At 32.0% G+C, this 72,089-nt stretch overlaps 4 protein-coding genes across 12 annotated transcripts; 2 read left to right on the plus strand and 2 right to left on the minus strand.

Annotated features, from left to right (window-relative positions):
* Nucleotides 1-4,708: 4,708 nt before the first annotated feature.
* LOC130973836 (K(+) efflux antiporter 2, chloroplastic-like) lies at nucleotides 4,709-15,751 on the minus strand. Of its 3 annotated transcripts, XM_057898514.1 has the most exons (22): nucleotides 15,519-15,751; nucleotides 13,290-14,421; nucleotides 12,772-13,208; nucleotides 12,243-12,414; nucleotides 12,077-12,167; nucleotides 11,607-11,743; nucleotides 11,451-11,510; nucleotides 11,231-11,347; nucleotides 10,722-10,790; nucleotides 10,541-10,606; nucleotides 9,967-10,056; nucleotides 8,863-8,967; nucleotides 8,555-8,683; nucleotides 8,096-8,305; nucleotides 7,361-7,510; nucleotides 6,789-6,842; nucleotides 6,650-6,708; nucleotides 6,376-6,442; nucleotides 6,115-6,291; nucleotides 5,978-6,034; nucleotides 5,471-5,545; nucleotides 4,709-5,367 (listed from the first exon to the last, which is right to left on the minus strand). In XM_057898514.1, the coding sequence occupies exons 2-22, from the start codon at nucleotides 14,325-14,327 to the stop codon at nucleotides 5,245-5,247; spliced, it is 3,483 nt and encodes a 1,160-aa protein (XP_057754497.1). In that variant the 5' UTR covers nucleotides 14,328-14,421; nucleotides 15,519-15,751; the 3' UTR covers nucleotides 4,709-5,244. The 3 variants fall into 3 exon arrangements, with proteins under 3 accessions (XP_057754497.1, XP_057754496.1, XP_057754495.1); XM_057898513.1 differs by having other exon boundaries at nucleotides 12,772-14,343; XM_057898512.1 differs by having other exon boundaries at nucleotides 12,772-14,421.
* Nucleotides 15,752-17,261: 1,510 nt separating this feature from the next.
* Nucleotides 17,262-21,800, minus strand: LOC130974371 (uncharacterized). 4 transcript variants are annotated; one of them, XM_057899225.1, is made up of 8 exons: nucleotides 21,668-21,800; nucleotides 21,549-21,580; nucleotides 20,105-20,572; nucleotides 19,240-19,385; nucleotides 18,980-19,148; nucleotides 18,657-18,755; nucleotides 18,072-18,154; nucleotides 17,262-17,849 (listed from the first exon to the last, which is right to left on the minus strand). In XM_057899225.1, exons 3-8 carry the CDS (start codon nucleotides 20,492-20,494, stop codon nucleotides 17,723-17,725), a joined length of 1,014 nt encoding a protein of 337 aa, XP_057755208.1. In that variant the 5' UTR covers nucleotides 20,495-20,572; nucleotides 21,549-21,580; nucleotides 21,668-21,800; the 3' UTR covers nucleotides 17,262-17,722. The 4 variants fall into 4 exon arrangements, with proteins under 4 accessions (XP_057755208.1, XP_057755210.1, XP_057755209.1 ...); XM_057899227.1 differs by lacking the exons at nucleotides 21,549-21,580; nucleotides 21,668-21,800 and adding an exon at nucleotides 20,705-20,844; XM_057899224.1 differs by having other exon boundaries at nucleotides 17,263-17,849; nucleotides 21,549-21,783.
* On the plus strand, nucleotides 21,479-26,605 carry LOC130974370 (ribulose-1,5 bisphosphate carboxylase/oxygenase large subunit N-methyltransferase, chloroplastic). 3 transcript variants are annotated; one of them, XM_057899220.1, is made up of 13 exons: nucleotides 21,479-21,689; nucleotides 21,852-22,325; nucleotides 22,428-22,591; nucleotides 23,471-23,554; nucleotides 23,700-23,757; nucleotides 24,072-24,125; nucleotides 24,335-24,406; nucleotides 24,493-24,573; nucleotides 24,774-24,946; nucleotides 25,375-25,477; nucleotides 25,542-25,673; nucleotides 25,856-25,978; nucleotides 26,308-26,605. In XM_057899220.1, the coding sequence occupies exons 2-13, from the start codon at nucleotides 21,975-21,977 to the stop codon at nucleotides 26,392-26,394; spliced, it is 1,482 nt and encodes a 493-aa protein (XP_057755203.1). In that variant the 5' UTR covers nucleotides 21,479-21,689; nucleotides 21,852-21,974; the 3' UTR covers nucleotides 26,395-26,605. The 3 variants fall into 3 exon arrangements, with proteins under 3 accessions (XP_057755203.1, XP_057755205.1, XP_057755204.1); XM_057899222.1 differs by having other exon boundaries at nucleotides 21,507-21,689; nucleotides 21,910-22,325; XM_057899221.1 differs by having other exon boundaries at nucleotides 21,533-21,689; nucleotides 21,913-22,325.
* A 29,624-nt stretch (nucleotides 26,606-56,229) lies between these two features.
* LOC130976313 (uncharacterized) lies at nucleotides 56,230-61,453 on the plus strand. Of its 2 annotated transcripts, XR_009084644.1 has the most exons (8): nucleotides 56,230-56,550; nucleotides 57,871-57,931; nucleotides 58,511-58,581; nucleotides 58,754-58,830; nucleotides 59,488-59,554; nucleotides 59,708-59,947; nucleotides 60,604-60,687; nucleotides 60,899-61,453. XR_009084644.1 is itself a non-coding variant. In XM_057901145.1 (7 exons), exons 3-6 carry the CDS (start codon nucleotides 58,563-58,565, stop codon nucleotides 59,845-59,847), a joined length of 354 nt encoding a protein of 117 aa, XP_057757128.1. In that variant the 5' UTR covers nucleotides 56,230-56,550; nucleotides 57,871-57,931; nucleotides 58,511-58,562; the 3' UTR covers nucleotides 59,848-59,947; nucleotides 60,899-61,453. The 2 variants fall into 2 exon arrangements, 1 of the variants encoding a protein (XP_057757128.1); XM_057901145.1 differs by lacking the exon at nucleotides 60,604-60,687 and having other exon boundaries at nucleotides 58,511-58,632.
* Nucleotides 61,454-72,089: the final 10,636 nt, after the last annotated feature.

The following is a 72,089-nucleotide window of genomic DNA, read 5'->3' on the forward strand; positions in this document are numbered from 1 at the left end:
CAAATGCAAATGTGCAAACAATATGATGCATGTCTGTCCTAAGCAGGTCATGAGCTCACGCGTCGGTTGTCTACCCACAACCCAACGTTACTCGGGGAGAACCCCGAATATGGTTCCTTTACCGTGTCAGTCAGGCACAATTATCATCATGGGCGAACCCATGTCAGTCAGGATATCTTGGCATCACGATAAGAACAGGCTATCAATTAGGCGAACCTTCACGCATTAGCGACTTTAGGCTATCAGTTAGGCGGGCACTTTCGCATTAGCAACCATAGGCTATCAATTAGGCGGACATTCCCACATTAGCAACCTTAGGCTATCAGTTAGGCGGGTACTTCCGCAATAGCACTTTGGCACAAAGGTTCATTTAACATACACTTTTCATAAATCATAATCTACTTTAGTTATTTATTTCATTCATGACTTTTCATTTTCTTTCTTTTTATTATTCCTCCACATCACCAATTACATATCCATACCTCCGCATCACCTACATTATTAAATGTCCTTCCGCATAACCACTTAATTACACATACCTCTGCATCACCAAATAATCAATCACACCTCTGCATCACCATCTATCCACTCATCTATCATACCCTTAAATCAGTTTTTAGGTAATCAAACTTCATAATGTTTAATAAAAACCCTTTTTTCTTAGTAAACCGAACTCAATTATAACTTAAAACAAAAAATTTTTTTCAATAATCGATATATGATTACAATTCTTGTAAAATCATTCATAAACTCTCAAAATTACTACTTCTAGTTAAAAAATTAATTTTCATTCACTTTTATAACCAAAAACTCAATCATAAACACAGTCAGTCATTCACAGCTAAAAATTTAAATTCCATAACATTATAATTACTAACATATTTGCAATTATTTACTATATTTTGGGCATTTTTAAATTGAAAACTGTTAATTTTAAAATAAAATCTCATACCTTCATACGAAATCAGAATCAACGAAAATTCTGGAAAAACTTTTTAACCGAACTGCTGAAGAAGAAAACGTCAGAAGTCGTCTGTGCCTCCTAAAACTCTAATTGACCGAAAAAACCTACGTCACTGTCAACTTTTACCAGACAAAAGTAACGCCAACATGTAGAGAATGAGGATACGAACACTTTTATTGGATTAGATTTTGTATTGGAATTACGAATTTAAAGAAATTAAAGTCGAAAGGTTTAAGGGTTCCATGGTTTTCTCTCTCACTCTCGGTCACTATGTTCTCACCGTGCAAGAAAATGAAATCCAAAAAAGCTAGATGATAATGATTAATGTGATAAGGAAGGGTTAGGTGTCATGGTTATTTATATATATATATATACACATATGTATATATATACCTTCAAGCCACGTTTCTCCCTTCTTTCTTTTTCTTTTCTAATGACTCATATTTGTAATTCTAATGACTCATATGTGTAATTACAAATGATTAGGATTAATGTGATAGAAAAATGTAATCCACGGTCATATATATATATATAAGCGCCAAGTTTCATTTCTTTTCTTTTATTTTCTTAATAACTTTGTTGATAAATTTTCCATTGTATGTACATAATGGACTCATATAATAATAATAATAATAATAATAATAATAATAATAATAATAATAAATAATTTAATTTTATCTAACTAAATAGTTTTTAATAAATAATTTAAACTAATAGAATAAATTATAATTAAGTTAAACTTCAATAATCATAAAATTTTATTTAATTATTTTGTTAAAATAATTTTTTAAAAATAAAATCTCAACAAATATAATAACTCATAAATAACTAATTATTTAATTTTAAAAAATTTGAGATGTTATATAATATACCACCTAACATATCATTTATTGTGAATTTATTAGCAAGGTATAGTTCATCTCCAACTAGAAGAAATTGGAATAGAATCAAACAAATTTTTCGATATCTTCATGGAACAGTTGACATGAGACTGTATTATTCATATGATCCAAATCAAAATTAGTTGACTATGCAGAAACAGAATATTTATCTGATCCACATAAAAGAATATCTCAACCAGGATACATATTTACATATGGCGATATAGCTAGGTTCACAAAACAAATGATAGCAACAACTTTCTCTAATCATATAGAAATACTAGTGATACATGAAGGAAGTCGCGAGCGTTTTTGACTCAGGGATTTGATTCAATATATTTTATCATTATATAGACTAATTAATCAAGAAATAGCTCCAACTGTTCTGTTTGAAGATAATATAGCATGCATTGCTCAACTTAAGAGTGAATACATCAGATGTGATAGAACAAAACATATTTCTCCCAAAGTCTTCTTTACTCATGACCTTTAAAATCAAAGAATAATTGATGTCCAAGAAATCCGCTTAAACAATAATTTGGTAGATTTATTTACAAAGTCATTTTCAAAATATTCTTTTAAAAAATTGGTATATCAGATTGAGATGTGTCGATTTCGAGATATTAAATAATATTAATAAGAGGAGAATATTTTACTCTTTTTTTTCTTGATCAGGTTTTTATCCATATTGAGTTTTTTTTTACAAAATTTTTTAACGGTGAACGGTGCAAGTTGCACTAAACATTAATGAAGCAAGGAAAAGAAGAGGTTTCTCCGTGTATAAATTGAGAAACATAACATGAGGCACTGAGCAAGAGACAAGCACCGTAAAGTCACGCACACAACACTAGCATAAAATACTTCTCTATATATATATACGTTCGTCAACATATGAAAGAGTAAATATATATATGAATATCTCAGTTATATTAAAATAATAATATTAATGAATATTAATATTAGAGGTTTTTATTTATTCTCTATTTTATATTTATTTATTTTTTTATTTATTTATTTTACAACAATTTTCTGTTTTTCTATTATATATTGTTATTATTTTTCTATTTTTTATTTCTTGTTGTAAATGTTTAGTATTTGTTATTTATTGTTGTGTTACAATTAGACAAAGATAGGGTTTATATTTTTATTTTCTGAATTTTTGTTCAACTTTTGTTTTTCCTATTATGTACTATTTGTTTTCTGTTTTTTATTTCTTTTACAAAATTTTGTCATTATTGTTGAGCTAAAAGTAGACAAATCTAGGATTTTGTATTTTTTCATTGATTATTATTATTATTATTATTATTATTATTATTATTATTATTTTGTTAGTAAGAATTTTTTTATTTTTATTATATTTTGTTGTATTGAACTAGATAAAATTAGGAATTTTTCCTTTGTTACTATCAATTGAAAAAAATTTTAGTCACTTGTTCAAATTATGTTATTGAAAAAGGTTGGACTCAAATTGTAGGATTATGGTGAACTGGTGATTGAGGCTTTGATCGATTGGATCTCTATTTGTGAAAGAGTTCTAGTTTTGTTGTTGCTCAGAATTGAAGTTGCCTATCTAGTACTAAATTATTTAAGTTGTACAAATTTTAAATTTTTGTTGGATTTAAATTTTTTAGGATGAGTTTTTAGGAGGAGGAGGAAGAAGGATGTCTAGTACTCTAGTAGCTCATTTTTGACCTTTTTTTTTTTTTCTGGAAATCACAAAGTAATAAAGGGTTGCATAATAATTGTTTGATTAAATGTTTGTTTGAATTTGTACTTTTGTGAAAATAAGAATGTTGTTTGGTGGAGGCATTGATTTAAGAAAATATTTGACCAAATTTTTTTCAGGAATTTTAAAGTTTTGATGTCATTAATATCTTAGTTGTTATTGAGATCGTGTACAGTTGTGAAAAATGAGTGTTGTTAGGTAGAGGTCTCTAATTTAAAGAAAAAGTCTGCAAATATTTTGTTAAAAAGATTTTAAAATTTTGATGTCATTAATGTCTTGGTTATTATTGAGATTGTTTAATTTGAGAAAAATGAGAATATTGTTTGGTGGCGCATCTAATTTAAGAAAAAATCTGCCAAAATTTTGTTAAAAAGTTTTAAAGTTGATTTTTGAAATTCAGTTCTTTGAAGTTACCAATTTATTGCAAATGTTTATGTTTATTGATTATTGTTTATGTTAACTTTCATGTAAGAATGTCAGTAGTAGTGGTCAAGGCAGGGGTAGGGTGACGATGACCCCTGGTACTTCTGTGGTTGCCTCCTTACCACTGTCTACCTCAGCTCGTCCCAGACCTACCATATCATCACCATCCTTTATTTCAGTCATTTTTAATGATCCCAACTCGCACTATGTGAGCCCTGCCCTCATCCCCATATGCCTACATCGGTATGGACTCCACCTCCTCCATTTTCGCCACAGACAAGTCTGCCACCACCGCCTCCACCACCTGTAGACTCATCATAGGCATCTGCAGCGGAGCAAAGGCAACACACTACTGCCAGAGCTCAATGGAGATAACAGTGATGACTTTTATGCGTATTCTAATTAGTATATCAATTCCTTGTTATCCAATGTTTTATGCCCTTAATGCAGTGACTCGGGCAATAACGGAGGACATTAATTTGATGTATGACACGACATGGCCAAGTTATGAAAAGATTTCTAAAGAGGTTAGACAAAGGTGATTTGTAAAGTTAAAGGTAAAATTAAACTTATCATTTTTATTCCATTATTATCTTGAATGTAATTCTATTAATAAAACACAAATATCCTATAAAATAAATTGAAATTCATTGTCTTACAATCTATGCAGGATAATGAGATGAGATTTCCAAGTTGAGAAAGTGATGACCAGAGAATTAGTTTACCTCGAGGTCCCTAATTTGAGGTGAAATGATAAATGCACTATGCAGTTAAAGAAGGAACTTTCTAAAATTACTTAGAATGGTATCAAACAATCAAAAGCTTACGCCCATGATGCAACTGAACAACTTTAATTTGACGTCTAGGGCATAGAAATTAAAATACGGTTCTGGATCAGAAATTGTTCATTGCGTTGCATTATTGTCTAGAAAAATGGCATACACTTCATAAAGAATGGAGATATATTACCTTCTTACAGAAGTTAGGCAAGCAGCGCAAATGAAATGAAACTTGACGACGATGCCACTTACAACAATAAATAGAGGTTCGTGAACCAAAATTTTTGGTAGAAGAAAAAAGATGGCAATAAGATAAAACTATTGCATCCTTTTTCTATCCGCGGCTATATTTCTATACATAATGTTGGAACATATGATCGATTTGCTATACACCTTTTTCTAACAATTATTTCTTTTTCCTAAGTGTTTGCTTTTGCATTCTAATTTCTCTATATGGGGTTAGAGTTAACCTCATACGGCCAATGTCCCTTCAGACACTTGAGCATCATCAAGTGAATCCGGTGATTGAGATTTGGGTTTGCTCATAATTCTATTGAATCCATAACCAAGAGAACTTCCACTTGCTTCGCACAGCTGAATAAAACACAACATTGAAAAAAAATCGTACATCAACTATACAAGAGCAATACAAGAAGTTAGAGATTTTTTTTTTCAAGTATTTACAAGGGAAGTGTACCTCCGTGAGCTCGGCCAGATGGCGGGATCTGAATTCATTTATGGTTGCTGCAATCTCCGATGTGGGAAGCTTGGCCTGAAAGGAGAAATGGTTAGAACACTAAAGTTCATATGTCTCCATGCAATAGCGTGCCATTGGGATGTAATCTAAACTAGTAAGAAATATACTACCAGTGTTGCTTTTGAATGATTAAGAGTCTAAGAATGCCCAAACTGAACAAAACTCAGTTTTCATTTTTATTTATTTGCATTTTACAATTTTGAGAACAGCTAGTATTGGCAATCAGATAGAGCCAATCTTTACTGTGCAATACAGCAGAACAGATACTCATTTTTATGGGAAATGTTTACTGTTACTCAGTTATTTATACAGAGGGAAAACCTTCTGTCGTAATCAAACATACTACTAAATACTAATAACACTATATTGTTGCAAGCACAAAAAAATGATTTTTTTTTAGGTGATATATATGCTCTAAAAATAGGATGGCAATGTAGATAGATTTACCTGAGCCAAGACAGCAGCTGCTAGTTGAAGACTAGGTTCTAAGGTCTCTGGAACAACCTGCAAGTGGCAAAAAGTTTTAATAGCCTACTTTGTTTTGCTAAAAATGCAATAAATTACACTAGGCCCAGGAATATTACAGCAGTAGCTCCAGCCTTCTCTAAATTCAATCCATGATCAACATCATGAGCACGAACAAAAGTCTTCACATTTGGGAAGTACTTGCTCAGAGCCCAAACGGTTCTATAATTTGCACCAGGTGTATCTAGAGTTATTGCTGCAGCACATGCTCTTTCAGCCCCAACTTTATGGAGGACCTAGTCATGCATTAGAAATAAAGTCAGTAAAGAACACATTAGTGAGCTATTATGCAAGCTCAGCTACAGAATCGTGTGCCCTACCTCTCGACTACCAGCATCACCAAAGTATACTGGCAGATCCAGGGCACGTCCAACTGCCACTCTATCACTGTGTATATTAACAAAAAATTTCATAACAAGTGAATTTCATATGACGTTTCCTATCCAAGGGATTCTGAATTCAGGAATATCAAATATGGTGCTTGTGACTTTGTTTTATATTTTAAGTTTAAAAAGTAAATAGTAGCTTCCAAATTATTCATTCACATGAAAGAATAAAAGAGAAGGATGATATTTTTCCGTAATACATTGTTACCTTCTCACATCTAGTGCAACAAAAGGAATAAGTCTCTCAGAAAGAAGTTGGGCAATGATCTGAAAATAACAAAGATGTATATTTTTTCACATTATCTATTATTTCAACCAATATATAAAAAAAAGAAGCCAAAATTTACCTGACCAACTCGCCCAAACCCACAAATGATGATATGATCTTGCAGATCATCTGTCTGTAAAAGAGGACACTCAAAAATAAGTTGAATAACAGCTTCCACTCTAGATTAAAGAAACAAACGGTAAACTCTTATGGTTTAACTGAATCCACCATCTATTAGTAGTGAAAGAAATGCTCCTACAAAATCTCCTTACTAGGAACCTTGTATAAAATGATATACAATCTACTAAGCAATGTACGCAAGGATGTTAAAGAACATACAGGCCAAAATATTTCAAATATAAAACAGGTTCCAATATAAAAATGGATAAAGCACATAAAAGTTCCTTTTCAAAATAATAGCCATTAGACATATTTAGCATCAATACGAAGTTTTGGGTTGGAGAGGACTTATATGACTTTAACTGACTTCATAAAAGATTTACCAGGCTAGTTAGCTTTACAATTTTAAACTAATCTCCTCTCTGCTTGTTCTGACAAGAAATGTGCAATTAAGAAAGTTGATCACTTCACCAATAAGAAAGTACCATCATAGATACTGCTAAATGCCTATTCAAATGTAAGAGGTTCTACCTCACTTTCCACAGGTAATAAACTTCGAACATCGTGCTGCTCAAAACGGGAAGCAATCAGCTGGCCTCCTGCAGCCAACCAAGGTGTAATGGCCATTGACAGGCCCACGACAAGAAAGAGCAAAGAAGACATCTCAGAAGACATTATGCCCTGCAGAAGTCCCGATTAACAAGGGGGGAAAGCCTTAGCAGCTAATATATCTTTTTGAATTTTTCAACTCCAAATGAGGATCAATCAAAATGAAAAATGTATACACAAACACGGGTGTGTATGCTCACACATACACTAGTGATTCTCTGATTTCAGACAATCATTAAAGTCCTTTCCATACTTGTATTCTAAGCAGGTAACAGAAATGCAAAAACCTCAGATAGAATCCTATGACTCTGATCCTTCCAGAAATACTTCTAGGCAATAATAGGAAATCATTAAAGTATGAGGCATGCACCTAAAACTTCCTCTTAAAACAAATAGCATTAATCTATAAATTCCAGGAAACAAGAAAATGCAAGAACAGATTATTAAATCGCAGAATTCTTAAGGCATATCATGTAAAATAATGATAATAAAAAAGTGAGAAAATTATGGTATACTAGCCTGGCTAGCACCTATTATCATCCATTCATTATGAAAACTCCTGCCAAGTGACTTATTTTACATGAATAAGAAGGCCTGGAGTAAAACATGATTTATAAAACAATCCTTGGTAGAAGAAACATGTTTGAGGACAAAAACCTGATTAACAGCTTCACCAAAAGCCACAAATGCAAATTCTCCACCGGGAGCAAGAAGAAGACCAGTTCTTATGGCAGAAATGATAGAAATCCCAAAGATTTTACCAATGACAGAAACCAAGATAGTCTTGCCACATATTAACAGTCCCAGTGTGCTGGTGATAACTGGGAAGTTTGAAACAAGAAGTTTTGGATCAATTGACATTCCAACCTGAAAAGTAGCAAAAAGTCATGCAATTAATTGCCCAGACTCATGTCATCGTCATCATTAATACATAGGCAATATTTATGCTGGCTTTATCATTTTTTATCAAGATTTCTTAAGCTATTCCGTAGCTTCCAAAGATTCTCATAATAATATAGTTCATACCTATATACTAGAAGAAAATTAGATGTATCTTGAGAACAAATAGAACCAATACAACCAATAAATTTGTGAAGTTCAATATTCAGCACCTACCGTCATAAAGAATAACCCCAAAAGAAGGCCACGGTATGGAGCAATATCAGATTCAACCTGTAACGAAAATTCAGTTTCTGCCAGCAGTAAACCAGCCAAAAATGCTCCCAATGCCATTGAAAGCCCTGCCTGTTTTGAGAGAGAGAGAGATGTAAAACATCATAATGAAGAATAACAGATTAATCACAATGGACATAAACCCAAGGATTTCACCAACAAGAACACTACCCCAAAAAAAAAAAAAAACGCTAACTGAAAGTAAAAGCCAAATGTTAGGATAAAGGGAAAGCAATAGGGCAACAACATACCCTGGCTGTAAGAAGACTGGTCCCAAGAATAACAAGGAGTGTGTTGGCAGAGAATATTTCTGCATTTTGATTTTCTGCAACTTGCTTATATATTGGTCGAAGGAGCTGCATAGTGGAATTAAGAATTTTCAGTATAGGGCATAATCACATGTGAAAATTAAGTACACCATAAGATGCCTTCCAAATGAACCCCAAGAACAACAAGACTAGCCATCCATTTATTCCCACTGGACCCAGAAAATATGTATAGAGAAACTTCCACCTATCTTATGTTCAATAATTGAAGGCCAATACCACATCTGGTAATATAAGCATTAAATTTCATATATGTATTTCAACTCATTGGTAACTTCTGTCCATCATGAAAAACCGAATTGAGTTTTAAAAGATCATATATAACATGAAAACCTGTGGAATTAATGCATTTTCAACAAACTTAGATGAATTGAAATTCTTTCAAATGAAAGATTAAAAAGATAAAACAAAATAGATTTAGTTTATCATCGGGTAAAGAGAATATGTTAAGTATCTAAGGAAAGTGGGAAACCACACCTTAAAAGCTAGCTGTTAAGGGGGAAGAACCACTCTCCTTATATACAACATCAAGCATCCCATACTACTCGATGTGGGACTTTGAGCACCCCATAATACCCAAGTCCCTAACAATACACCGGCCCTGGAGAGCCGACGTCCACGGCGGCTTCACTCTATCGACACGGACCCAACGGTAGCCACTTTGCTACGGTCTATCAGTATTCGGTATTCACCTTAATCCAGCCTATAGATAGCCCTTTCCATGGCGCCGACAACCACGCCCTGATACCATTGTTAGGTATCTAAGGAAAGTGGGAAACCACACCTTAAAAGCTAGCTGTCAAGGGGGAAAAACCACTCTCCTTATATACAACATCAAGCATCCCATACTACTCGATGTGGGACTTTGAGCACCCCATAATACCCAAGTCCCTAACAGAATATAATATTTCCTTCAAGTATAAAAAGGCAAGCATCACCTATCCAGATTAGAATTGCACACGAAATGTATCATAAATCATGTCGATGAGAGATAGTACACCCGAGTTCAACATACTACATACCACTTACCAATCGTCCACCTGCAATTATGGCAGTAATGGCAATTGCTGCCTTAACAGCAGCCAATCCAAGAGCTTCAGCAATGGCTTGAAAACCAACCTGGAGATATATTATGATATTTACCGTGAGGAAAACAAAGAATGATAGGAGGGTATGCATATGGAAAAAATTGTTATATAAACCACAAGCAAGGTTACATCAACAATTCCCACTATAAACATATAAGAATTTAGTTAAATTAGAAAAGAAGACTATGCCCTGACCATTTCGAAGCATATTTTAAAATAATTTTCTTTCCTAAAAGAATATATCAATTTACCGTAGGACCTAAAAATAATTATTAGTTCCACATTAAGTTCCAGGGAAGTGGAGGAGGAATAACAAACAAAAAATCTTCGTCATGATGCAATGTGGTTATACTACCAACCACACCTTGAACATTTCAAAGTCATAAACAGTCTCTCATGCTTCTCACTTTGAAAGGAATCCATGCAAGTTAATCATGTGCTATTATGACCACAATATGGTCTTCCAATCACAAATAGATACTTCAAGACTAATAATGCTTGAGAAAAAATCTTACCCCTCCTTTGGAAGAATTGGGTGAAATAAGAGGAATGAGTATCAGCAAGACCACGACTGCCAAATCCTGAATAGAAGAAATATATCATAAAGAATTACATTTCTCATACTATAGCAAATAAATAGATAATAATTTCCTGCAGTCTCTAGATATATAGCCAAGTTACAAGCTATAAAGTAACCTGAAAAAGTAAAACAGAGAATGTAGCTCGTCCATGCCGTGATGTGCTCTCACCTCTCTCCTGCAACACCTGTTAAAAAAGTTCACCGTATGACAGCATCGCTATGACCAGAAATCACAGAAAAGAAAATAGATAGAACATAGTAGTTGCAGCATATATTTAACTCAGATGAGCAGCTTTCAACAAGGAACATGCGATACTTACAACTACATCAAGCTTTATTAGGTGGTAATAAATATTAATTGGTATTAGTACACTTAATCAGCAAATGGGAACCACAAGAAGAAAATTGCAATTACTTGGCCAAAGTAACATTTTAAAATTAAGTATACCTCCCAAGAAAAGGGAGAAGATAAAATAAATAGATACTTGATTATAGCTAAAATTGGCTACTTTCTGTGAAATTATACCAAAAGTTCAGATATTCAAACCTTCAAAAGTTTTGGTTTTTTTTTTGGAGTTAAAAAAGAGAAAGAAAAAAAAAAGCATATAGTAGTGAGGTTATTTACCTGCAGAACAACCGCAGTTGATGATAATGCGAGGCCATTCCCAATGACAATAGCTGCAGGACCAGCCTGGCCACAAATACGAGCCACCAATCCAACAACTACAGCAGTTGCCAAAACCTGTATTCACTCATACATGCAAGCATTTATCAGCTAATAAATTACTCAAGTATCAAAAATAGCTTGAAGTAAGCAACAAGGAAATATGGAAAATCCCAATCACCTGAGCTGAGCCTAATCCAAAGACATATTTCTTCATTGAACTAAGTCTTTCAACAGAGAGCTAACACAGCAAAGCAGTTCAGAGCTTCAGTTCAAATCTTCTGAGTATGGTTGATGGTCAAAGTTAACAAGAATAAGAATTTATAGGAAATCCCACCTCCAGGCCAATGTTGAATAAAAGGAAAACAACACCAAATTCAGCAATTGCCTTTGTCCCATGAACATGTCGAATTATAGAGAGGCCATAAGGCCCAATTAAGATTCCAGCAGCCAAGTAGCCAAGAACAGGGCTGCCTAAACATTATTGCGGAATAGGACATATCATAAGCACCACAATATTTGAAATATCAAACAACCTACTTTATAATCCAAAACACAGCCAGAGAACCACTTTCTATTGAAATGAAAAATCCTGCTTTTAACCACTACAGTTTCATCAATTGCCATAACTAAACTAGCAATGTCATGAAGAAAAAGAACCCTGACGAAGAAAAATAGAGATTCATGCAAAATATGAGTACTGTGCCTAATCACAGTCTAACTAAATATCACATAAAAAAGAGCAACTTTTCTATACTTTGTCTGATGGTGCAATTCAACAATAATAGAACATCACAACTTAGTTACCTCCGGGAAGTTTTTGAAATATTGGTACAAATATAACACTTGCAAGTAATAACCATAGCACATCAAAGAGGGAGGCTTCTTCTTCATTCACCTGACAAAATATCATATCAAGTCACGAAACTTATAAAATTGAACATCAATGAATGGAAAAGGTTGGAAAACAAACCTCTTGCTGAGGTAACGATGCAATAATTTTCTTTATTTTCTTAGAGAGTTTCTTAAGTTGCTTAACCAGTGGCTTTGCACTACTGGAAGCTTCTTCAACACTGGTCACAATAACTTCAGGCTGTTGAAGCAGCTGAGCAGTCCTTTCTCCTCTATTGGCATAGAAGGCAACCCTGAAGTACAAAATCCACCACTTGTTTATTATGGTTAGTCTTCATACTAAATCTTGCATTTAAAATAACATAGCAGGAAGGCGCAATATATTTTCCAATAAAAATACGTACAACTCAAGCAAACCTGCCACATACCGGGGCATATATCCCTTTCCAAACACCAAAGTAAGCTTTAAAATCAGTTTCAAACATAGATAATCTTAACACGTTGCACAGAGAGCTCTAAAATTTCATCCTAATTTTTGGCATGTATACTGTAATAAGCTAAACACATGATGCATGCAGTCTTCCCTGTTAGAAATTTTAGAAGAAAAGCAATGGCAACAAAGGAATAAAATGAATCAAGATCATACGCACCCTGCTCCCATAAACAACAACCCAAGAACCAGCTTGGGAAACTGCTGCTTTGCAGATAACATAAGGCTCTGGAAAACTGATGCTGGTGTGAACTCGGTTCCATCTTCTTCAGTAAAAGAGAAGAATGATGCAGAAAAGAATCGAGAAGATTTCTTCAGTAATGCCTTGGGAGCAAGAGACGAACTATCTCTAGTCAAATCTTTCTGCATTTCTTGTTTTTTAGTTTGAACTGAATTCTCGTTATCACTCAAATAGTCAGACTGTGTTATGTCTTCCAGAAGTTGGCTGGTTTTATCAGATATTGTTTCAGAAGATAACGTGCCAAGCAAAGATTCATCATCAATAGGCAAGCCTTCATCTCTTTCAACACTGACATCACCAGAGAAACCTTGGGCTACTTTCTCCTCTTCAGGAACAGCCACAACATCTTGATTTACCTGTATAGTTTCAATGGTATCAGTATTAGAAGTAGAAACAGACTTATCTGCTCGCTGTAAGGCAATCTCTGCATCATTTACACGTTTTGTAGCCTCAAGTTCAAAGGCAACAGCTTGCTCCGCTAAAAGCATTATGTTTGTGACATCCTCCTCGGCTTTCACTGCATCCAGCTGTGCCTTTTCAGCAATTTCATGCAATTTGCTAACTTCCGTCTGCAACTCCTCCTTTCTATTTTGCAACCGTTTAAGCTCCACCTCGGAGTTCGCTAAATTTGTTTGGCACTCCTTGATATCTTCTTGAGCAACCAAAAGTGCCTTCTCCTTTTCTATTATGTCATTTTCATCATTGCTCTCATTAGAACCTTGTGCCGAATCACGCTCTTCTTTTGCAGCCTCCAATGATTCTATGGCTACCTGAAGCCTAGCCTCGGCCAATGAAAGAGCCATGGTTGCATTCTGAACTGCTTCCTTTGCGATTTGTTCCTCATTGGAAATTTCTTGAATGATGTCAAGGGTAGAATTAACACTTTTCCAAGCAGTTGCCGCTTCATCATGCAAGAAAATTGCAGTCTCGGATATCTTTTTCACCTTTTCCTCAAACATGGTACTATTTACACGTGCAACTTCTAGCTCTTTCAAGGCCTTCTGTAATATTTCCTTCAGCTCATCCACGCTTTGTTCCTCCACTCCTATTTCACTCTCCCTTTCTTCCAAAGGGGCATCCAGTTCAGCACTGGAAACACCCAGCCCAGCATCCTCCCCTGATCCTTCCACATAATCAACATTCCTCCCATTCCCATCAACATATGCCACAGAATCATTACCCTGGCATTTTGACCAAACTACTCTAGAACCAGTAAAAAGATTCTTACAATACAAACTACTACTCATATTCAAAACATTAAGTTCACGAACAGGCACCACTCTTAATTTACTCCAACAATCAGAAACATCACTAGTTTTGTTCATCCCACTGAAACGCAATCTCAAAACACTCCTTGTGTTTCCAATAAATGCACATCCCCTGAACTCAAAATGACCTACTGACCTGTGCCTGTAACACGGTCCTACACCCCCATGAAACATTCTTGACTGTGGTATGCTACAAGCCATATCCATGTTCAAATTTCTTGACCTTTCACAACAAAGCAATCACATACAACAACACTATTCACTAACTTTTAAATACACCAATCAGCAATTAACCAAAAACCTGAAGGGAGAAAAAAATATAACAAAATTATTAGAAAAACTGAATACTACTTGATTTTGGCATTCAATTAAAAAAGAAACAACTCACTCAGATTGCTAGCAGCAAAAAAATATAAAATACATTTCACGTACAAATCTGATGCAAAATAAAAAAATAAAATAAAATAAAATAAAATAAAAAGAAACGCTGAACACGAGTATACACAATTTTCACATTTAACTAAAATCAAATAACTGAGTAACTCGCTTGATATGCAAAACACAGCAAAATTGGGTCAAAGCTATGCACCACAACACAGTTCAACGCAGCATCCATACGCTAATCAGAAAATTCGCAAAAGAATCTGAGGAGTACAAAATACGAATACACAATTAAAGGATGAATAGAAACGAGGAATACAACAGGCCTTTCACATTCAACTTGTAACAACTAACAGTAATGGAAGTATGGAACCAAATCCACTATTCACTATAACACTCTCCGAGACAAACTATAGTGTCATTTTACAAATACTAATCACCCATTCTACAAAATCCCGATGCCTAGCCTAAGGGAAAAAAATGCAAAAAAAATGCAAAAAAAAAAAAGAATACAACAAGATCCTCCAATCAACTAAAAACAAAATAATTCACTCTGTTTCCAACTCATCGAAAACTGCAACCAAAATCACATTCAAAATCGAACACTCACAGTTCAGGAACAATTACGTTAATACATCAGCGTTTTATTAATTCACCCAAAAAAAAAATCGAATCGAACAAGATTTTTGCACTCAACTGAAAAACAAACAGCTCACACGGTTCACCAACACATCTAAAACTTGAAACAAATCCACATTCATAAAGTCAACATTCTGAGAAACAACTAAGTTCGACGCATTTCACACACATCGCACACGCAAATCAACAATTCACAAAAATAATAATTGAAAAATCGCAATAAAGAACAAGGAAGCGAAAAGGAAAAAACGATGAATAGAAAACAGTTACGTGGAATCGAATAGAAAGATTCAAAGCGAAAAGAGAAAATATAAACTAAAGAATTAAGAGAGAGAATGTAGAGAGAGAGAGAGAGAGAGAGAGAGAGAGAGAACGCACGAGAGTAGAAGAGAGAGAGGGTTTGTTGGAACGCTGGTTGATCGATGGGGAGAAGAAGAAAAGGTGAAGAAGAATCAAATGATGCATGTGATTAACGAAACGGCGTAGTCTTCGAAGCTATCTAGCTTTTTCTCACTCCCTCCCTCATACTCGCAGCCCCTGCTTCTTCGCTTTTGTGTTATTAAGTGTCTCTCTTTCATTTTCTCTCTCTCTTTCTCGTTTTTGTTTGAAGATACACCACTCCGCCCCGAATAGAGGGAAATAAACATGAATAATTAAAGACAACTGGTTTTTAGCTATTTTTTATTTTTATTTTATTTTACTCACCAACTACTTCTAAACTCTAAAGTTTGTAGTTAATGTTGTTTTTTTTTTGGGACATGAATTAATGTTGTTTTTTTTACGGGTATCCTCCCGGCAGACCAAAGATTATTCCATTGCAGTAGTGAATTTTATTTAAAAATTTATCATTCGACAAGGAATTAAATCAATTAATATTATTGTCATAACTGTACTTTTCTTTTTAATCAAAGCAATAGTTTATTTGTTTTGGGCTGGGTTAATCGACCTTATTAAGAAAGTAAAAAGATATTGGCGAGTAAACAAAAATAAAATAAAATAAAATAAATCAATTTGGGTTGATGAGTGATCAGCTCATTCGTTTGCCTAAGTAAGTGTCGGGAATTCGAATCCCACATTGTGCATGCAGCAATTCATTGGCCAGCAGCAGACCCTTAAATAGAGCTCAGATCCACGACAAATTAGTCTTTAACCTGTCGGGTTGAGAGATACCGCGAAAAACCAAAATAAAAAATAATTAAAATTTGAAATTTTTATATTTTTAATATATTGAAATATTATAAATATCAAAAGTTATTATTTTTAATGCCCTTAAGCTAATTCTTATATATCTCTTTATCACTAAAATTCAAAAGTTATTTATTTATAAAATTAAATACTTTTGCTGATGATAAAATAAAGCATGATATAAATTGTGTAATAAAAAAAGTTATGCTGATAACAAATAAATTAAACACTTACATCATATCGGAGTTACAGATAAAATAATCTAAGAATAAAAATAAACTATAACTAAAAGATTAATCAATTACTTATTCATTAGAGTGATTGCTTACTTTTTTGCTTATTTTTATTAGAACTTAGAAGACAAAATATGTGGAATGATAAAATTGGCAATTGCTTACTTAGATAGTATATTCCTTTTGAGATAAACATGTATAGTGTATCTGAAGGGATATTCTTGACAAATTTTGTCTTGAAGCTTTACTCTTACATTATTATTATCATAATGGAGAAATAAACATGTATAGGGTATATGTGTCTAAGTTTCTACTTGTAATTTATTATGTACTACTACTTTACGTTCTATCATCCTATGCCTCCAAGTCAACGTTGATATATTGACGCTAAACAAATCGTTTGTTTGTTCCTTAAGAACATGTCTATTTTAATAACCATAGGTCCAAAGCCCTTTTTCTTTATGATATACCGTTAACATGCATGTATCACTCATTACACTGTTGAAATTATCATATATTTTGTGATTCTCACTATTAGAAGTTGAAGTTAAATATACCTCAATCTTTTTTAACTGAGGTGAGGGTAACTTGGACGAGAACTCCTCAATTGCTTTTCGCAGCAATTTAAGGGAGTTCCATTTGTTGTTACTCATAGGTTTGCATTATTACAACAAAAAATGTAAAGCGTTTTATTGGCTTAAGCACTGCAAATGTAACTATGTAAGCCACTAGTATAACCACCAAAAAATGACAATAAGAAAGTAAAATAAAATTCTATGTTTATTTTTAAGGATCAACCGATCAGGTAAGTTCACTTTATTTCTAAATGACTAGTTTATAAACATGATTTGTGCTGCAGTAATGTCATGTATAAAGAAAACAGCTTTGTTGTCATGTATTGACATGCTTAACTACATTAAATTCCTATTAGGAACTTACAATTTGGACTTCTATATGATTGTGAAAATTCTCTCCCATCCATCTACCCCCCAAACTGATGGACCTCAATGTTGGTATGGAGTTTGAGTAGATGAGGAAACACTATGTTGTGGTGCACTTTGTAGGAAACGACCTTTTAGAACTAACCAATCTCGAAACTGAGTTCAACTGTCATCGCATTAAAACGCGCATCTTCCCATTCTTTGGGAGTGAATGAATATGTGTTTACTCTGGTTCAGCTGGAGTTTGTGGAATGGCCATTGTTGACAGTGACGGTCGTAGAAGAAGGTATAAACCAGGCCCCAAGAAAGGTATCAATGATATGGGAAGAAGCCAGGAACCTTTATCAAACCTGCAAATTAGATCAGCATTGAAACATATGCTAGATTATCTTCTACTGTTTGTTCGTTTTTACCTATCATTGTAAAATTCTGGTACATTGTTGGACCAATGTATCTAGATACAAATTGTACATTTCTTTGTATCCGAGGGCAGAAAAACAAACGGATAGAGTAAATAGAGAAGGATTAGGAGCTTAATTAAATTTGAAGAACTTTAATATTAAGGAACATACCATTTTCTAGTAGTCATGTCATTGTAGACCCAAAATGGTGCAAATGTGGAAAGTAGGGTAAAATCAATGGACGTGATATGAATCTGCAACATTAATACCCAAATTAGCACCAAAAAGAGTTTTGGCAAATTCTATCCTATGAAGAATGAATAACTGTAAAAGAAATTATATAACATTGACATATTCTGAAAATGAAAGAATTCATATCCTTTACCTGTATTGAAGCTTAGACATAAATTTGGCCTAGTTACTAATTTCTAATAGACTAGAAATTGTTGATTGAAACTTTATAATCTAAATAATCAAATACAGCAATTACAGGAATACAAAACTGCATCATCATGGAAAAAAATGGTAAAGGTGGTAAATGTAGACACAAAGGTAAAGAACTAGAAACTTTTGGACAACAAAAGTGGTATCACTATTATATATTGTATATATACCAAGAGTGGTAAACCCTGTTATTGTATTATTGTATAGATATTGTATACAGTATTGGAAGAAAACACCATGGCATTGCTAAAGCATACACAATAAATATAATGATAAGTTTTGTCAACTACATGAATCAGAGTATGAACTTACAAATTTGCTTTCTCTGAAGTATTGAAAAAATTCTGTCCATGTGTCTGCCCCGGCTAAACAAGCATATATTATTATGCATGCCCCTGCAGCAAGCGACATCTGACGTATTGTTGGGGTAAGTTTCATTACAAGAAAATGTAGAGACTAGTGAGAGTATGCTACATGCATATGGATTCCTCTGAATGAACAATCAATTTCTCTAGTATGTGATTTGCAGGTAATATGTTTACACGGTATCTTATCACACAATGACATAACTCTTAATTAAATTTCAAGTATCTGCCTGCAACAATTTTCAAGATGAAACCAAGATGAGTGCTTACCACTGCAGTTACTTTTGATTCAAGAAAGATCAATGGCCATGATTTAAGCTCAGTTTCTTCAACTGGAGGTGCTGGTGGATTCCACAGTATGAAATAAGGAAGAAGCGCATATGCACCGCCAAAACATGAAAGTAAAAGGAAGGGCCAAACAGGAACTTTGCTTTTTGAGCTGTAGAACATCATAGTTAACATTGCAATTAGAGTGCAATTAACATTAACAAACCATGTTAATTTTTTAGGGAACATCAGATTTGAAATACCTCCTTCCTGTAGGAAGTAGCAGCATGCTATAGGCCAAGGGCCACAAACCCATTATGTACCACAATGACACAAGCACTTCATTCATTCTGAAACCATCATCTCCTTTCAAATTCAGAAGCTTTTGCAGGAAATACATGTCCCTTGACTGATACAGGGGGTGGGGGAAGAATTAATCCAAAAATTTAATACAAAACAAAAATATATGAAAATGGATGACATTAGGGAATAATAATTTAGTTTCCATGTATTACATCCAATCAGATCTTACAGATAAATTAAAAAAGGAAAAAAGAAAAACAGTTCATTTTCACACCAAATATCTCAAAAAGAAGTTACTTTTATCTATATAAAACACCTAATTAGATGTCAGTTTAAAAAATAATTTTACACAAAATTTACAGAATCAAGCTCTTTAACAGGACCCTGCTAACCCGGCCCGACCTAGCTGAAGTCCCATGATTCCATGAAGAGGGTTGATCCCTTAGCAAATGTTTTTTCTGTTCCCTGGATTCATTGATTAAGGAACCAAGATATTTATCACCTTACCAATCCCACATTGGTGCATATAATCAAGCTCTAGTAATAATTACTATGCATATAAAATGTTAGTATTCTCTTATTCTATCAAATCCAATCTTTTACCCAACCATTCAAGTAGCAAGCATGAACACAACTACTTTTACAAATGTAGCAAAACATGACTGAATATCTGATTATAGTTTCTACATATTAGCCCCTTTATAACGGAACAGTATCTTAGGAACAAAATGCTACTACATTTTTTACTCTATCAAAAGAAATAGAATATACATACAGTTATTTTGTTTAAAGGAAAGGCATATAAACATGGTAGATAAGAATTACCGGGGTCTGATTTGGTGTGAGAAAGAAAACATAGTAGATAAGTCCAGCCCACAAGAAGAAGAGCAAAATTGAGCTGGTCCAGTCCCTTCCACCATTTCCGTTCCCGTTCCCATTCCCATTCCCATTCTTACTCCCACCAACTACACTCTCTTCCTTTGACTCCTCTTGTTGGTTCTTGAGAGAAGAACTATGACAAATTTGGAGGAAACGACAGCGTTTCAAATGAATTGCTGACTTAGAGGAACTAAGAACAAATCTGTGTGGTGAAAGTGAAGATACTTTAAGTTGAGTAAAATGAAGTGAGGTTCTGGAGCTTTTGTGATTGTTGAGAGGAAGATGTGTTGAAGTTGAAGAGTTGCAGGAGATGAGAGTGGCGTTCGCCATTGCCATACTTGCCAGGATAAGGATGCCTGCCCACTAAGCAATTGCAAATACCAAAATGTTGTCGTTTTCTGTTCTTCTCACCACCTTGTTTTTTGAGAGAATAGAATATACTCTCAGACTACTATAAATATTATCGAGTTCATCGTATTAACTATTGGAAGTAAGTGTTTAGACAATTATTTAAATAATAAATTAAAAAAAAATGCATAAATGCACCGTGTGACTCCCAGCCGAGAGTAATCTGCACATCAATGGAAGTTGAGGGGAGCACAGTGCAGTTTTTGTTCTTTTGAACAAGTTTTTTGTAAAAGATACTTTAAAAGGATAATAAAATAAGGGCCATTCACACCTTTAAAATAATTGGAGCTTAAATTTATATAAATACAAAGTTCTCAAACCATTTATATTTTGGTCCTAATTTTAATTTATGTAAACTGTGATGTTTTATAAAAAATTTTGTGTGAACACTGATAAACATAAATCTCAAAAATTTAATTTATCCAAAAAAATATTCAATACGAGTATTACTAAAACTAAATTCATTCATAATTCGAATGTAAACTTACAAAATTAAAAACGTTTTATTAAAATATAAATTTTTTTTAATATATTTATTTTATATTTATTAAATAAAAATATTTAAAATTTTTTATTGATAATAAATTTAGACACATGTTAGTAGCTAAATCCAAATAAAAAACATCTTTTTTAAAAGAATAAAAATTATAATATTTAAAAAAATTATTTTTTATTTTCTTAATATTTTTTATTTTGAAGTAAAAACTCAAAGGAATTAACACAGACTAACAACTCAAAACACAAATCAACCCATCATTTTTGATATAGTCATCAATAACCAAAAAATTCACCACCACTCCATTCATTAGAAAACAAAAAAAGACCTATTTATAATTTCCACCGCACTTAGCCTTGGTTATTTTTTCTAATACTTTCACTCAAAAAAATTTAATAACTATTTAAGAGTTTTAACTTTTAACAAGAAAAAATGAAAAATCCCATCGTTTTGCCCGGAAAGTTGTGCAAGTATGGAACAACTCACCATTGGCCAGTATGATACCCAGGGACCAAACGCTGCAACCATGGGAATAGTGGGTTCAGTTGATGGAAGAAGCAAAGAGAAGAGGTGATTCAAGAGCTCGATTAAGTCAAGTGGGTTACCATAGCCATCGAAAATGAAGCCGTAAGAACACTTTCCCTTTTATCTGAAGACCTTATCTCTTAAGCATGCTATTGTCATTTTTTTGGGAGCTCCCCTATTTTATGTTTATTGCATTTGCACCCCCGTTTGTGGGAATTGTAATCGAATTCCTTTTATTGCAATAAAATTACTATCATTGATTAGGAGGTGATAAAGTTGGGACCACGTGATTTTTTAACCATAACCCAAACTATAATCACAGCAGTGCACTGGGCACCATAGATGGTTCCAGTGGATAAGGTTCTTCTTCTCTGAGCTTCAGGGATCATGTACGGCACCACTCTCATCCCTGCTTCTAGTTCTGGTCTTGCTTTCGCCTCACCGATTCAGAGAACCCACCGAAAGCGGCACCACCATGTTCGTTGGTATTGCTCGTCGCTTTCTGCTGCAAGCGGCACCGCTACTCAAGTCTCAACCGTTCCATGGGGCTGCGATAGTGATTCCTTGGAGAACGCATCGGCGTTGCAGAAGTGGCTGTCAGAGTCAGGGCTTCCACCGCAGAAGATGAGCATACAGAGAGTTGAGGTCGGAGAGAGGGGCCTCGTTGCCTCAAAGAATATAAGGAAAGGAGAGAAGCTCCTCTTCGTCCCTCCCACGCTCGTTATCACCGAAGATTCCGTAAGACTTTCCACTTCCCTCTCTTTTTGCAAGAAACTCATATCAATGTAGGCAATGGAACTAAGTTAATTCAGTTTATGATAATTCTATTTTGATTGGCAGGAGTGGACCTGCCCGGAAGCTGGTGCAATTTTGAAAAAGAATTCGGTGCCGGATTGGCCATTGCTTGCAACTTATCTCATAAGTGAAGCCAGCTTCATGAAATCTTCAAGATGGAGTAACTATATATCAGCCCTACCTCGCCAGCCTTATTCACTTCTTTACTGGTAAATTAATTAGTTGTTCTGATTATGAAATCTTTCAAACAATTAAGGTCATAAAAAGTAATTAATATTTAAGGCTTTAAGAAGTATGTAGGAGAATTTTTTGTAATCTGTGGTAGGAGGAATTAGAACTTTGCAATCTCTTGAGAGCTTGTTTAAGAAGGATACGGAAAAACAAATGATAATGGCTGAAGAATTAAAATTAGGGATTGAAATGCTGTGTCATCATTGTTTGTAGACCTAGGGTTCTAAGACTTCCATAAGCTTTTTGGATAGTTATATAATGTTGGTTAGCATAGCTATTGTTAGTAAGTAGAGCAATTAGTTAGTCAGTGTAACTACTGGCAGTTATAGAAGTAAGCTGAGCTGGCATCTGGTAGTTAGTAGTTTGGTTAAGTTAACTCAGGAAGACAGTTTATCTATAGTTAATTAGCTGTTAGTTAGTTGTGGTTGTTGTAGGCAAGTATAAGCACTAATGCCTGACTGATGCAATTTGAGATTCCTCATTCTAACGCATAGGTCATTTTGATTTTTTAAACTCACTAGTAACACTCTCCCTGAACTCAAATCCATCTTCATCACTGGAGGATTTGACATGGTGCCGTGAGTTGACATATAAGATGACCACTCTTAACTTCGAATTTCGAAATCCCCATTTCTAATTTTTAAGATTATCCAGGAATCAAATAACTAGTAGGCATTATGCAATCAATTAGTTGTTGCTAGTTGTTGTTCTTATATTGTTTCATCTTTTTACTATCATAATTTTGGCATCAAGCAAATGATAGATTAAATGGACTTTTCATCTTATTTCCACAAATAATAAAGGGGTCTATTCTGCTCTCTAATTGATCTTACCGTAGTTCATTGGTGTCATTTCAGGTCACAAGCAGAACTAGATCGCTATTTGGAAGCTTCACAAATTAGGGAGAGAGCAGTTGACAGGATTAATAATGTTATTGGAACGTATGAATCAATTGTTTGTACCTTATATTTCTTCATGATTTTGTTGTCTGTTCATTTCTCTTGGTATATAGCCTCAATCTATTGTGCTTTATTGATTATATAATCCTTTTATCCTTATAACTTGTGTACTTCCCATCTCTTCTAGATACAATGATTTGAGGCTCAGAATATTTTCCAAACACCCCGATTTGTTCCCTGAAGAGGTGAGTATCATTCATTGGAAGAAATCAGACTTCTGAAGAAAAACTGGATGTTGCAATAGATATGTCTAGGTTTTTTGGATGATCGAAAGTAGCAAATTTTCGTCCAGTAGTTACTTGTTAGTAATTTCTAAATTTGGTCCTTCCTGTTTGTGTAGGTGACCATTGGTTTTGTTATAAAGCACTGTTTTGAAAATTCCCAATTAATATTTTTTCATTTTCTTTATTTTAAGTGATATGGTAGTGCATTTGAAGCATTATGGTTTTGTTTGAGCAAGTGAATTTTATCTGAATCTTTCATTTTGTTTCAATTGCAGTTGTTCAACATTGAGTCCTTCAAATGGTCATTTGGCATTCTCTTTTCTCGTTTGGTAAGTCAATGTCATATACAAAATATAACTATAGATAATTCTCTGCTTCTTCAGCCTAAATAACGTACAGCAATTGTGTGAATGCATAATAGAGCTGTTTCTTGAAGAGATTGAAGTCCAAAACTAAGCACCTATTATAATTTTTTGTCTCATTTAAGACAAACAGTTGGTTTTATGAAAACGTCATTTGAGACTTTTCTACCTTGCAGGTTCGGTTACCCTCAATGGATGGAAGGGTTGCCTTGGTTCCTTGGGCAGATATGTTGAATCATAGTTGTGAAGTATGTACGGTCAATTCCAAAGAAATTTCCTTATTATGATTTTGCCCATGAAATTTTCTAACTCCAATTTCTTTTCACCGGTTTAGGTGGATACCTTTTTGGATTATGATAATTTATCAAAGGGAATTGTCTTTACTACAGATCGGCCGTATCAACCAGGTGAGCAGGTAAACATAGATTGAAAGATTGGAATTTGTTATCTAGGATAAAGTTAGCACAAAGCAAACAAGTTCCAAACAAAATGATAAGTTATTAATTGATTAAAGCTTTATTTGATCATGATATTTTTCACCAGTATGGCATCATCGGAGTAGTTTAAGCGTTAAGTCCAAAGATTAGATTTGACTGCTTGTATCATACTACCTAGGTGTTCATTTCATATGGAAAAAAATCAAACGGGGAGCTTCTATTATCGTATGGGTTTGTTCCAAGGGAAGGTGCCAATCCTTGTGATTCAGTTGAGTTGTCAGTGTCACTCAAGAAATCTGATAAATCCTACAAGGAGAAATTAGAACTCTTGAAGAAGTATGGATTATCAGGGTGAGTACCTAGAACTCCAAAATTTTACCACCATTCGTATATGGTTGAAGTTCCTTCTTTTTGCTTCGATAAAGATATTTCAAAAATATTTCTAGTTAGATCCGTAGTTATTTGAGATTTTTTAATTTACATAATAGCTTTTCCCAGGACAAAGTGACATGTCCAAAATATCCATTTTTGAACTGTGGAACACTAATGAAAAATAACTAAATGAACTACAATTTTTTTTAAGCCAATTCGTTATTTTTTAGAATTTTATTTATTTACTGATATAGCTTCTTTTTTCATAATGGCCATTACCTTTTCTTTCTTACTCTCTCTTAATGACTTTATATTATCTGATATACCTTTAAGATATCATTCGATGAATACTTTTAAGTTTTAACTAAAATTGGTACTAATTTATTTTGTTCCAATTTGTTGGTCAGATCTCAATGTTTTCCAATACAGATTACTGGTTGGCCATTGGAGTTAATGGCTTATGCTTATTTAGCTGTTAGTCCTTCAAGCATGAGAGCGCAATTTGAAGAGGTATGAACTAAACTAACTTTTGTGAATTATTTTTGTAAAACTCAACTAGTGATTCTTTTGACAGATGGCTGCGGCAGCATCGAATAAAACTACCATCAAGAAAGATTCAAGATATCCTGAAATAGAGGAGCAAGCATTGCAGTTCATACTTGACAGTTGCGAATCCAGTATATCGAAATACAACAATTTCTTACAGGCAGAAAACCTTTTGATGCCTTCATCTCTTACTTTTAGAATGGTCATAGCTTTTAAGAACGTTGTGTTTTAACAGTTGTCAGCTTCTAAAAGTTAATAGTTAATACTAGCTATTCCTCTTTTGCCTGCATGCTAATGGCAATTATCATGGATGAATGAAGTGAATGTATGTGTTTCTTGCAGGCAAGTGGATCTCTGGATTTAGATGTAACTTCTCCGAAACAACTCAACCGTAGACTTTTTCTGAAACAGCTTGCGGTGGACTTGTGTACAAGCGAGCGAAGGATATTATTTCGTACTCAATATGTAAGTTCATCCAATTACACACATTAGCCAGTATCTTAATTTTCACTCCCACTATTTAAATGGTTATAAATTGGATTGGACAACTGTAAAGGGACACAGCCATGAAAGTTGGGAATTGGAGGGGCGGGATAAAGGGTATACATAATATACACATTACACAATATATAAACAAATATCAATACTAATAAGAGTGAATCATCAAACTAACTTAGGTAACTCTTCTGTTTAACGAAGTGTTAAGAACTAGAATATTGCCTTATGTATGCAGCCATTAAAACTCTTAGAACTCTGCAGTTGATGTTGTTTGCCTTTCAATGATATTATTGTAGATACTGAGAAGAAGACTGAGGGATATGAGGGCTGGTGAATTAAGAGCTTTAAAAATCTTTGATGGGCTCCGAAATCTCTTCCAATGAGACCATTCATACATGGTAGTCCATATAACTTTTGTCCCGGTTTTACCCTCCTTGTTTTAAAAGCATGGATCTCACCTTTTAATATTATGAAAAATTTGCTGAGGTCATGCATGGTGAGTTTCTTTGTATAATGTAAGTCAAAATTTTTACACTAAAATTAGCCATCAATATATTTGTGTGTAAATATATATGTTGTTTAATTTGTTTTCAATGTGTATTTATATTTTAACAAGTATTTTATTTCATATTAATAATTGATTTTGAGGCAATTGAAAATTTTGGCAAAAATGAGAATGTCTACCACCCTTATTCTCTTTCTTAAAGTGATAATATTACGACATCGTAAGTTTTTTAAAATAAATTGTATCTCAACATTTAATTGTTGTTATCAATTTAAAAATTAATAGCATGTAATGTTCTTGTAATGAATCTTAAATTTTTTAGCAAATGAGAGAAATAACAGGATATAAGATTCGTGTTTTACTTCAACACCTCCTGGATAGTGAACACTTTATGGGTTAGCATATTTTGTTGTTAGAAGTGCTTCCTAGATAGTTAGAATACCAAAAAAAAAAAAAAAAGGTGGCACCGTGCTAAAGGGATGGTATTTAAACAGTCTGAAAAGAAGGATCTTTTTGTGAGAAATTAATTTGTAAATGGATTTAAAAATGGTGAAATGCTGAAAAATGAATGAATGGTGTGTTATACACAAATATGGAGCTGGTAGTGTTAAATGTCACAAAATCTAACCTGTGTTTTGTGTGGGACGAAGATCAAGAAAATGTTGCATCCTGCAAAACGCAATCTATGATTAGCAGGACAGGACAATCAATTTTCGAAATGTGTCAAAGTGTCCTCTGCATGCAGACAGAGCAGTTGTTGACCAGTCTTGGGGAAGGCAAAACACAGGCTGCGTTTGTCAGCTGTGCAGGGCAAATCGCAGGTTACGATTGGTAGTCTCCTTAGCTGCATGTCCAACACGCAGGTTACGATTGGTAGCCTCCTTAGCTGCATGCCCGACACGTGTAATGAATAAAACCAGACACGTATAATGAAGGGAGCTTATAAAACCAAAACGCAGGTTCTGCAAAGGTGAAAAAATGTTAATGAAAAAGTGAAAAACGAAAATGAGAAAGCAAGAGTGACCAAAGGTTACTGAAGGAGGAAAAGTGAAAACAAGTGTGGGAGAAGAAGACGTATACTGTGAAGGGTTAGAGTTTGAGGGAAGAAGAAAAAATGGTTCGTGATTTAACCAAATCGAAAGAATACATTATTGAATATCTGGATCATTCTCAATGGATAATTTTTTTTTAATTTTATGATCAATAAATAAATATATTTATTTCTATTTTATGTATTTATATTTTAACTAATAATTTTATTATTAGTATTATTATTATCATTATTATTATTGTTATTATTATTAGTAGTATTATTGCGGTTATTGTTATTATTATTATTGTTAGCCATTATTATTATTCTTCTAAAAAAAATTGTTATCATGGTTAGTATAATAGAACACTGTTTAAGATAATAATAATAAGTTATTATTATTTTTTAATAATAAATAAATAATATTATTTAATAAATAAATGTTTATTATTTTTAATAATTTATTAATATTTTTTTAATTATAAATAATACTGTTTAATAACAGAATACCGTTTAGGATAATAATAATAAATTGTATTTTTTAATAATATGTAAATAATGTTTAATAATTTTTTATTATTTTTTGAATACTATTTAATAAATAAGTAAATTACTTTTAATAATAATAAATAAATAAATACTGCTGTTAATATTTTATGAATAATAATAAATAAATACTGTTTAATATTGTTGTTATTATTTCTTGAATAAATTATTAACTGATATTATTTAAAATTTAAATAATTATCATTTTTCTTTTTTGCAGACTATGAGGAATTTGTTGTTCAGGAAATTCGATCCGCCAAATACCTTTAACGAGGTAGCTGCAGTTTCACTGGTATTTACTGGATTTTAACACGCTTCACGAGTAGACGAAATGAGAGGTCATTCTGCACTGCTGAGTGCATTGTAGAACGGTGGAGGCCGAAAACTCACACGTTCCATCTTCCAGTTGGGGAGGTGACGATGACGTTGGAAGACATTACATATATACTTAGCCTCCCGGTTAATGGAGAGCCCATCACAGGTAGAACAGACAGCAGTCACCAATTTCTGGTGGAGAACTGCATTGCGGTGCAGAGACACCAAACCGTGTCACACACGGGAGTCCATTGAGTGGTATGTCTGGAGTCACATTTTCTCCATTTGTTGTTGTGCTCCACGAAGTCGCCGCTAGTGTCATTCGAGTGCATAAAGTGGTACCTGACAGACCGAGTTAGACGACAGTTCGTGATGCAACAGCTTTCACCAGGCCCGGCATTTGACCTTGGTCGTGATCATTATAAGCGGTTGACAGGAGCACTGAACCATGACAGGGGAGAGATTTACAGTCAACGGGTTAACAGGTAGAGATCTGACCTCTATAACACATTGCAGTTAGGCGAGGAGATTATTGACTTTCATCCTCCTCTAGTGTACTACGTGTGGTACACACAACAGTACAGGGTTCAACTACGACTATCAGATAGAGTTGCAGGTGAAGAGGTTGGCGCAAATGAACCACAGGAGCAACAAGAAGAACCAGCTGGACCTCAGTAGCAAGTCCCCCTTCATGAGCAGCAGTTTCAGGTATTATTAATTATTATTATTATTATTATTATTATTATTATTATTATTATTATTATTATTATTATTATTATTATTATTAATTTTTACCGTTTTAAATTATTATTAATTATTATTGTTTAGGTATTATCATTGACTACTATTAATTGTTAACTAGGTTCCGGTAAATGAGTACTACTATCAGGTCCCGACATATGAGCACCAGTATCAGATGCCGGCATGTGAGCATCAGATTTAGGATCTGGCATAAGTCCAGCAGTTTTAGGATCCGGCATACGGCCAATAGCAATAGTAGTGGCCGGCATATGAGCAACAGGCACCGTACATACCGGAACGACAGCCCCATCAGGCACCTGAGCCCTACATACCACAGCTGGTAATTTCAGCCGATGGTCAGTTTAGTCCATTGGGTGGATCTGAAACCCTCAGCTTGTCTCAGGTCTTGAGAGATATAGATTATCTATTTCCGACGCCACCGTAGGAAGGGCCTACTCCATCTCAACAGTCTGGTGGTCGTCGCACCACATCAGGTCATGCCAGTGACTTCGACTTTGATCGATCGACGGGTCATGTAGATCCTCTCGGTCCTTCCGCACCACTACGTACCCAGTTGTTTGATTTGAATGAGTTCCGCAGCAAGAAGAGGGAAATTTGGGATATGACTTGCAGCACTGGTATGATCTTGGAGGAGCGAGTGCTCCGGGAATGAGTGGTTCCAATTTGTATGACACTGGTGGTGCGAGCATGCCAGATTTTAGTGGTCTTGACGTTGGCAGTGGTCTGGATGCCGGTGTGTCTCTGTGTCATCCGTATAACTTACGAACACAGATTGCGTCTCCGGACAAATACACCCCATCCTTGTATTCGAAGAAGGCGCCGAGGAAGTAATCTATTATAATTGATCTTGTATTCAGTGTTGTATTTAGAGTTGTATGATTCTATTTAGTATTATTATTATCATATATTTAGCTTTGTTCTCGTATAACTCTGTTCAAGATGATCATATTGCACTTTTATAACGAAATATTTATGTATTAAAAAGTTACATAACGAGGTTACATAAAAAGTTACATATAATTGTGAAGTAAGTCATAACAAAGTTACATTGGAAAGCTTAACCACTAATGACCTCTAGCGGAGCTTGAACCTGCGCGCTGAGGACATCGGCTATGGCTATGTCCCTCGCGTCCACATATAGTACACCGGCGAGGATCACACATATCTCGCGAATCCATTTCATTCAAGTAACAGGTTGACTTCGATCTTCCTTTTGTCGCGCGTCTCAATGTTCAGTTGGTGATCACCTTCGCTCCTTCATATCTATTCCACGTAGATAGGTCACCCATCGGAACAAACTCGCCTCTGTACACCTTGCAAATTTCAGACATCTTATACACGTCGTGCACATATACTTACCAATCAAGATGCTGGTTAGCGCAACATGCAAGAGCATGGCGACATGGGAGTCGCTCGACCTGGAAATGGCCATAGTCGCAGTGTCGTTGCGCAAGGTTAAAAGTGTAAACGGAACCATCTTGCATTTTGCGAACCTCAAACATCTCATTGCGCTTGTCGAACCGATTGACCACAATATTTCCTGCACGTCGAAAGCTTTCTTCAACTCTCTTCGTTGCAAATTCTGAATACGTGAATCCATTGTGGACACGTTCATGAGCCTTGGCGCTCTTCCGAGTAAATAATTCATTGCTTGCACAGGAAGGTTGCATGCACCCTTCAGGACAGAATTTATGCACTCTACTAAGTTTGTCGCCATATGTCCCCAACAATGGCCCCCATCGAATGGCAACACGCATCTCTCAACACCGATGTCATCGCACTATTGAGTATATGCCTCACCCCACTCTTTAAGTCTCTGGTAGAATAGCCTGTTGAACAATTCATTTAATCGTAAGTAGATATCACAAAATTACTATGAATGGGACCATAACAGCAAAATGAAATACCTGTGTTAACCACTAGTTTATGCAAATACGGAGCCTTGAACCTCCTTAAGAAGTTGGACCCGATGTGCCTGATGCAGTACATGTGCCATGCTCTTGGTGGTGACCATGCATCGTTACTGCGAGCTACTGCAGTATTGATGGAGGTATGGCGGTCAGAAATAATGCCCACGCCATCAATGGTAACAACATATCTCTGCAAATTAGTCAAGAAAAACTCCCACGCATCTGCCGTCTCACCCTTGACTATCGCAAATGCAATGGGGACAATGTTTTGATTCCCATCTTGTGCAACCGCAACCAGAAATGTACCTTTATATTTACCGTACAGGTGCGTGCCATCAACCTGTACTAGTGGCTTGTAGTGTCTGAATGCTACAATACATGGATAGAAGCTCCAAAAAATGCGGTGCAGTACTCTTACACCTTGAACCACCTCACTCTCACGGTAAAAGGGGGGCGTTTTAATTTGCACACGAGACCTTGGCATCTTCATAGTCATTGCTTTCAACCATACTGGCAGAGTCTGGTAAGAAATTTTCCAATCACCGAAAACTTTTGCGACAGATTTCTGCTTTGCCAACTAAGCCTTGCGGTAACTTACAGTGTAGTTGAACCTGGATTGAACTTCTACAATAATAGACTTCACCTTTATCGACGGGTCTGCTTCGACTAACGGCATAATAGCCTCTGCAATTGTGTCTGAGTCCAACTTGGCATGATCTCGCGAAATCGTGCCCATGGTGCACGTGTGTTTGCCATTGTATCTTCTGATCTCCCAACAAGCTTTCTTTCGAATCAAGCTAGCTCGGATAAGCCAATCACAACCTGCACCATAACCCTTGCATTTCGCATAGAATGTCTGCGGCTCATACTCATACACAGTGTAATCAACTCCTCTAGAGATAGTGTAGCTTTTGATTAAAGATATCACCGAATCTCTCGAACCAAATTCTATTCTGACACTAAACTCGCCATCTTCTACCGCAGCGTTGCCTTCACCTACGACATGTGTACCACCATCAGTAAGACAAGGCAAATAAAATAAACACTGTAGGTAACTTGAATTAATAATCATAACATACTCATGGTACATGGAATAACAACTGACAACGGATATTCACAAACAAAAGTCACTCATTCATGTGTGTTTGGTATAACCTCACCGTTATAATACACTCGCAAATTTGTAATTTTTTCATAACTTCAACCTCACTTAATCCAACTTTTTTGACACATCTAACTGCCAAAAAACTAAGAACTATAACATATGTGCAAGAAAGAAGAATAGAATGAGTAGAAGTGGAGTGAGGCAAGTTGAACGAGTCTTGCTTCGTATTTATAGGAAGGACTCTTGATTAAAATATTTTTTTAAAACAAAATGTAACCTGCGTTTTTAGTTTTTCCAAAAAAATCTGACAGTTCATAAAACGTAGCATGTGTTTTGCATCTTTCAAAAAAAAGCTGACACAAAAAGCAAAACGCAAGCTGCGTTTTGTTATTTTCAAAAAAAATACTGCCCACCACTAGACGCAGGTTGCGTTTGGGATAAAATGAAATAAAAAAAATTTGAAAACCTTGCAAAAAAAACAAAACACAGGCTGTGTTTGTTTAGTTTCTTAAACAAAAAAAATTGAAGGCAAAAATAAAACGTAGGTTATGTTTTACTGCTGACACCATAGCAGTGAAAATTTTGTCCATATGTCTATTTTATTGCGCAACACCAACTTCTTTTCCGTAACAAAAATATCAGCCTCTTTTTGTAATAAGTCTTAAAAATTCTGACATATTAATTAAAAAGGCAAAAGAGAAAGAGAGAGTGGAAAAGAGAGAACTTCTTAATTTTGGAAAAAATTAGTTTATTTAAATTATAAGGAGATAGAGTAAAATATGTCATATTTTAATTTTTAAATTAATAATATATAATAGATTCTAATTACAATTACAATTGTAATGAAATAATATTATATGATATATTTTAATTATTAAATTAATAATTAGTGATTATATATAAAAAAATAGAGTTAGTGAAAGATGAAGAGACATAAAAAAAAGGAGAACAGAATGAGAGATCTTTTTAACTTTAAAGGAAAAGATTTCAATTCAGTTACAACAAGAGAGTGTTATGTGGCATATAGTAAGTGGATAAGGGAAAGAGAACTTCTAGGCTGCGTTTGTTTATAAGAATAGGTTAAGACAAGACAATGAGAACAAGACATAAAAGATAGAGATACAAAATTTTGTATTCTTGTATTTTGTTTGGTGATAATCTAAAACTAATGATGAAAATATAATTTATTCTTATTTTTTATTTAAAAAATTTGAGAGAAAATATATAATAATAAAAAATATAATTATGAAAAATTAACAAGAATAATAAAAGAAAAAATGAAAAATAAGTTGTATCCCTTGTTAGTGTCTCCGTATCATTCCTGTCAGGATGGACATAAAATACACTAATTCAATGTCTCTAGATATATTGTCTCTGTTCATGTCTCTTCTGTCAGACACAATTTTGTGTCTCTGTATCTCTGTCTCAGTGTCTTGTCTCTGTAAACAAACGTAACCTTAAATCTTAGTTTTGGAAGAAAATATTTTAATGGGATAGAGTATTATGTGACACATTTTAATTGTCAAATTAATACTCTTTCCATTATAAAATAAGTGTTACTTTTACTTTTTAGGATCATTGAAAAATTAATGTATTTAGATAAACCTTTTGTTTGGATACAATAACTTTTCAATGAACTCAAAAGTTAAAGCAATATTTAGAGCCCGTTTGGATAGGTTCATAAGTTTCTTTTTTAAACTTTTAACTTATGAAAATGTATAGTATTAATGTTTTGTATAATTTTTAAAATTAAATTGTAGTTTTTTAAAAAGCTATTTTAGTACTTATGGAGAAATTAAAAAAAATAACTTCTCTCAAATAAAAGTTTTTTTATCACTCTTCTCTTAAAATAAGCACTTTTATAACTAAAAATTCAAATACAAAATAAGTTATTTATAAATTACTTTTAATATAAGTATTTATTGTTTAATTTTTTTTTCAAAAGCAACTTAATTAAGTTGTTTATGCAAATTGGGCCTTATTTGAAAACGAATAAAATAATGTATAATTGATTTCAATTTCAATTGTAATGAGAAGATGTTATGTGATATATTTTAGTTGTCAAATTAATCATTAATAATAATATATAAGAGAGATAGAATGCGTAAAAAAAGAATAGAGATAGAAAATAGAAAGAGAAAAAAGAGATTTCTTGATTTTGAAAGAAAAATTTAATTTAATCACAATAAAAAATTATTGTGTAATATATTTTAATTATAAAATTAATAATATATAATAAGTAATAAATAAATTTATTATGGAGGGAGGAGAGTAGAAATATAATTATCTTATTATTAAAATAACAAATTTTATATATCAATTTCTCTTTATACTACTGACATTAAAAAGTTACTTAATAATTGTATTAATTATTTAAATTATTTTATTAACACTAGATAAATTTATTTTTAAAATAATAGAAATAATTGTTTAATATTATTATATTAACCGGTATAACTATATAAGTAATAGAATAGTTATTTTTATTTGAAATTAAAATTATTTGGTTGACGTTAAAATTATTTTTGGAAATTGATGCTTGTTCTGGACCGACTAATGGCCCATCAAACCGTTAACCCATGATAGCTAGACGGGAGTGGATCTTTTTCAGTGGGAAAAAAATTGGATAGTATTCAGTGGAAGATCTCACCCTTCATGACATTCTCTCTTTCATTTATTTTTAGTTCCACTTGTAGAATTAAAGGTAGGAGATTATACTTTATTCTCTTCCGTGACAAAAAAAAATAGAGAGAATCCATTTCTATAGCTAGACCACCTTTGGACCCCTCACGGGCCAAATCGGGTCGTCTTTTTTCATTGGCCGCCTTGATATCGTAACAACCATTTATGGTTCAAATAAAAGTGGTTGGAGACGGTGATTGATTCAAAAAATTTATGTTTAAGGAAAAAAATAATATACATTATTATTAAAAAATATATTAATTTAAATTGAAAAAATAAAAATGTACATTAATTATTTGAATAAAAAAACAAAAAATTATATATAATAAAATAAAACAAAAGATATTTTTTAAAATATTTTTTTATAAATAAAAAATATATATTCTAAATTAGTAAATTGATTAGTTGACTTTAGAAATTTATATGCAACATAATTACATATAATAAAATAGAACGAAAGATAAACAAATAAATAATAAGGATCACTAAATTCAGTAAATTAAGAATAAAATAAAATATATAAGTTTATAAAGAGAATAAAAAATTAAATTAATACTTAAATTATAATTGTTTGAATTATAATTTGTAATTGAAAATATAAAAAAGAAAAATAATGAAATTGAAAGATATATAGAATCATAAAGAATTATATTAAAAAAATAGAGAATTTAAAATTAACCTTTTGATGAAGAAAAGATGACCACTAGAAAATGAATAGAAAAATAATGTTAAAACTAAGAAGATGATTTAAGAGAATAAATGAGTGATGACGGCTGGAATTTGAGAATGAGAGAAGATTAAATTTAATTAGGTTAACTAATAATCAAAATGGTAGAAAGATAAAGTGGATTTGAGACTTTAAATGATTGGGATAAATTTATTTGTACGGGAGCATATTATATATGTAATATATTAAAAAAAAAAAAGAGTAGGGACAAATGTCCCCTGATACACTACTTGGGTCCGTTTCTGGTTTGAGGCTTGATTGAGTGGCATATTATATGCCCCTTAACAACTACACTCAGATTAAAGTCTTACGGAAGAAAAAATAATTCAAAAAAAAATTCATGTAGTGTGTGTGAGTGTGTTGTTTGAGTGTTTTATGTATGGATAATATCTAAGATTAAAGATTGTCTAATCCACTTGACAAAAAAATGTTCAAACAAAAAAACCTAATGTAATATGATTTTTTCAAAAATCACAAATTCAAAAACTAGCTAATCTCATGCTATATTAGAGGGAGCTTTCACTCTCTCAAGTATGATATAAACTTTAACTAGTCTCTATTTTATTAATTTCTTTTGATTTGAGTGTCAAAATGTCATTGTAACTACAATCCATTTTGTTGAAATTTGACTCAGTCGACCCATCGTCAAATTGTTGATACTATTTATTATACAACCAAATAACTCGTAATTCATGAACAAGCCAGATCGTGCTCAACTTAAAAATAAGATATAAGTTAAGTCGTCAATCTCATCGTCAAGATATTGGTACCATCTACTACACAATCAAATAACTCGTAATTCATGAACAGACCAAGTCATGTTCAACTTAAAAATAAGATATAAGTTAAGTTCATAAGCGAGTTTAAATTTGATTTGACTTCAAGACATATGTATAAAAATTAATATAAAATTAATAATTGAATATCAATTAGTTCCCAAAAATGTTTAGATTAGACATTTTAGTCTTTAAAAAAATTTATTCTTTGAAAATCCTTAAGATATACTCTTATCGGACATATTAATTACTAAGCTACTTTGAGTCAATTTTTTAAGAGGCCTGCTACACATACAAGTCTTTTTGGTTTACAAGTCTTACAAGTTGGTACAAGCCCAACAAAAAAATACACATTACACTCCCACATTCAAGAGTAAATAAACGCACGTTATTCAACCACTTCATGTTTCCAAAGCGCGCTACTCACCATGCATTATAAACAACTCTTCTTCTTCTTCCTCCATGAAAACGAGTTTCTTGCCAAATTTGAAGATAATGGAACTTCAGAAATACACCCAAACGGTTACAGAATTTCACCCAAACGATTATAGAAATACACCCAAAGGATTATAGAAACTACACCCAAAGGATTTAAGAAATACACCCAAAATTCGTTGAAGTACATCTTATGCATAATTCAGAACTCTTTCTCTTTCTCCTCCTCATCTTCTGCTGCTTTTTCTTCTTTAAAAATGATTTCAGAACTTGATGTCAAAAAACAATGGAAATCGAGAATAACGAAGAAAGAAAACAGAGAGAAAAGCACATAAATGAAGAAGGAGAAAGAGAAGGCAAGAAACAAAAGAAAAGAAAAAGAAGAAGAGGAGGAGGAAGAAGAACGTGCAACAAGAAGAAGAAGAAGAAGGTGCAGTGAAAACGTGTAGTAACGGTTGAAAAAGGAGAAAGAGAAGACAAGAAACGAAAGAGAAGAAGAAGAAGAAGAGGAAGAGGAAGAGGAAGAGGAGCGTGCGCAAGAAGAAGAAGAAGGTGCACTTGTAAAAACTTGTATAAAAAAATGCTTGTATACGAAGAATTTCTCATTTTTTTAATATGCCTATTAACCAAATAAATTTTTAAAAATTTTATTATAGACAATTAGATCCTTAAAAAATATACTCTAAGACAAATTAATCCATATTTAAAATAAAACAATGATCAATTAATCCGACAAAAATAATTTATAAAGATTTTTAGAAAATTAAAATTTATTAGAGACTAAAATCTGATTTAAAATTTTTTTAAATTAATTTAAATATTTATTATTAATAATTTGTTATAAATTAAAATTTATACCAATTATATTGTGTTTTGAGTCCGAACAGGAGTTTGGATCCGCTTTTGAGCTTTGGATTAGTTAAACTTGAGCTTTATAATTGAGGTGTGAACCGAAATTTTTGGGTTCTTAAACTTGATTTATTTCAACTTACGTCTATCTCTTTTAAGTGATAAAAATTACGTGAGTGTTAGACCGAAAAAATAGAGACTTTTGAGAGCACTATCTTCAAACAACTCCTTTAAAAGATATACAATATTTAGATTTTTATTATAATAATTTAAAAAAAAATAAATATATCTAAAAATTATAAATAGATTTAGTATCTTTTTAAAATTAAATACATATTTAAAATACAAACTAAATAAAATTAAAATTTAAAATTTTAATTTTAATTTTAAATTTTAGTTTTAAATTTAATATATTTAATTATTAATATATTACAATTTAAATATACATCCAAAAAATAAATTAATTAAAATTCAAAATTTTAATTTTAAAATTTTAAAATAAATCTTAAACCATCTACTTATTAATTAATACCATACAAAATTCTAAACAGTCACATTCATCACACATCATAAATTTAGAGGCACACGCTGCCCGTAGTTTATCATCCTTAATCACTGTTTATCGCGCCACCGTTCTCTTCAACATTCATCTACAATATTATCTTTCTCTTTCTCGACTTATCATCGATGTCACCTCGTTGCCGTTCGTCCGCATCATGCACTAGACACTAATACTAGTGAGTAGTGAGCTTTATCAGAACAGGTATCTTCGTTACAATGGTGGACCCACTTAGAATTCTCGTCACTGGTGCCGCTGGTAATTCATTTTAATTTGCTTTTTTATTCACTTCATACCAAAATACATACTAATTTAATTGTAGTATAGTTTATTGTATATAATGCTTATTCGTTCCTTTTCGTCTAAGGCCGTTGATTCTCTTTCCTCTGTATCTTAGGTTTGGGTGGGTTCATAGAGTTTTTTTTGTGCATGATATTATTACTTTTTTTTATTATTTTGTATATATATAAATTTTTTTTACATAAATTTTAGATGTGTTGATAAAATATTTAGAGTGTATTCTTATAATTTTAGATATGTTTATATATTTATTATGTTCTTATGTACATATATAAGTTTTTTTTATATAAATTTTGGATGTGTTGATACAATATTTAGAGTGCATTCTTATAATTTTAAATGTGTATTTAAATTTAATTTTTTGTATTCAATATGTAATTTAGAACTACAATAAAAATAATTTAGATGTGTTAATATATAATTTTAAATGTGTTTATATTGTTTATTTAATTTTAGATGTATTTTTGACATAAGTTTTAAATACTTTGAGTAAAAAAAAAAATTGAAGTGAATTTAATTGATTTTAAAAATTTCACTGATTTTTTTTAAATTAGTATACAAAAAATTGTTACAAATTTTATGATTTGTTTTGCAAAAAATCAATGTATTACAAGTGATTACAAATTTTACAGTAATAAATATTAAAAGTAAAAGTGATTTCTTAAAAGTAGAAAATATGATTAATTAAAAAATTAAAATAATAAAATATTAAATTTAAAAATTAAATAAAGACTGAATTTTATTATACAAATAGCATTAATCTTCAATTCAACTAAATATCTTTTAAAAATTGTACAATATTCAGCCTTTTATTATAATAATTTAAAAAAATAAAATAAACGTATTTAAAAATTATAAATAAATTTAGTATCTTTTTAAAATTAAATCCATATTTAAATATAATTAATTTCGGTCAATTACATTAAATATGCTATCAAAGACATATGGATAGACATGATCAAATGTAGTTAATCTAGTCAGTTATAAATATGCCATCATAGGCATATGACTTACTATATATATAGTTATACACAGACATACATAAGGTGTTTCATGCAGCTAAATGCGCAAACCGGACGACTGAATACTGATAAGATGAAGACTTTTACTTATGTTCTCATCATTCTCTTTATTTTTTCCATTGGAATCGGTATATTTTAGTTATTCGTTAACGAGATTTAATTATTTGTATCTTATGTGAGTGTTTGTTTTTCTTTTTTTTTTTTTTTTAAGTGTTATTTTACCTTTATTTTGTATATTGTTAAGAATGTTAAAAATGGATTTACTTTAAAAGATACTTCTATTTTATTTAGATTTTTTAACAGAAAAAGAATTAATAATTATTTTTTATTCTATAAATTTATATGCACGTGTAAATTTTTTTTTGAAAAAAAATAACAAATAGATACAACTCAGGATCGGTTTGTGGTTTAGTTTGTGTTTATATTTTTTTATTTTTAGTATTTCATAGAGAACAAGAAAAGAATTAAAAATTGATTTTTTTTTTAATTTTTATCTTTTTTTAAATAAAATCTTAAAATTAAAATTATTTAAAAATAAAAAGGAAATACTTTTTAAAACCAAATAAACTCTAAAGATGTCTTTGTTTTATGTTTTTGTTTTCTATTTTTATTTTTAAAGTTTTATAATTTTTAAGATTTTATGAAGATAAAAAATAATAAAATCTTAATTTCTGTTTTTATTTTTTATTTTTCCCTACAAAATTTTGAAAATAAAATATTAAAAATAAACAAAAAATTAAAGTGCAAATCATATGCATTACTTAAGCATAGTTTAATTTTGACATTCACAAGCATAATGATTTCATATGTTTGATGTGTAAATGCATAGGTAGTGAAAGATTATTGAAAGTATCAGAGGCAAAATTGTGTTCTGCAGTGAGTCAAAGAGGATGTATTTCAGGAACTAAAGAATGCACCAGTGACTGCAAGCAAATATATGGAGCGCAAGCAACTGGTTATTGTGGTGCAAGAAAAAATTGTATTTGTCATTTCCCATGTTAAATTTCTAGTCCTACAATAATCGAACTATAATGTTGTAAAATAAATAAATAAATAAAAGACAATAAATATAAAATAAAAAATATAAATAAAAGATTTTATTATCAGTATTTACTAATATTATTCATATATATATATATATATATATATATATATATATATATATATATATATATATATATATATATATATATAAAAGATACGAATTTATTTGTTATATAAAAAAAGAGAATGATATTAGTAATATAAAAAGAGAGAAAAAACCCTAAACCCTAAACCTGTTATTATTGTATGTATATTACTTGAGAACAAACTTCTATTTATATATGTACAAGGGGTCACCATTTTCAAACTTAATTAATTGTAATCTCTCTTGATATCTTGAGCAACATTGAGAAATGGGCATCCACCTCATACTTATCACAATACTTTTCCTTAGATGACCATTTAGGATTATGTCTCGTTAAAACTTTAATAAAGAAAAACTCAATAAAAAAAATTTAGTAAAGAAAAAAGAATACAATATCCTTTATGACGGGAGTGCCTCATTTAAAACCTTATCAAGAAAAACTAAATGGAAAAAAATCTGACCAAAGAAAAAAGAGTACAGTCTCCCCTCTAGTCGACATCATTTAACATCTTGAAATCGGCGCATCCCAATCTGATGTACCAATTTTTCAAATGAGGATTTTGGGAGTGATTTTGTAAATAAATATGCTAGATTGCCACTTGAACAGAACTGCTGGACATTAATTGTCCATTGATTTTGAAGATCACGAGTAAAGAAGAATTTGGGAGAAATATGTTTTGTTCTATCACCTTTGATGTATCCACCCTTAAGTTAAGAAATGCATGTTGTATTATCTTCAAACATGACAGTTAGAGCTATCTTATGATCAATCAGTCCACATGATCACAAAATATATTGGATCAAACTCTTGAGCCAAAAACACTCGCGACTTGCTTCATGTATCGCTAGTATTTCAGTATGATTAGAGAATGTTGTTGCTATCGTCTGTTTCGTGAACTTCTATGATATAGTTGTACCACCATATTTGAACAGGTATCCTGTTTGAGATCTCCTTTTGTGTGGATCAGACAAGTATCCTGCATTTGCATAGCCAACTAGTTGTGACTTAGATCCATAGGGATAAAACAATCCCATATCGACCGTACCATAAAGATATCGAAAAAATTGTTTGCCTCCATTCCAATGTCTTCTGGTTGGAGAGGAACTATACCTTACTAGTAAATTCACCACAAATGATATATCGGGTCGTGCATTATTAGCAAGATATATTAGTGCTCTAATGACACTAAGATATGGTACTTCAGGATCAAGGATATCTTCATTTTCTTCTTTAAGACGGAATTGATCATTTTCTACATCCAAAGATCTTACAATCATTGGGGTACTTAATGGATGCGACTTATCCATATAAAATCCCTTCAAGATCTTTTTTGTGTATGTTGTTTGATGAATAAAAATTCCAATTTTTATATGCTCGATCTGCAGGTCGAGACAAAATTTAATCTTTCCAACATCTTTAATCTCGAACTCTTCTTTTAGAATTTTTATAATTGTTGGAATCTCTTTAGGAGTTGCAATGATATTTAAATCATCAACGTACACAGCAATTATAATGAATCCAGATGCAGATTTCTTTATGAAAACATATAGACAGATATCATTATTCTTGAATCCATTTTTAGCCCAATACTCAGTAAGACAATTATACCACATTCGTCCAAATTGCTTTAGACCATATAAAGATCTTTGCAATTTGATTGAGTATAACCCTTGCGAATATTCATTGGATGGTTTAAATATCTTTAGTTTTTCAGGAACTTTCATATAGATATCACGATCTAATGATCTGTATAAATAGGCTGTTACCACATCTATTAAATACATATGTAGTTTATGATATGCGGATAAACTAACCAAATAACGCAATGTTATTGCATCCACTACAGGAGAATATGTTTCTTCATAATCTATATCGAGTCTTTGTGAAAAACCTTGTGCTACGAGTCGAGCTTTGTAGCGTACAACTTCATTTTTCTCATTTCGTTTTCTCATAAATATCATTTGTATCCAACAGGTTTTACATCTTCTGGTGTACGTATTACAGGTCCAAAAACTTCACGTTTTGCAAGTGAGTCTAGCTCAACTTTCATAGCTTCTTCTCATTTTGGCCAATCATTCCTTTGTCGACATTCTTCGACTGTTCTTGACTCAAGATCCTTACTTTCATGCACGATATTTAATGTCACATTATATGTAAATATTTTATTGACAATTGTCTTATTTCAGTCTCATTTTTCTCTTGTAAAGAGATAATTTATCGAGATCTCGTCATTTTTACATTTTTTATGTATTTGAACATCTTCTGGCATCAAAACTATATCAGAATTTTGAACAACTGCAGGTGTCTTTGTTATGTCTTTTTCAACAGGAATAGTATTTCCTTCTTTTCTTTTTCGATGATTTTGTCTTTGGAACCAATCGATCTACCACGCTTCTAGCGTGAATTTGTTTTAGTGGCCACTTGTCCTATTGGGACATCAATTTAAATTGGGACATTTTTCGCTGATATATAAGATTTGGTTATCCTCTTTGTACCAGAAAATGCATCAGGTAATTCATTTGCTATTCTTTGCAAATGTATAATCTTTTGAACTTCTAGTTCACATTGTCCTGATCGAGGATCTAAATGCATCAAGAATGATACATTCCAATTAAGTTCCTTTTTAGGAAGCTTATTCTCTCCCCCATAATGTTAGAAATTTTGATTCATCAAAATGATAATCTGCAAATCAGATTTTAAATACATCCCCAGTTTGTATCTCAAGATACCTCATTATAGAGGGAGAATCATATCCAACATTTATCCCAAATTTTCTTTGGGGTCCTATTTTGGTGTGAGAAGGTGGTGCAATAGGAACATATATCGCACACCCGAATATTATTAAATGAAAAACATTTAGCTGCTTACCAAAAGGTGATTGCATAGGAGAAAACTGATGGTAACTTGTTGGCCTCAAACGAATAAGTGCTGCGGCATGTAAAGTAGCATACTCCCAAGTCGAGATTGGGAGATTTGTTCTCATAAGTAAGGGTCTAGCAATTAATTGGAGGCGTTTAATAAGTGATTTTGCTAACGCATTTTATGTATGAACATGAGTTACTGGATGTTCGACGCTTATTCCATTAGCCATACAATAAGCATCAAAAGTTTGGGAAGTAAATTCACTAACATTATCAAGACGAATTGCTTTGATTGGATTTTTTTGGAAACGGTGCTTTTAATCGAATAATTTGAGCAAATAATCTCACAAACGTCAGGCTGTGAGAACACAATAAGCACACATGTGACCATCTCGAAAATACGTCTATTAGAACCATAAAATATCTAAAAGATCCATATGGTGGATGAATAGGTCCACATATATTGCCTTGAATCCTTTCTAAGAATTTAGGAGACTCAAATCCAATCTTTAGTAGTGATGGCTTTAAAATTAGCTTTCCTTGAGAACATGCAGCACAACAGAATTCACTAGATTTAATAATCTTCTAGTTCTTTAATGAATGTCCATGGAAGTTTTCAATAATTCTTCGCATCATGATTGTTTTTGGATAACCCAATCGATCATGCTAAGTTATGAATTCATTTGGATTAATAAACTTTTGATTTATAATGGCATGTGATTCAATTGCTCTAATCTTGGTATAATATAACTCAAATGAAAGTGATGGTAACTTTTCTAATATAACCTTTTTATTTAAATCATGAGTTGTGATACATAAGTACTTGTAGTTTCCCTCATTCATTGTTTCAATATGATATCCATTTCTGGCGAATATCTTTAAAACTCAACAAGTTCCTTAGAGACTTAGTAGACAATAGTGCATTATTTATTATAAATTTTGTTCCTCTAGAAAATAAAATTATAGCTCTTTCTGATTCTTCTATCACATTGCTTGAGGCAATAATAGTATTAACATATTCTTCTTTTGGCACAGGATGAATAAGATATATATTATTTTTAAGAATAGTATGTGAACTTGCACTATACGCAAGGCAAATATCTTCACTATATGTCCTTGCCATTTTCTTCAAAGATAAATAATAATATTAAAATGAGTAGAAGTATATGCACACAAAATTATTTTCTTGATTATTTTTCTAAGAAATACTATACATAGTATTATATACTAAAAATTTTATTATTATTAATTTAGAACTTGGCACATTTAGTAATTTTGAAATTCATAAATATTTTATTATACATCATACTTGAAATTAAGATGCATAGAGAATAAAACTTAACAAGAGTTTTTTTTATATTATTTATTTACATGAATACTTAACAATCCCACGTGTTAAACTGCTCCATCATTGATCAAATGACCAATATTTTCTTCAAGATACTAAAAAAAATCAGATACATAAGAATGAGAGGTGAAATTTTTAGCATAATTTGAAACGAAATTCGTCTCTTTTCTTTTGTCGTCCTTTTTCAAAGATGTTTAATAAAGATTGACTAGGTGTCTTGGGGTACGACAGATACGCGACTAATGGCCATTTCCACCACAACAAAAATATTTATCCTTTGTTGATTTATTTTGCCCAGTATTTCTTTTTTTATTCCACTTCTGGTGAGATCCTTTCTTGTGAATATAATTCTTCTTCCTTTCATAATTTTTTTTGTTACTAAAACATTGCCATTTAAGTCTTCTGGGGTAATGATTTGCCACATTTGCTTCAGAAAATGGGGCGGCGCCAACTAGACGCGCTTCATGATTTTTTAAGAGCAACTCATTGTTGCGTTCAACAACAAGAAGGCAAGAAATTAACTCAAAATATTTTTTAAATCTTTTTTCTTGATACTGTTGCTGCAGGAATACATTCGAGGCATGGAAGGTCGAGAAAATTTTTTCTAACATATTATTATCAGTTATCTTTTTCCCACATAATTTCATTCCTGAGGTGATTCGAAACATCGCTGAATTATATTCATTTATGGATTTAAAATGCTGTAGACGCAAGTGCGTCCATTCATATCGGGTTTAAGGAAGTATCACCGTCTTTTGATGATTATACCTTTTTTCAAGGTCTTTTCACAAATATGCAAGATCTTTTAATGTGAGATATTCATTTTTCAATCCTTCGTTAAGATGACGATGAAAAAAAAAATCATGGCTTTGGTTTTATCCTTGTGAAATGCATTATTTTCAACCTTAATAGTATCTTTAAGATCCATTAAATCAAGATGGATTTCAGCATCTAATATCCATGATAAATAATTATTTTTAGATATATCAAGAGTATTAAATTCAAGATGAGAGAACTTTGATATAATGAAAATTTATTATCTGAGTCTTCCCAAATTTTGATCAGAATCTCGTACCGATAACGTGTTGTAAAATAAATAAATAAATAAGAAATAATAAATATAAAATAAAGAAGTATAAATAAAAGATTCTATTATCAGTATTCACCAATATTATTCATATATATAAGATACAAGTTTATTTGTTATATAAAAAAAGAGAGAATAGTATTAGTAATATGAAAAGAGAGAGAAAAATGTTATTACTATTGTGTGTATATTGCTTCAAAACAAATTTCTATTTATTTACGGGATAACTATTTTCAAACTTAATTAATTATAATTTCTCTTAGTATCCTGAACAACATTGAAAAATGAATATTCACTTCATACTTATCATAACATATAAAAAATGGTGAAATATATGGTAAAGATGTTGTTTTAAAGATGTGCCTACGTGGCAAAATTCAAACCACACATTCTAAAACCACACTTTTCACTTAAAACCGTAACTCTTCACAAAGAAAAGCGTCACCTAATGGAAAAAAGTAAATTAGAAGATATAAGAGAAGAAATAATTAAATTATCAAAATTAATAGATCAAAAATTAATGATTTTAACCAATGTTAATTGTAATGACACTGAATTCTTAAAATCAATACAAAATGATTTTTCTCAAAATCTTTATTTTACTATAAGTTTTATTGAAGGACTTCAAAAACCTGAAAAAACTTATTTTTCACATGGAATTTCTAAAAAATGCTACTATGGAAATGATTCCCCACATCTTTATCATACTTTTAACCCACAATTAAATTCTATAGTAGATATGCTTGAAGAAATATTAGTATCCATAAAATTTCAAAGAAATAAGGAAAAAGAGAATCCCAAAGAAGAAAAATTTCAAAATATAATCAACATAACAGACTTAAAAGTAAAACCACCATTGAAATTATGAATATTGAAGAAAAATTAGAAGAAGTTACAATGCTTTTTAAACAATTAAAAATGGCTCAAGACAATAATATTATGGAACATGGTTTTCAAATAGAAGAAGAATTAGTAAATGATGAAAATATAGAAAATGAAGAACACATTTTAGATTATTCAAGTGACGAAGATCCAGCAATTCCAATACAAGTAAAAAATGAAGCTGGAACATCTAAGAATAATCAATCTCAATTTAAATGGGAAACAGGTTTTGATAATTATGCTTTTAAAAAAGGGTTTATAAATAAAGATTCAAAATATACAAAAATACCATCAAAATACGTTCCTAAAATCCAGGAAATGGAAGGAGAAAGAATGCTCGATTTAGACTGCAAAAAGAACGAAAAAGAAATTTTTGAAAACTGGTTGAATTCCTTCTTATTAGAAGCCTTTACTAATCCAAAACTTAGTGAATTATCTGGAAGAGACATTTGGAATTACATAGGATTTCATACTAAAGGAACTATAAGAGATTATATGACATCAATAGAAAACCAAATAATAGAAGAATTAGAAACAAAAACAACAGCTTATGATAAGATATTATATATAATGATGATTCTATATAAAGAATTTTTTGGAAAAAATATTATAGATCATAGACAAGAAGTCTATAATAAAGAATATCAAGAAGCAAAAAACCATTTAGCTAATATTCAGATATATGATTTATGTAATGTGGAGTCTTATATATGTGAATATAGAATACATTATTACAAATTAAAAGAAGAAGATAAAAATCATTATCTTAGTATGTATATAACAAAACTTCCATATCCTGCTAATGAATTTATAATGGGAAGATTTATAAGAGAAATAAATAGAGGAACAATTGAAAATAATTTTGGTGGAGCAACCTCTGCAATAAGAGAGGAAATAAAAGAACGTTGTATGCAAGAAGCAACTCAAAAAAGATTTGCAAATATAATTAGAATTTGCTGTCAGGATAATGAAGAGATACCTCAAAAATATGGTCTTAATAAAAATTTTCAAAGAAAAAGAAAATATCAATTTAGAAGAAGAAAATACTATCCAAACTGGAGAAAAAAGAGATATTTTAGAAAAGAAAATAACAATAAAAATAAAAGACAAAGAAATAACTATTGCCCGAAAAAAAAAAATTGTAAATGTTGGTATTGCCAAGAAGAAGGACACTACGCAAATGAATGCCCAAAAAAGAAGGATAAAAAGGATCTTACTAAACAAATAGAAATTGCTAAGTCTTGTTTCATGGAACCATTAGAAGAATCCGATGATAACTTAGACTATATTTTTGAATATGTCTCAGAAACAGACTCAGAGACTGAGTAATAATGCTACATTTATTACGATAAAAATAACAAAAAAGTTTATAAATGCTTTCATAGATTCTGGAGCAACACAATGCTTTGCTAGTTCAAATATAAAACTTGATTGAAAAAAATTAAAGAAACCATTAAGAGTTAGAATAGCTGACAAATCAATACATAAAATTGACCAAAAAGCAGAGATGGTTGAAATTTTTATTCAAAATTATAGGTTCATTGTTCCATCTATATATATGTTAGATTCTGGAATGGATTTTATCATAGGAAATAACTTTTTAAAACTATATCATCCATTCATTCAAGAATTAACATATATAGTTTTAAAAGCTCCACACGATTCTTCAATAAATCAAAAATCAAAACGTATAAAAATACCAACTACTACTATAGATAAGATCTTAAAATTTAAAATATTGTCTATATTAGAAACATGTTATTTAAATCTATACTTTCAGATAAATATTCCAAAAAATAATCTTGAAATAAAGATAGAAGAACTCTTGGATGAAATTTGTGCTGAAAATCCTTTAGATATTAAAAATACAAATAACAAATTAGTAAGCATTAAATTAAAAGATCCCACAAAAGAAATAAATGTTCCAAATAAAATTCCTTATTCCGCAAGAGATAGAGAAGAGTTCTCATTAGAATGTAAAGATCTTTTGGAAAAAGGAATTATAAGATTAAGTAAAAGTCCTCATGCGGCTCCAGCTTTTTACGTTGAAAACAATAATGAAATTAAAAGGGGAAAACGAAGAATGGTAATAAACTATAAGAAAATGAATGAAGCAACTATTGGTGATGCTCATAAACTTCCAAGAAAAGATTCTATTTTAGAAAAAATAAAGGGAGCAACTTGGTTTTCATCTCTTGATGCAAAATCAGGATATTGGCAACTTTGTTTAGACGAAGAAACAAAGAAATTAACTGCTTTTACTTGCCCAACAAAAGAATCAACAAGTGTGTTGCTTTATGAATGGAATGTATTACCATTCGGATTAAAGCAAGCCCCAGGTATTTATCAAAGATTTATGGAAGAAAATCTAAAAGAGTTAAATGAATTTGTTTTAGTATACATTAATGATATACTAATTTTTACAAAACAGGATAAAGAAGATCATCTTCAAAAATTATTAATAGTTTTAGAAAGATGTAAACAGAAAGGATTAGTTCTTAGCAAAAAGAAAGCAAGAATAGCAAAACAAGAAATAGAGTTTCTTGGATTAATTCTATCCACTCAATGAAAGCTAAAACTTCAACCAAATATTCTAGAAAAGGTAAATTTATTTCCTAACAGAATAGAAGATAGAAAACAATTACAAAGATTTTTAGGGTGTATAAATTATATTTCGGATCAAGGATTTTTAAAGAATATAACAGAATACACTAAAAGCTTATTTCCAAAAATAAGTACTAAAAAAGAATAGAAATGGGATGAAAAAGATAGTATACAAATTCAAAGAATTAAAGAATTATGTGAAAAACTTCCAGAACTTTATATTCCAGAAGAAAATGACTACTTAATAGTAGAAACAGATGCTTCAGACATAACCTGGTCAGGATGTCTAAAAGCTAAGAAAGCTATAAAAAGTTTGGAACAAGAAAAAGAATCACTAGATTCTAAATATCCCCCAAAGGAATTACTTTGCAGGTATATTTCAGGGACTTTTACTCCAACAGAACAGAGATATACCACTCATGAAAAGGAAACTCTAGCAGCAATTAAATCTCTTAAGAAATGGAAAATTGATTTACTACCCAGAGAATTTACATTAAGGACAGATTCAAGTTACCTAACAGGTTTCATACGATATAACTTAAAAGTTGATTATAATCATGGACGATTGGTAAGATGGCAATTATTTTTGTTACAATATCCAATAAAAATTGAATATATTAAGGGTGACAAAAATGTTATTGCAGATACATTAACAAGAGAATGGAGTTCGTCTACAACGCATTAGATCAAGAAATCCAGAAATACGAACAAGAACTCGAAAAATGCAAGCATTGTCAGCAAATAAGGACACAGATCCAATCCCTCAAGAAGGCCATCGAAGCAATGAAATCAACACAACAACCAAAACCATCAGAGTTCAGCCAGCTAAGCGTGGTGGACAAATCAGGTGAAGAAAAAATTCCAGAAAATAAAACAATTGCTGAAATTATCAAAAAATCCACCCAAGATAAAAAATATTATATAATTTATAATGGCCCCATGAAAGGAGTATATGATGCCTGGGAAAAAGTAGCACCATTTACACATCAATCAAGGATAATTCATAAAGGAGGGTTTTTAACACTGGAAGAAGCAAAGGAATCTTTTAGGGAATATGAAGCTCTTCATCCAGAGCAAACCCTAAAAAGAGCAGATAAAGCTCCAATTCAAACCCAGAGAACAGGAATAATAAGAAACATTCCTACAAGGGCTGAAATCAAGGAAAAGAAAAGGGTCTGTAGATCAAATCTCAGAGAAACCCTTAACATAGTCCTGAATTGGACTGAAGAAAAAAGGGCAATCTTGGGATATTATCCTATTGCCAAAGAACAGCTAACAAAGCTGGTTATATTTCCAAATGCTTCCCCATCTGACACCTATCAGTTTTTTCAGTATGGATTAATTGATACAATTTTAATTTTTAATGATTTGAAAATTATTAGTGAGTTTCCTGCAGGATTCATTGATGCAGTAAAAAGATTTAAAAATATGATTGACAACGTAAATCCAAGGGATATATCCCTAAAATTTACGAATAGTCAACCTATTTTTAATGAAGAAGAAGGATGCTTGGTTCCAGCACATCAAGTAATCTTCATGTCCGTCTTCCCAGGAAATTTTTAACCATTTGATCAAGTTCAAGATTTAACAATCTACAGTCATGAAGGAAGACTAGCCAGCACACTAGCAAGGGTCTTCGAAAGAACTCAAAAGATAACAAGAGAATCTCACACAAGAATCAATTATAAAAGTAGAAATACTTTGCTTGTGTCCAGTAAAAGGAATGAAATTGAAGAAAGAGAGATGAGACTCTTAGTGGAATTTGAATCAGCATTCTACAACTTATCTGGACTCTTAGAAAAGCTCCCCGAAGGGATAAAGAGGAATCTCTGCTATTTAATAAAAGATAGAGAAGACCACAAGTGCCAGCTATGTGTCTCAGAGTTATCTGAAGAAAGCAATAATGAAACGGAATCAACCCACATAATAAAGGAAGAAGACAACGCATCTGAAAGCCACATAATGAAAGAGGAGGACAGCACATCTGAAGCATCTCTCAACATTATTGCATAGTGACGTAAGCGCTTAGGTCATAGAAGCACCAACAATGTAGCTGGTGCAAGATAATAAACAATGACGTAAGCAATGACGTCATAAGAAGGGTAAGGATGGGAATTGTCCATCAGACCCAACCATTATAAATAGGTTGCTTAGGCAATTGTAAAAGGCATCAGACAATAGAAAGCAGGAGGCTAAGAGTACTCATATGGTAGGAGAGCAAGGAGGAAGCTGCCAAGGCGATTCTATAGTCTGAAGAAGAAATCCCTTAGGATAAACCAATTCTAAACTCCCCTCTGGGGTTAGTATCTACAATCTCCCCTCTGGAGATAAAAACATCTTATGTAAAATATTCTAAATAAAGGAAGTTTTTCTCCAGAAAGGTACGCCTTTATCCTAATCTCTTAGTTATGAATTATTTAGAAAGTTTAGAATTAACGGAAGAATCTGACTATTATAGATTATTTGCCTTATTAGATAATGAAAAACAGGCTGTTCTAAAAACATAATTAAATCTCAAATCAAATGAAAATTTTAATAAACAAAATCTTTTAAAAGAAGTTTTTAATAGAAAAAATATAATATACTATGGAAAAAATTCAACTTGAAGCCCCTATAAAGATAAAATCCGCCAATGGAGAACTTGAAATAGCTTTGATAAATGATGAAGAATTGAGTAAACAGATTGAGAAAATTAAGGATCAACAAAAAAGATCTAAAATTGGATGGATCCATATTAGTACTATACAAGTATTAATCAAATCTACATATATGAAAGGAATTAATTCACCAATAAGCTTAACAATCTGTGACAAAAGAATTACTGATGACCCAATAGATCAAATAATTGGAATTGTTCATGGAAACTTGGCAAACGTAAATGTTAAATTCAATGCCCATCTTGGATATGCTATACCTTTGTCAACTGAAAATCTTGGAAGATCTATAAGTTTGGCTTATAAATTTCACAGAAAGAATCTAATGGAACAAGATGATGAACCATTTTCAATTACATATGCAATAAATTATGCTTTAACAAATAGCCATCATAGTATAATATTTAAAAACAGAGAAAGAATTTATGTTGATGAATTATTTCAGAAAATTGTAAAGACGGAAATACCAAAATATAAAGCTATTGAAAACCCAATTCTTTTACTAAAAGAACCATCAGGAAAATTAGTTTCATCGAATTTTCAAATAAGAGAATCCAAAATTAATAGCCCTTTAAGTTTATCTAAGTTAAAGACTAAAGAAGAAAATTCTGAAATAAAAGAATTAACAAAAAAGGTCGAAAAATTAAATGAAACCCTAAACACTAAGTTATGACAATAAATAAAGAAAAAATATATGTAACCTATCAAGACAAGAAGCAAGAGCTCTTTGAAAGAGAAAATCGGTTGAATTATTTACAGTTTTCTGAAATAAATCAAAGAGCATTTAAAGCTCTAAAAATAATCTATGACAAATTGAAAGGAGAAGTTGAAGAGTTAGAAAAAATAATAGAATCCCTAGAAAATAATGATGAATCGATGATAGAATTTGCAGAAATTCTAAGATAAATAATGAAGTTTACAAAGATTGAAAGACCAGAAAACAAAATAAAAAGAAAAAGGGCGAAAAAATTAAAAAGTAAAATAAAGGAGTATAAAAGGGAATTAAATAATCTTCAGTTCGAAATTAATGACCTTATAATAAAAAGGATAGAAATAAGAACAAATATAAACAAGTTGGAGCTAAACTTAAAAAATTTATAAATGCCTGAAAAACCATATTATGACTTAAAAGAATTAAAGTTGTTGAAAGAAAAAATGGAAAATGAAGTTGAAAAATTAAAAAGATATTTAGAAACAACAGAAAGTGTAGAAATAAAAGAAGTTTTTGAGGATTTGAAAAATTATATTAAAGAAAAGGACAAACAGATAAAAGATTTTATATACAATAATTCATGCAAAAAAGAATATTATAAACTAAAACAAGATTGAAAAACTATAAAGATGAAATCAGAATTAGTAATAGTAGAAATGGTCAATACTTTTGAAACTGCAAATTATAAAGTACCACCAACCAAATCTATACAAATTATAAAAGCAAAATACGAAGAATTTTTGAAAAAGAAATTACATTTTAAAAATTGGTATCAGAGCCAAGTTAACGATCAAGGATAACACTTTCTCTTTAAGTAACACTTTTAGTGACACGCTTTTAAAATCAACAAATAATCATAAAAGACAAAAATCTTTACAAATGCATCTGTACACTAGATGCCCCATAAAAAATTTGTAATATACAATCTGATTCTGGGTAGAATAGTGTTAAAATGATAAGTTGCAAGTAGGACTGTTAAAATAGGTTAACGTTGCGTCTCTGCCAATTTATTTATCTAGTTTCAATAAATGAACTTTTATCATTAAAATTACGCTTGTAAAAATGAGACGTTAAACAAACATAGTTCGATAAACCCACAAAAAAACAAGTTAAACGAATCAGCTGAAGATTAAATGGGCTACCCATTTAATTTGTCTTGCATTTTCAAGAAAAACTTCAACTGAATTCCACCTTACCCACAACCAAAAACCTTAATAAGTTAGCCCTTTCGAAAAGAAGGCAAAAATCCCATCCTTTTACCTCACTGAGTTTCCCAAAACCACAATTCTTTAAACAGAAAAAAGGAAAAGAAAAAACCTATTAGTTTAAGATTCTTTGGCCCAAAAAGAACTGTTTTTTGTTCAAAAACTTTTGTTCATAGTACTCTTTTTTTTTTTAACTTAATGATTATTTTTTCAATTTTATTTTGAAAAAATAAAAAATAAGCACTTCAGTCTGTATAACCAGCGGACTTTGGCGGATCGAGTCTAAACATACCGAATTGACCTGTTTAACAATCTTAAAAATATTGAATATGAATTTTTTTAGTGTTGTGTAGATAAGTGTGTAGTATAGATGTGTTGACATATTATAGTATTATAATACCTAAAATTAAAATTGTCTAATTCATCTGAAAAAAAAAACAAAAACCTTAAAAGTAGGATAGATCTAGATATATATATATATATATATATATATATATATATATATATATATGTGGGGACATTTGCCCCCTTAAACTAGGGCTGTCAAAATGGGCTAAACCCATCGGGCCAGCCCGTTTACCCGTTTAAATGGGCGGGTTTTGCCCCTAAAATTAAGCCCGTTTAAATTTCGGGCTAAACGGGCTGAGCCCGATTAACCCGAAAAAAATGACGGGTTAAACGGGCTAGCCCGCGGGCTAAACGGGTGGCCCGTTTAATTTTTTTTTCATTTTTTTTAAAAAAAATAACACTTTTAGCTAATATTTTTCCCGATCCGACCCGAAAATCCGACCCATCAACTAAAAAAAAATTTTTTTAAATGGTTTTTGACCTAAAAGTGGTATTTTTTGTCAAAATATTTTTCAAAAAATAAAATAAAATGATAAACGGGCTGGCCCGTTTAACCCATCGGACTGACTATAAATGGGCCGGGCTAAAAATTTTGGCCCGCGAATAAAGCGGGCTTAAATGGGCCAACCCGTTTAACCTATAGACTTAATGGGCTGGGCCTAAATGGGCCGGGCTAGCCCGTTTGACAGCCCTACCTTAAACCATAGGGAAAAAAGTATATAATGTTGTATATAATGTTCGTATTATAATAATGTGTAAAAAAAAAATAAATATCAACTAATGATAAAAAGTTATTGTATTATAAAATTCAATCTATCGAGATTGGAAAAAAATAAATATATTCAAATAAAAAAAACAACAACAATAAAAATAATAATTCAATTAGATGATTTTTCAAAATCAAATTTAGCTTTTTAAATATAAATAAGACTATTAGTATTTAATAGTTATATTAATTGAGATAATATATATTAGATTTAATTATTTAATTATTTTTTATAGTTTTATCAAATTTACAATTAGATTTTTATACTTTTTTTTCTTTAATTGGGTTTTACAATATTTTTAATTTGAAAATTAGATCTTTACCAGTATAAAAAAATATTAGAGTTTACGGAATATTTTTCTACAAATTGAAAGTATTTACAATTAAAAACCTAATTAGATCTTTGATTACATATTTTTTTGGGAGAAGTATTTTATTAATTTTAATATTTTTGATACGAAAATGACCTAACTATAAAATTAAAAGCAGTATAAGAATCTAATTAAAAAAAAATAAAGACATAGTTATAAATTCAGTGAAATCATAGGAACGAACAGAATAATCAAACCTATATATTATTTATTTATTTTTGTTTTTTTTTTTAAGTTTTGGTCCTACATATAATAAGTAGTTTTGTCGAAAACTTTTACAATAAATATTATAGATTCTCAAATGTTTAATTAAATGACAAACAATTATTGAATAATTACTTAATAGAAATAGACATTATCTATACTAAAAAATAAAGAAATTTGTGATTATTTGATTTGAATTTTTATCTTTTTTATAATTATTTTTCTCTCCCACATAATTATAGTGAATAATCAAAGTTGGTCTATTTGAGTTATATGTACTTTTTGTAAATTCTTTAACTACAAAAGAGACGGGACTTAGCAACGGAGAATTGCCAGCTTTTTTTCCAAAACGCCGCAAATTCACTGGATTGCTGCCGTTCTTGTTGCGTAATCAGACTCCGCTCCAATTGATTGGATTTGGTGGCTGTTTACGGCCCAACCGCAGCCAATAACCTTAGGGGAGGGGGCTTTGTTTCATTAAAATACCCCCAACCAAAATATTACAGCACCATTAACCTTCACCCTTTTCATGTGAACCCAGCAGAGCAAAGGCGCCAATCACTGGTCTCCTTCCCTCGCTGTCGTGACTCTTCCCTCCGTCAATTCCAGCCACCACGTCCGTGTCGTCGTTATTCCCCGTCACTGATCTCCTCCCTCCACCGTGTAGCTCCCGCGCGCGAAGGTAAACTGAAAGGGGTCGTCCAAGTCTTCTCCTTCCTCTGTGCACGTCCGTGACGTCGTCGGCGGTCGCCCCAACCATCCGTCCCGGTGTCGTCGTCGGCAGCCTTCCCCCTTGCCCTTGCCCTGTTGTGCGTTGCCGATTGCCCCCTCTCCCCTCTCTCTGGTTCGTTCTTCTCCCTTGCCCCAATTTAATTTGAGTGGCTGTTGATAAATTAATTTTGCATCAATTTCATCTCTGTGTCTTCTGAATTTTGGTTCGAACAACGTTGATCGACTTACTTTGCCTAAATTTTCTTTACCCAATTTAACATTCTGATTTAATTTTCCCCCAACTTTTGAACCCCTGAGTCTTGATTACTTAGTGTTTATTGCTTTTAGAATCATATAGAAATCCGAAGCAATCATAATGTTTAATGTAACAGTATGGTCTAAGCTTCTGAAAATTAGCTTCTTTGCAATCCTAAGTGAAGAGATAGAGCATTTGTATTAACCATTTCTTGATGTAGACGTGTATGTAAATTTTGTTACACCATAGCATTTGGCATGAATTTGACCAATTTGTGTTAGTTTGATGGTCCATGATTAATTAATTAATTCACTGCAAAAAAAAACAAAAAGTATAACACACATTTGTGGGAATAAGAAGTGGTTTAAGAGTGAGCATTGAGCAGATTCACAAGCCACTGGTTTCGATGTTGATGACACAGCCATGCTGGCAGTTCACTCAAACATATGCGCCACTAAGATCCACGGTTAGGTTCACCGTCACGAGTGGTGTTCTTAGCTTGATTTGGGTTACATTGGGGTGTGGACAATGATATGTCTTTGGTTACAGGTAGAACAAGTGCTTTTGGTCTGAATGAGGTTTTTGCTGTGGCGGAATAAATGAATAATAGAAGAAAGGAACCAAGAGAGTGGATTATTCTAATTGAGGGAATCATGTTACTTTGAAAAATAAAACAAGCATGTAATAGGATAAAGTAGGCCTGGTGTGATGAATTCATGGTTAAGGAAAGTGAAACTACACACACACACACACACACACATATATATATATATATATATATATATATATATATATATATATATATATATATATATATATTGGATGAGGAATCTTATTCATATAATCAGTTTATTTAGATAAAAAAAAAGTGAATATGGTTGTTAACAATCTTATTTATTTTCACTTAATAAATGATACTCCATGTTTTAACTGCTATTGTTGTGAATGGCTTGCAATCCTGAGATATTACTTAGGATCAATTGTTCCTCATATCATGAAATACTCGTTTCCACCCTCCCACTTGTGATCTCATTTAGATAATTTACACTAGGCACATTCTTGTTTCTATTTGGTCCTTAGTTCATTACAAGGCTACTTAATGGTTTCAATTTGGCTCTAGACATCTCTTGGAGTAACATTCTGAATTTGTCTTAACTTAAGTTTATCTATGTATTCTTTTTGTTTGCCTTCAAACAGGTTCTGTAACGCGCGGATATCTCGGAGATTTGAAAAAAATTATTTGGGGTGTGTCTCTAAGGTATTTCATTTGTCTCACTAAGGTCTATTTCCTTAACTTATAATTTTTCATATTAAAGTTATGATTGGCAAAAATACGAGAATTTTAAGAATATGATTTTAATCACTTTTGGAGATAAGACATCACTGCAATAAGGATCATAAAAACATGAACATCACATATATGTGTCCCAAATTTCCAAGCTTTAATCTGCAACTTGCCTTGCCTTACAGCTGGTGCTACTTTCCAAAAATATTGGATTGTGATAAAGTGATAGCTTACATGTGTATAGAACTTGTTAATGAGAGAATATATGCAGTTGGGTTAATGAGATTTCATAGTTGGGTTATTTTTTTTAAATAAATATCCCTGCGCCGTTAACCTTCACCTTTTTTTTTTCGGTGCTATTAGTGATCTTGAACTCCATTTTCCGACTGTGATTAACAAATTTTGTTCACATAGAAGTTTTAATCAAAACTCCTTCTCGCCCTTTGTCCTAATGTGACTTCCGAGTAATTTCCTCTTATAAGTTCATTTACTTCACAAAACTCTTGTACTTGCTTGAGTTTCTGCTTACTAATCTCTTCTAATATTTTTCAGGTGGCATTTGAAAGTGATGTGATCTCACTCTTCCAGAATACTAAGATGGTTGATGGATGAAGAAGAACAAGGTAAAGGAGACTACCAAACAAAAATCCAGTTTTTGATTGTTGAAATGTCTCGTGAGTGTCTCCATTCTACCTTGGTTTTTGTCTGATTTTTATGTCTAGCAAGAACATACTATTCTGGTTTGTTAGTTTTCTATAAGCATTAACTAACTTATAATTTATGTTCTTTGTGCAGGCGTTACTGACATAGACACCAGTGTCATCCATGCCCTTGAAGAGTTACATAGAAGTCTTGAGAAGAGAGATGTTGAGGTAACCAAAGTATATATTATGGTTGCTATATGAAACAAATGAAATCAACAATAATTCAAGCTGATCATATTATCATGGACAACTAGTATCTTACCAAAAGGAGTTTCTTTAATTTTTCTTTGTTTGGACACTGCTACTCTGTCTTTTAGTTATTTTGTTGTCACGTCTGTTGGGTTTTATCTCCTTTTTTTTTTCCTGTGAAGTATAATAGGTTTATCCGAGTCCTGTGGCCTAAGATAAACTTAACTAAAATATAATGAACTACCAGTTTTCCTAATTTCTTTTTAATTTGTTTTCTTAAACATTGTTTAAAAAATTTGATTGTCAACGCTATCATACTCTATAAATTGAAAATCGAAATTTTACATAAAATTAGAAGTATAAATAGCTAAAGTTATAACAGATAATTTAGCATATTTATATATATATTTAATAATTTAAATAGTTATAATATTTTGTACATTATCCAAATTTAAATGAACAAATTTGATGAGGAAGGCCTTATGATGAATAAGAAAAGGAAGAAGGGGTTTAAGCTGAAATTTAAGATTGGGAATCCATCTTTGAGGAGGTTGATAAGTGGGGCTATTGCAGGTAATAGAACAGAAAGTATTTTGTTAACTTTTATATATTTTGACACTGTATTCAATTTGTCAGGGGCCAAGAGTCAAACTAAAGAATGTATCATGGGCCATCACAACCTTAGCTTTGAAGCGAACTGCAGGTCAGCTTTTCCTTTGTTTTTTGTTATTTGCTAGGTCCTTTTTGTAGGCAATTTGGCATAAGCAACTAGTTAACCTTTATGCAAACTCTAAATTTTTAATTTTCTTCTCTGCATTCAGAATTTCATTCTTATGTAATTGCTTATGGCATGCAGCTCCTGTTTTGAGTGAAGAATTGGACCCCATGTTACACCTGTCACTATTAACCCAAGTGATTTGCGTGGTTCTTTTCACAAAGGAAAGGATGACAATGACACAAATTGTTGGACTTCTCCTAGTGGAAAAGGATTTATGATCAAGGGAAAGAAGTAACTTGTTCTCATATGTTCCTCCTTTTGAATTGCAGTCGGAAGCTGGGAAAAAAGCTTCCATTTATCCTTGTCATTAATCTTCAGGTATGGATATTTTTTTTTCTTTTTTATTGCAAAGTGAAATCCATTTAATGCAGAAGTGTTCAAGAAAGAGTGTTAAAAAAAACCATTATTAGGTACCATGAAACTATATGCCTATTGTGAATCTCCCACATCCCCAGCTATACGTACCATGAAAGTATCTATAGCTGTTAATCCATAATTTTAATGTTGAATAACTCAGGAACCATTAATGTAGTGCTTGATTTTTCTAAAATGGTGTTCGATTGGAATCATAAATTTGTGTATGCTTATAAATCAGTTTCTCAAGAAGATTTCTTTTGCTTTCAGTGGTATTAATTCAATTCTATTTAAGTTTAGTACCTGCTAGAATTGTTTATTAAGTAACTACATATCAATTTCTGCAGTTTGCCATTGCATTTTATGTTTTATTTAGTTTGGGGAAATTTCTATCTTTAAAATATATACATTTGTCTCATTATATAACTTACTAATGAAGGTTTTGCTCTGACCCATGATCTTGACCGAAAGTTTCATTGTGATAATTGTTTAGCAGTTATAGGGATTGCAAATATTAGTCATAACAGAACAAAAATATTTACAACACTATCTTAAATTTTTCTATTGGTTTTAGATGGTTCTCTAGCAGCAACTTTTTCAGTTTCTCTATGTAAATATAGGGTTTTAGAGAGGCAAAGGATATGGCTTCAGAACTCCTTACACTGCAATAATTGATGCTTTATTAAAATGTGGCTCAGTTAAGGGTATGTTGTTATTTTACTACAAGTTTCTTACTTTTCTTGTTTAATAGGGAACTAGGATAATTTTAGGAAGACTTGAAAACATAAATTGATGTTATTTTGAATTAATATTTGTGGGGAGTGATGATAAATAGTAACCAAATTCATGTTTCTGAAATTAATGATATGTGTTGGCTTGATTTTCTTCTATTGTAACTAAAATTTTTTATGGCAGGTGACAATTGCTCTTGCAGTATATGCTAACTGGAGCTTTGAAGGAATCAAGGGAAGGGGATGAGATTGGGCTGGTGCAATCTATCTGTTGTTTATTTAGTGTTTCTTTATATTAATATCTCAAGTATAATAAATATGATGTAAAGAAAATATGTTATAGTAAAGAGAAATGGTATAATCCATTTGAGTAGTTAATTAGCTTTTTTTTTTAAAGCTCTTGTATGAACTTGCGGCTGTTTAAAACTGTCGCATTTTTTAAAAAAAACCCCACATAAATCTGCGGCGGTTTCAAAATCGTCGCAGATTTTTTTTAAATCCACTACTGAAATAGCAGCGGTTCTGCAACCGCCGCAAAATTAATTATTTGATTTGCGGCGGTTGTGCCAGCGGTTAGTTAGAACCGCCGCAAAATCATATTACCACTCCCTAATAGGCAACGCTTAACAAACCGCTGGAATTCTGTTTTGCGGCGGTTTTTAACCACCGCAAATCCCTAAAAGAACCGCCGCTATTCGGCGTGTCTCTTGTAGTTAACTACTGAGTTATATAAGCGCGTGTTTGGATGTTATTAAGTAATTTTTTTAAGTAATAATTTTAACGTGTTTTGTAAATCTTTTTAATTTAGAATAAAAATATTAAAAATATTTATTTTAAAAAAAGTTATAATTTTTATTTTTTTAAAGATTATTTTTTAAAATAAGATGTTTAAAATAATAAATAAATAAAAAATATTTTTTGTTATTATACCTAAACATAATTAGTAATTATATATTTTTATATGAAATTTTTAATTATTAAATTATTTTTACATTTTAAAAAAGTCTACAAAAGAAGAGATCTTTCTTTAAAAATCGTTTGCCTTTCAATGATGGGAAAGTATGAGGAGACAATAGCCTTATTGTACAATGCATACAATGGGGGTTTAATTGTAATTAAAATTAAATTATGGGTAATTATTTAATTTTGAATTCTTTCTAATTTGAAATTTGAATTAAATTAGGATTACCCTCAGTTATAGAACCAAACCTACGAATCCCTCTTTCAAGACAACGTGACCTCCATTAACAACGAACTGCCGTCTGCATCTGTTTCAACCACACAGCACAGGTCACCGGCAAGCACTGCGTCCTGTTGTTCTGTTTCCACTGTCCTCTTGGATCGCACAATCCACCGCCCAGCACCGCCTCTCGTCCGCACATTACGCAGCCGGTTTGCCTTCTTCGGAATGTCGACATCGCAAGACGAACGTGTTTCAAGCGAGGACCTTCCTTCATGCACACCACCAAGCCAAAAATTCATCAATGGAGTACAATATAGTTGAACCGCTAGTTTGTGTTCCGTCTGAGGTTGCAGAGAATTTATCAAAGCAACATAAAAACTTATCCAGCGATGTCATCGTCCACGGTCAGAGTCAAACAAGGTGAGCAATAATGATCAACAATTTCTGCCATGGATAGTTATTTTTCGATTAACTTATACTTTTAGTCACAATGAAAATGTGGTGTTTGTTATTATGTTTAATGGAATATCCAAATGTGATCGATGAGTTGAGATTCAACTAAATGTGTGATTGTTTTATACTGAATGGTATGATTATATTCATGGAGGATTTGCTGAAATTAATTAATAATTTCATGCTTATATGATTATTTGCAGGAAGTATATGCTTATATGCTTATATGATTATTCGCTGCCCCATGCCCCTGTTCGCGCCTGCCAGCTCCGGCGAGCAACACCCCAGTGTAACCCAGCAGTGGCTAAGTTCTATGCCGCTGCGACACCATCACTGCCCCTGTTCTTCTTTCTCTTCTTCATCAACACAGGTTCAATCCCTTTTCTTGTCCCCGGTTCTTTCTGTTTTATTTATTTCATTGCTTTTAATGCTGGTTTTTGCATATAGATTAGGCTTATGACTAGTTAATATCTGTTGCTAGATTGAATATGTTTGCTGGCTGAATTTTATGGGTTGATTGCTGCTTCCATTGAACTGAATGCTCTGTTTACACATGATGCACACCATATGCTCGATGAAATGCCTAAATGAAATCTTTTTGTTTAATTCTTATGTATGGACAGCATTTGACTTAAATTCTATTCTCATAAGGCATTATAATTTACAATTGTGCAGTTTTATGTGATTTCTAATGATGTTTGAGCTTGAATTTTGTTATGCACTTGTTTGTGATTTTTCATCAAAACACCAATTTGGTTAAAAATTCAGATGTTATCAATTTTTTGGTATATTTTTAAAAAGTGCATACCATGTTTTATTGAGTGATTTGAATAAAATGGTTTATTCATGTTGGTTTTGAACATAAATGATCACATGCATCATCACTCGTTCTTTGAAGTTTTTGAGCAATTAAAATTGGTTTTCATCAAAATTATTGCTTTTTGAACAAAGGGCTGTGTTTATGTGATTATTTTATACTCTTTGACATGAATAAGTGGGCTTCTTTATTATTGCCTTGATTATTGTCTTTGTGCTAATTTTGATTAACTCTTACAAATTCAATACACAATTGCAATAACTAAGATTTCCAGCCTCAATTCACTCTAAATTGCTTTAGTCTAAGTTGTTTGCGCGTTAATTGCATTTATTCTTTTATTAGTTACTTAGGCTCCTTAATTGTCGAAAACCTCACTTTTTTTTATCATATTATACATTTTCAACCTGTTTTCCTCAATATTTTACATATTAGGTTTGTCTTCATATTATCACTCTGCAGAAGTTCTTTAATGGAGTCCAATTTGGTTGAACTGCTGTGTCGTGTTCCATCTTCCGGCAGCAATGAGAATTCATCACATACACATGAACACGTAGCAAACCATGATGTCGTCGAGGGTGAGAAATCTAATATGGTGAGCAACGTTCGTTGAATGCATTGATAATGAATGATTATTTTCATGTGAATTAGATGTTCATACTCAATGCAATTGGCATTTTATTTTTATGTTTAATGCTTACCCAAATGCAACATAAACATTCATGATTCAACCAAATTTATGAAGGTTTTATGTTCATGGTATTGTTTTATGTATGAGGAATTTGTATGTGTTAATTAAGCATGGCATATTAATGTGACGCTGGATGAAACTAGGTCTTTCTTAGACTAACTTTTATTGGTATATGAATTTATATGACTTAATGTAAATTGCATGTATAAGAATGAGATTGTTGAATATGAAAAACAGTGAATGTTTTTATCATCATTAAGATTTAATTTGATAATGAAAATTAAATAGCCAAGAGTTAGTTATCAACGGATGGGCGACTTAATATACTTCCTGCATGTTCAGTTTAGAATATACATATGATCACATATGATAAACACTAAATGAATAAAAAAACAACTCTAGTCACCATTGGCTCTGAAACCGATGTTTGGACTATGTGCTTAGTAGTTGTATCTACTGCATGTTCATGTATGTGATGTATAGTGACATTGTTTGTGCTGGTTAGTGAGGTTTCTTTTTTGGTCTATGTGCTTGGTAGAATGATTGACTTGATTTTTTTTATGGTCGCATTGTTTGTGCTGGTTAGTGAGGTTTCAAGCAAATGATATATACTAAGGATTTATCTTATTATTTTTTTTTTGAATTGTAGGCCATGCAACCGTTGGATGCTATTGAGGTTGGAAGTGAAGAGACGGTTCTTAGTTATGAGGTTTGGACTCTAGAAGTCGGTGCTCATGTTGGCCGCAATGAGCCCCACCAATTTAGTGGGTTCATGTATTTGTTAAGCTCATTTGACAATAGTTAGTTTCTGTTGAACATGACTTTCAGTAAATAATTTATGTATTAGATACTATAGACAAAAACGGTTATCTGGTCCGGAAAGAATGGGTTTATTTTTAAAAAAAATTGGATGTTCGTTTCTAAATATTAATGATGTTCACCGTTATTGTATCCATCCGGATGGTTAATTTATTAGACAAAATGGATGTTCATTCTGATTATATGATCCCACTTATTGATTACACGATTATAACTAGTCACAAATGTTGGATGTTCATCTTTACATATAACTGGATGTTCAGACCGTGGTCACTATAGCGTCTATTCAGGACGCTTCATGAAATCTTGGCTCAATGTCAAAATTCAAGAACTCAATGCTTGACAAATTCAAGTCATTTGACTTTGAAAAAGTAAACATAAATCTCTGGATAAAGGCTGGATGTTCGTTATAGTAAGAATCTAGATGGTTACTTTCACAGGAAAAATTGATGTTCACTTTTGCTGTAACATCTGTTCAGAACGCTTCATGAAAACTCGACTCAAGTTCAAATTTCAAGAACTCAATGCTTAACAATTTCACGTCGTTCCACTTTGGAAAACTAAAGATAAATCCCTGAATAAAGACATAGTTAGACAGATTTTCGTTTTAGCTAGATTATAGATAGTTCCTTTCATAGAGAAAATGGATGTTCACTTTCATGCATTTTTTAAAATGTCATGCCTGAGTGAATGAAGACCAACATATTTACAAAATTACAAAAGGTAAAAGAGGGTCCACAGTTACGTCCTCCTAATTTCACATAAATAAATTCCCACTAGAACCAGTGTATAAGCAAAACAAGTATATCAAAAGTTACACTCTAGTACGAGTATGCTAATTTTTCCCGCCCTTGACCTTCTCCACAGGTGGTAATCCTTCAGCCCGTCGCGTCAACGTACTCGTGCTAGGTGCTGTGAGTATGCTAACACCTGATCACGCAATTGGTCCTCTGCAATGCAATGCAAGGTTATTTTCACTTTATAACAAGGAAACAAAAAACATAACATGACAAATTAACAATTAAATAATCCAACTGCTACTCTTGACCCAAACCATATTTCCTACAAAAATAAGTAGAAAAAATGCACAAACCCCTCCAGTGCGCACATCAAACACTGATCACCAGTTCACCATTGCATGTTTGAATAAGTTGCTAGACATAAAAACTACACTATATAAGCCATTGCAATATTATAACAAGAAAAACTCGAACAACGGTCACGCCAAATGGCTTAACAAACAATTAACATAATAGAGGGAGTAGCACAGCAATAAAAAAAGATCTACATAGAGCACTCCTACAAGCCAACAAAAGGTACTCATATACAAGAGCCAGCAACTATAACCAAAAATTGACTCCAAACAATACTCCACCAGTTGTGCTTGCGGAGAAACAATGATTGGATTAGAATCCCCATTAGTAAAATACAAATGCTACATTCATCTTGAATTTAACAGGACTCACGGACCGACTCATACAATTAAAAGCACAACAATTAACAAGCCTTATTAAATTCACACAACTATGTTATATTGATTTATGATCAAGGGATAAAACAGCCATCTAATAAACATTGGAAAATAAAGGCAATGCTCAGCTTGTTTACGTCACATTACATACAGATGTTCACACTACGGGGGAAAATATTATGCCTTATGCCTTTTAATCAGGGTAGCCAACCTGTTATTCTACATGTTCAAATTGACTGAAACTGCAACTACTGAGTTCTATGCCAAGAACATTCAATCATCCCAGCAAAATAAACAGAATAAAAGGACTTACATGCTGTGCTTAGTTGCTTACCAAGGAAAAAAAAGGGAGCGCGTCCAAAACAAAAATAAATTAGTAAAGCATACGAAAGCTCGACCATGGAAAGCAACCATCTGATACCCTACTAAAGTAACCATCTAATAAACAGTGTCAAATAAAGAAAAAAGCTCAGCTTATTTATGTCACATTGCATGTAGAGGTCCACACTGACAAATTATACTTTTTAAACCTGACTACCAAAGTTTTACAGCTCTTCCCGCGCTAAACTTAAATCAATTGCAACCATCTAAACTAACATATTATTCTACATGTTCAAACTTACTGAAACTGCAACTATTGAGTACATAAGAAATACTGAAACTACAACTATTGAGTACATAAAAAATCTATTAAGAACACCAAACATCCAAAACCCAGCTAAAGTAAGCATCCAATTACATGGGAAAAAAAGCGATCATTATCACCGAACATCCATTACCCTACTAAAGTAACCATCCAATTATGGTAAAGAAAAAGAAGCCAGTGATCAGCTGGTTTATGTGACATCGCATCCAAAGGTCCACACCGGGCGGGAAAATAAAATGCTATTTCAACTAGCTTAACAACCTTATTTCACCTTTCCCACTCAAAAGTTATATCAATTACAACGATATCAAACAAGAAATAATTTCACATGCTCGAACATAATAAAATTCCATATACTGCATTTTCACCATGTAAAATCAAGCAAATAATCAACATACACTCTCTACATTACAAACTGCAAGGTGAATGATGTTTCATGAAAGGAAGAAACTAACCCACTTAACGTGGATGCTCGACGACGATATAGTTCTGCTGTTTTTGTTGGTCCCGGTAAATAATTCACGTTAGGGGGCGAATGTGTTAAATCAATTGCAACCATCTCAAGAAACAACTAATTTCTAATGCTCCAAAATATAAAATTCCATTTATTTCTTTTTCACCATGTAGTTTTAGAAAAATAAACATCTTAAATACTCTATAAAACAAGTACCAACTGCAGGGAGTAATCATGAAAAGAAAAAAGTAAAGCACTCACCTTGGATGGTCGAAGAGGTTTTGGAACACGTCAGTTGGCAAAACAGGGAATAGCTACGCAGCTGCAAAAAGAGCACCGGTCATGCTTCCGCCGAGGGCGAACAAGCGCGGCGCTGGGCCCCAGCAACTCGCGTCGACAGGGAGGAACGACCGTGCGATCCCGACGCTGTCACCGACGGGGATTGATCGTGAACAGCAGGTCTCCAACGCAGACGTGTTCCAAGCGCTGCTGCAAATTGCGATTTGGATAGCTGCAGATTGCGATTTGGAGAGGTATGCGGCGGTGTGGGGGGAATGTGAGTAGGGAGGAGGAGGTGTTTTGGTGGTAGGGTAACGCTGTCAAAAGGGGTGAATTGGGAGTAATTTCTTTTAGGGATTTACAATTAGGTTATCTAAGTGTTTATTATTATTTTCAAATATAAGTGGGCTAAATAAAAAGTCCATTGTACATATTATATATATATATATATATATATATATATATATATATATATATATCATTGTCTCTTTAGCAGGACTCTTCAATGATATAATTGCAGGTACTCAAAAGAAGACCGAGGGATATAAGGACTAGTGAATTAAAAGCCTTAAGAATCTTTGATCTGACTCTTTTCCAATGAGACCATTCATATATGGTAGGGCAATATATTTTTGTCCCTGTTATCTTAAATTTAAGGTTATGGTTTTAAGCCGTAAAAATAATTACTTATATGATTATTAAATTAGATTGCATACATTATATTTTATGGATGTAGTTTTTTGCCAAACTCTATCTTAACACAGAATACTAATTAATATAAAGATATTTTTATAATAATTCTAGTTTGTTGGCTTTGTTCTGCAGTTATTTGACATTTTTAAATTTTAAAAATATTATTTGTGTATTAAAATTAATTATTATTATTTGTGTATAAATTTATATATAATTTAATATATTTTTAATATGTATTTTATATTATAATCTATATTTTATCTTAATAATTAATTTTAATGTATATATAATATAATTGTTCTAATTTACATCAAAACTTTTCCCAAAACAAAGTGACATGTCCAAAATATCCATTTTTGAGGCTGTGGAACACTAATTCAAATCTTTGTATTCACAAATTCTCAGCTTGTAAAGTCCTGAATAGCAGTGTTCATGTTTCAAATTAACAATATTGACTACAATTTTTGGAGCAAATTTTGTTTGGAATTTTATTTATTTACTGTTATAGCTTCTTTTTTCTTAATGGCCATCACCTTTTGTTTCTTACTCTCTCTTGATTACTTTATATTATCTCTGATAAATACTTTTAACTAAAATTGTTACTAACTTATTTGGTTCTATTTTTTGTCAGACTTAAATGTTTCCCAATACAAATTACTGGTTGGCCATTGGAGTTAATGTTTTATGTATTGGATTTTTTTCTTATTTGTGAGGTTCAAGTTTATTTTTTTGGGAGTGTATTTTTGTATCTTTGTGTTTTTACCTTAATCAAATTTTAGAGTCATTGAAAGGTAGAGAGTGTAGCTATCAAAGTGAGATAGAAGAGGAAAAACAGAATTTCAGTCTTTATACAAAGCAACAAATTTTAAATAACAGTTTTTAATTCGTTCACCGTTGGATCGGCTTGAAATTTAAACTGTCTCTCATATTTTTCTTCATTCTGGATGGTGGAGATGTTGATTGGAAGTCCAGTGGGAGAAATTAGCTTCGCTAGAGAGAAAATAAGTTTTTCGATTTTACACAAAGCAGCAATTTTTGAACGGCAATTTCTCATTTTTTCACCATTAGATCAACGTGAAATTTCGATGGCAGATTTTTTACATCTTTTTCTTCATTCCGAACGGTGAAGATTTTGATTGGAGGTCTATAGAGAAAAAATAAGCTTCGAACAACAGCTCTATTTTTTGAGTATTTTTCATCTTCTTGCTTCTTATTTGTAAGTTTTGGTGTTTTGATGTTATGACTGGTTATATACACGATTTGTGTTTTGTTTGAGATTCTCTTGTACCTCGTTTGATTATAGTGGAACTATTTTATTAGTTTGGACGACTCGTGATTTTTACCTCTCATATTGGGGGAGTTTTTTACATTAAAATCTTAGTGTATTTTTGTAATTATTTTATTTACTATATTTGTATGTTCATAATTACTGTTATATTATGTTGTGAGTGATTTTATATTATTCTTGTGTTGGATATTTATGTTTTTTTCTGTTGCTGAACTCTTTCATTTTGCTTATTACAGGCAAAAAATCCTTTGATGCCTTCATCTCTTACTCTTACAATGATTATAGCTTTCGAGAAACTTGTGCTTTAACAGTTGTCAGCTTCTAGAAACTTGTGTTTAATCACGTGTTAGAAATTTGAATCTTTCCTAATGTATGTAGCAATTAAAACCCTGCAGTTAATGTTGTTTGCTTTTCAATGATATAATTGTAGATACTGAAAAGAAGACTCAGATATATGAGAGCCGGTGAAATAAGAACTCTAAAAATGTTTGATTGGTTCCGGAATCTTTTCCAATGAAATCATTCATACATGGTAGTCCATATAACTTTTGCATGTTCAGGTTTTACCCTCCTTGTTTTAAAAGCATGGATCTCACCTTTTAATATTATGAAAAATTTGTTCAGTTCATACATGGTGCATGTGTTTCTTTGAATAATGTAAGTGCTAGTTATTGAGAGAAATTAGTCAAGTCTTATAAGTAATGTAATGTTATTCATACTATCACGTTTGCATTAAGTTTTTGTTTTTTAATTTTTATTATACATTATTAATTTTTAGATTGGTAATGGGTAGAATAGGGTAGGGTTTGGACTCTATCCTAATCATACCCGCAGGTTGAAAATTTCATTAAAACTCTATCATACCTTATCCGCGAGTTGAGAATCTTTCAATTCTAATCCGACCCGCACCATAAAATTCTAAACCATACCCTACCATACCTGCAAAAATATCAAATTTTTTCAAAGTAAATATAAAATTCAATCATTCCGAATTTCATACATATTAATAAAATAAAAAATAAAAAATTAATGATCTAAATTACTAAATTAATTAATTAGTTTAGTAGTTGCTCACTTATTGTAAGTCTTTACATGAAAGAGATTATGGGTTCAACTTTTACCTTCTTTACTATATACCTAATTTTATAAAATATGTGTTATATATAGGGTACGGGTAAGGTAGGGTAAGGTACATTTTAAACTTGTATCCGACCCTATGCGCAGACATACTCAGACACCTACCCTACTAGAACAGATTGGACCAAATTAAATACCTGCGGATAAAGTATGTATTGCCAGTTCTAATTAATATGAACAAATGGTTACTCCTAAAAAAGCAATTGAAACTTTTGCCTAAAGTGAGAATGCCTTCGACTCTTATTCTCTTTCTTACATGGATGCTATTTATTTATTTGTTTGAGAAAGGAAGGGAGTAAAAATATAATTATCTTGTTATTAAAATGACAACTTTCATCTATAAATTTTTTTTATACAACCAACCACAAAGTTCCTTAATAAGTGTATTATTTATTTAAATTGTTCCTGTGTGGTAAGTCTTGTGGAGGTATCATTTGTTCTGTTTAGGAATTGAGCTCTCTTTCACCTGAAATGGATACGTTGGCTTTAAAAGAAACGGTAGTGGTGGACACCTACAAAGGCACCTCGACGCTCAAATTAGTAAGAGTACAAGATGAATATAATGTTACTCAGAGTGAGTAACGTACCTTTTACATAGTTAGGGTTTGGTATTTATAGATTATAATCCTCTGCAGAGAGGTTGAGATATTTGCCTGATCTTTCAGTAACCACCATATTTTGTTTCTTAGTGGGTTGTTATAAGTGAGATTCTCTCTAACTGAAGATAAACCACTTTTGTTAATTTGTACTTGAATTCCGATTTATAGGTATATTTGGACCGAGTTATAACCACCAGATCACAGCTCCCAAGTTTGGTCTGTGGTATTTTTCAATACGGCGGGTTGAGCTTTTGAGTTTTTTGTGGATCTATAAATTAGAATGGTAATAGTAATAGTAGTAGCCCCCAAGTTCAACTTGTTGTATACTGAAAAATGATAGTCATGCTTAGAAATAGCTTGAGGTGAATAGTAAAGTAAAAGAAATTTGAAAACGATTAGGAATAATGGTTAAATAATGAGATGAGTATTAGCCCCCAATATTAATTTGATAATCTTGAGAATGAGATTTGATATTGCTTGCATTAGTATACTTTTGGATGAAATCATAGTTGATTATTTGTCGGATTGACTCTGACTTAGATCTGCCGATTTGCCTTGACTGGTTCCGGCTTATAAATGTCGTTTTGTATGGAGTAGTTCTGACTTATAGGTGTTGGTTTGTTGGATTGATTTTGGCTTATAACTATCGATTTGTTTGAAATAATTTCGACTTATAGATGTCAATTTGTGTGGAGTGATTCAGACTTAGAATTACCAATTTATTTGAAATGATTTCGACTTATAGGTGTTGATATTTTTGGATTTTTGGTATGCACTGAAATGGATCATATCAGTTGTGGACATATCAAAATTGAAATTGTTTGTTGAAGGCATATGAATCAATTAGA

The sequence above is a fragment of the Arachis stenosperma genome, chromosome 4 (genome assembly GCF_014773155.1).
Source record: "Arachis stenosperma cultivar V10309 chromosome 4, arast.V10309.gnm1.PFL2, whole genome shotgun sequence".
NCBI lineage: Eukaryota > Viridiplantae > Streptophyta > Magnoliopsida > Fabales > Fabaceae > Arachis > Arachis stenosperma.

Excerpts from the sequence above, each read along its gene's own strand:
- LOC130973836 (XM_057898513.1), bottom strand. The coding sequence starts at position 14,327 with ATGGATATGGCTTGTAGCATACCACAGTCAAGAATGTTTCATGGGGGT. Across the intron at positions 6,443-6,649 it reads GTTGCACTAGATGTGAGAAG|TGATAGAGTGGCAGTTGGAC; the intron begins GTAACAATGTAT and ends TAATATACACAG. Across the intron at positions 6,292-6,375 it reads GTGATGCTGGTAGTCGAGAG|GTCCTCCATAAAGTTGGGGC; the intron begins GTAGGGCACACG and ends ATGCATGACTAG.
- LOC130974370 (XM_057899220.1), top strand. The coding sequence starts at position 21,975 with ATGTACGGCACCACTCTCATCCCTGCTTCTAGTTCTGGTCTTGCTTTC. Across the intron at positions 22,326-22,427 it reads TCGTTATCACCGAAGATTCC|GAGTGGACCTGCCCGGAAGC; the intron begins GTAAGACTTTCC and ends TTTGATTGGCAG. Across the intron at positions 22,592-23,470 it reads CCTTATTCACTTCTTTACTG|GTCACAAGCAGAACTAGATC; the intron begins GTAAATTAATTA and ends GTGTCATTTCAG.
- LOC130976313 (XM_057901145.1), top strand. The coding sequence starts at position 58,563 with ATGGATGAAGAAGAACAAGGTAAAGGAGACTACCAAACAAAAATCCAG. Across the intron at positions 58,831-59,487 it reads TTGAGAAGAGAGATGTTGAG|GGGCCAAGAGTCAAACTAAA; the intron begins GTAACCAAAGTA and ends TCAATTTGTCAG. Across the intron at positions 59,555-59,707 it reads AGCTTTGAAGCGAACTGCAG|CTCCTGTTTTGAGTGAAGAA; the intron begins GTCAGCTTTTCC and ends TATGGCATGCAG.
- LOC130974371 (XM_057899225.1), bottom strand. The coding sequence starts at position 20,494 with ATGGCAATGGCGAACGCCACTCTCATCTCCTGCAACTCTTCAACTTCA. Across the intron at positions 18,756-18,979 it reads AATCAAAAGTAACTGCAGTG|ATGTCGCTTGCTGCAGGGGC; the intron begins GTAAGCACTCAT and ends ACAATACGTCAG. Across the intron at positions 17,850-18,071 it reads GACATGACTACTAGAAAATG|GTTTGATAAAGGTTCCTGGC; the intron begins GTATGTTCCTTA and ends TCTAATTTGCAG.